This window comes from Cornus florida, unplaced genomic scaffold (assembly GCF_030987335.1).
Source record: "Cornus florida cultivar Cherokee Brave unplaced genomic scaffold, ASM3098733v1 CherokeeBrave_3.0.0_Hap2_Chr01, whole genome shotgun sequence".
In the NCBI taxonomy this organism is placed as follows: domain Eukaryota; kingdom Viridiplantae; phylum Streptophyta; class Magnoliopsida; order Cornales; family Cornaceae; genus Cornus; species Cornus florida.
The window spans coordinates 31,528,801-31,600,889 of NW_026775571.1; the positions used below are offsets into that span (position 1 = coordinate 31,528,801).

General features: G+C 33.0%; 4 protein-coding genes and 1 pseudogene across 4 annotated transcripts; all 5 read right to left on the bottom strand.

Annotated features, from left to right (window-relative positions):
• Positions 1 to 12,136: 12,136 nt before the first annotated feature.
• Positions 12,137 to 13,642, bottom strand: LOC132294338 (uncharacterized). The gene is made up of 2 exons (XM_059792165.1): positions 13,329 to 13,642; positions 12,137 to 13,091 (listed from the first exon to the last, which is right to left on the bottom strand). The coding sequence occupies exon 2, from the start codon at positions 12,969 to 12,971 to the stop codon at positions 12,243 to 12,245; it is 729 nt and encodes a 242-aa protein (XP_059648148.1). The 5' UTR covers positions 12,972 to 13,091; positions 13,329 to 13,642; the 3' UTR covers positions 12,137 to 12,242.
• An 8,751-nt stretch (positions 13,643 to 22,393) lies between these two features.
• On the bottom strand, positions 22,394 to 23,456 carry LOC132294358 (uncharacterized). The gene is made up of 2 exons (XM_059792184.1): positions 22,900 to 23,456; positions 22,394 to 22,783 (listed from the first exon to the last, which is right to left on the bottom strand). The coding sequence occupies exons 1-2, from the start codon at positions 23,178 to 23,180 to the stop codon at positions 22,540 to 22,542; spliced, it is 525 nt and encodes a 174-aa protein (XP_059648167.1). The 5' UTR covers positions 23,181 to 23,456; the 3' UTR covers positions 22,394 to 22,539.
• Positions 23,457 to 23,975: 519 nt separating this feature from the next.
• On the bottom strand, positions 23,976 to 25,476 carry LOC132294347 (uncharacterized). The gene is made up of 2 exons (XM_059792172.1): positions 25,163 to 25,476; positions 23,976 to 24,925 (listed from the first exon to the last, which is right to left on the bottom strand). The coding sequence occupies exon 2, from the start codon at positions 24,803 to 24,805 to the stop codon at positions 24,077 to 24,079; it is 729 nt and encodes a 242-aa protein (XP_059648155.1). The 5' UTR covers positions 24,806 to 24,925; positions 25,163 to 25,476; the 3' UTR covers positions 23,976 to 24,076.
• A 33,583-nt stretch (positions 25,477 to 59,059) lies between these two features.
• Positions 59,060 to 60,475, bottom strand: LOC132294367 (uncharacterized). The gene is made up of 2 exons (XM_059792194.1): positions 60,161 to 60,475; positions 59,060 to 59,923 (listed from the first exon to the last, which is right to left on the bottom strand). Exon 2 carries the CDS (start codon positions 59,801 to 59,803, stop codon positions 59,075 to 59,077), a length of 729 nt encoding a protein of 242 aa, XP_059648177.1. The 5' UTR covers positions 59,804 to 59,923; positions 60,161 to 60,475; the 3' UTR covers positions 59,060 to 59,074.
• Positions 60,476 to 69,185: 8,710 nt separating this feature from the next.
• On the bottom strand, positions 69,186 to 69,283 carry LOC132282647 (small nucleolar RNA R71; annotated as a pseudogene).
• Positions 69,284 to 72,089: the final 2,806 nt, after the last annotated feature.

Here is a 72,089-nt window from a genome sequence, read left to right on the forward strand (position 1 = left end):
TCATCTTATTATGGACTTGATCACCCATTTAATCATTCTTATGACTATTGCCCTCCACCACCATTTTATGATGAACCAAATCCACCAACTTCTAGGTATTCACCCGGATTTGAAGAAAAAGTGTTAGCTTTACTTGATGTGCATATTTCACAAATTTCACTTATTAATTCTCATTCTCAAACTTTAGCCAAGCTTGAAGCTCAAGTTAAGCAAATTGCAAGTACTCTTTCTCGTCAAGAGGAGGAGGAAGAGGCAAATGAAAAAATGGCAAGAACTTAAATGTATATAGATGAGGATGATGAGAGTAAAGAGGATGAAACAAGTGAGATAATGCCTAGCACTCTATCTTGTATAGAGGAGGAAGTGGCAAGTGAGTTAGTAGCTAATCCAATAGAGTATAATATGATTAATGAGGACTTTCCTTGTTTTGATTATGATTTTATCTCGGATATTGCTACTCTAGAGAGTAAGGAGATGTTGACCACACTTGAGGTAGGAGAGAAGAAGGAGGAACTTGTTGAAGAGGGCCTTCCTTCTATTATCTCCAATGACCCTCTTGAGGAAAGCCTTTTAGAAATGTATGAAAATTGTGGTTTTGACCTTGAAAGCTCAAAAAATGAAATAAACTCTCTAATGGACTCCTTAGCTTACTTGGAAGGTGAGGAGATGGTTAATTTTGAGGAAGAGAAGAAGGATGAAGAGAAGATGTTTCTTGATATTCCAAATGAGTCTTTAAAAGACTTTGCCTTGCCAAGTGCGAGGCCGCTCATCATTGATTTTTTTTTCAAGACCGTGGATGAAAGGAACTATATCATCTCTTTCATTTCTTTTCAAGTCATTCTTTTGGAGGATGATTTTATTGTTGTAAGTGAGACATTAAATGAGAAAAGTGAAAAGAGGGTCAATAAGGATATTTCATATCCAGTTTTTGTTTCATTTGATTAGTGAGTTAACCCAACGTCTTGCTAGAGACGTTAAACACTAGTATTCATAGAGTTTCACAACTCTATTCCTCCCTCATTTTTCTCTTTCATTTTGTTTCTTGCAAAGTCTAGATATTTATTTTGGGTTCATATACATTGTTAGGAACTGTAATAAGGATTGCATGAACTTTTATGTCATAATGGATCATTTTGCATAAGTTCGATCGATCTCAAATGAGAGGTCGATCGATCGAACTTCGTTCCTACAGCAAACCTGCATCCAAATCACTCTCTGTCTCATCGATCCAAGAAAAATTTGGAATCTCAGTTCTTTGTTAGATCGATCAGAAGACCTTCGATCGATCCAAACATCAAGTTCGATCGATCTATAGTTTCAACACTTAGAAAATTTTTGAGTCTACATAAACCTGCATATTTTCAACTCTCTGTCGGATCAATCGAAAACATTCCTTAATCGATCTAAAGTTCTTCGATCGATCCAACTTCATTATTGGATCGATCTTCAATTCCAACACTTAGAAAAATTTCTGAACCAAAAAAAAAAACCTGCATATTCTTTTACTTTGTTTTGACTTTTTAATTTTAAATTCCAAAAAGATTTTATTCCAAAAAGATTTTATTTTCTATTATTTTCTTTTCAAAATCCAAAAGAAAAGATTTTCTTTTATTTTGTTTAATTTTTCAAAAAAAAAAAGGAGTTTTAAAATTTGTTAAAAATACAAAAATATTTTTGTTTCTTTTATTTTATTTTCAAAAAATCCAAAAAGATTTTTATTCTATTCTATTTTATTTCCTTTTCATTTTTACTTTTATTTTCAAATTTTATTTTTATTTCAAAAAAAAAAATCCCAAAAATATTTTTATTTTATTTTATTTCCTTTTATCTTATTTCAAAAAATCCAAAAATATTTTGTTTAACTTTAATTTTTAATTTTTCTTAATTTTTAATTTTTAATTTCGAAAAATAAAAAAAGAAAAAAAAAGTATAAAAAAAAAAATAATAATAATAATAATAAAATTTATTTATTTCTTTGCATTCTTTTTTTTTCTTGCATTTTTATTTACTTGCCTTTTTATTTTTGTTTGTGTACATATTCGTTTTGTCTATTTGATTAAAAAAATAATAATAAATAAATAAATAAAATAAAAATAAAATAAAAAAAGAATAAGAAAATTTTGTATATACTTGCATTGTACATATTCTTTTTCATTTATTACATTATATATATTCTTTCATTACATTTTACCTCATTTATTTTTCTTTTGTATTTTGTTCATGCATTTTATTCTTTGTTTTTCATGTATTTTGTATATACTTGCTTTCATTAAAAAACAATATATATATATATATATATATATATATATATATATATAATTTCATCATTGTGCCCTTATGTGTAGTCATGCATACCTTATGATTTATATTGGGCTTGATCTCATATTTCTCTTTCATCTTGTGTTATATTGTCTTAGAATGCATGATTTGATTATTCTTATCCCATTTGATATTTGATGTGAGTTGCTAGTGTGGTTATTCAAGTAGGTTGTTGATTCCAAGTTTGGGGGAGATGTCTTTCGAATTGGATCATGACCGGACTTCATGTCTACACCACCACGGTATACTCTTTTCATGTTTTTCATTGTTCTCATTGCACATTGAGGACAATGCGCGGTTTAAGTTTGGGAGTAAGGTGACTTTGTTGCATTCTACTTAAAGTTTTAAGCTTTAAATGCATGATTGAGATTAGAGATCCAGATTAGCGATGATTTTGATCTTTTGAGAACTATATTGCTTAAAATTTAAAAATTGCTTGACTTGAGAATCCAATACTCCTTGTATGCCTTGTGGATGCCAATTAGGAGTAATTTTTCGAAAGATTGATATCTTGCTTGCACTTGTGGTCCACATCATCCTGATTTTGTGATTGTTTTGAGATTCACTTTAGATTTCTACACTAGCACCGGGGCACACTAGCATTCATTTGTGGGGTACATGCTTTATTGATTATTGAATTGGTTATATCCCAATTGAGCTAGTACTGCATTGAAAACTTTCATTCTTGATAAAGGTGGATAACAAACCCTTTTCACTAAGTAGTCGGGATTCTAGCCTCATCAAATACTGAACTTCTCGCGCCGAAAGGTGGAGGGCCCAAACTCTAGGTTAATAATTGAACATTCAAAAAAAAAAAAAAAAAAAGAAGAAAAAAGAAAAAGTTGCAAAAGCAATAAAAAAAAGTGAGGACTTCTCCCAAAAGGTGAGAAGTGGGAAATAATTAGATGGAGGTTGTCTTGATTTGTTGCCTAGTTGATTTGAGCTTGTAAGTCCGTAGGGGTATTTGAATGCCTAATGCCCTAAAACCGTCTGGTTTGAGAGTCATTGACCTAACGCTCGACCTCATGAATCGCTAGAAAGCTTAATAAATCAATTCATTGCACTATGCTTCCATCTTTGATCCTAAAAAAAAAAAAAAAATAAGTAAAAAATAAAAAAAAAATTGAGTGGAAAGAATAAGCGCACCTAGAATAATAAAGCTTTAATAAAAGGTCCACTTTTTGTCTTGATGATCGGTACTAGATTTGTGTATTAGTTTGAGGGTAAGGATGTGATTAATTCTCTAGTTGGCTAAGATAGCAACATATTTGATGTCGGTCCACTCAAAAAGGATTCTATAGTTGTTTTGATTTGCATGATCATTTTCTTAATGTGTGGAGGACCATATTTGCTTGCTTGATGTTGAAATTTTGGGAGATTGCTAGGAAAGGGTTGAAAAATTGCATACTTGAGGTAGTTTTCTCCCAATACTTATTTGCAATATTGGTACCACTTTGAAAGAATGAGCTTAATGTTTATGGGTATCATTTCTGGAAACCCTCACGAGACTTCACTTGTCCACTAAGGGTAACTTAGGGGTTTAAAAGGCTTGTTGCATGTGCTAAATGCAATCGTGTTCCCTACGAAAGTGGTGTTATCATTTATTTGTTTTCTAGTTATAGTTGTTTAGTTGTTCATTTCATTTCTTTACTTCATAGTTCACTACTAGGGACTAGCAATATTTAAGTTTTGGGGTGTGATGAACGCTGAAAAGTACACTTTTAAACCTCTTAAACTTGAGTATTCTAGGATCTTTATCTATCTTATTTTCCCGTTTTAGTCTAATTTCATGTTATTGCTATTTTTAGGTGCTTATCCCAAAAATAAGTAATTCTGCCAAATAAGAGAGGAGCAAATTTGAGCAAAGGGTAGAATTTCAATATCTTCAATCGATCTCAGATAAAGGTTCGATTGATCCAACATGATCGATCTCAGCACTTCAAGATGGATCTAAGCCATGATGACATTTTCAAAGATCTCAAAAGTTTGATCGATCCAACATCATTCTTCGATCGATCGAACTACCTTGTCCTTATCCAAATGATTGATCTTATCCAATTGTACCATCCTACCAACCACTTTTGTCCTTTTCCCAAAATATCTCAGATTTGTTCTTATCCAAAAAAGCGCCGCCATCTTTGATCGATCCAGGCTAAATTCGATAGATCTCAGCCATGTTCGATCGATCCAAGGTCAAGGTTCGATCGATCGAACTTCCTTTAGTGCGAAAAAGTTAAGTTGCCAGCTCCTAAAAAGTTGTCATCTATCCAATCATTGCGAGAATATTAGTGTGCGTGCCAGATCATTTTGGGGCTATATTTCTGACTTAATGGCTAAGAAAAGGATTTTCTATATAAAGGGAAGTGACCTATTTTGTAAAGAGCTTTTTATCATTTTATTTTCACATTGTAATTTTACTTTTTCTCTCTAGAAAAGTTAGAGATTAGGTTAGAAGAATAGAGGGAAGTGGAGGCTCATCTCAAGAACACATCTCTAGATCCACTCTCTCTCCATCTCTAGAGTTTCAAAGAAGAAGAAGAGGAAGAAGAAGATGGAGCCATGTTTGGAGCTTGATTTCATGACCACATCCACCTCCTCCATGATTGGCAAGATCTATACTTAGGGCTTGGATGAGCCCTAAGTCTTGTGTAATCTAAACCCTTGTATTTCTATTTTTGGGGATTTATATATATTGTTGTGATTAATGTTCTAGCCTTGTGAATTTCATGAATCTTGGTATATTTTTATGATTTCTATGGTTTAATTCTTCCTATTAATTCTCTAGTTTATTTACATGTCTATGTGTGATTAAATTAGGAATTATGTCTCACATGATTTATATGGATTAATTCTTCCTATTGATTCTCTATTTGATTACATGTTGTCTTATGTGTGATTATTTGGGAATTAATATCTAGACTAGTTTTTCTATATTAATTGCATGTCTATGTGTAGTTGATTTAGAATCTAGTGATGGCTAGACATGAGTTTTTCATTGAATGGGTTTGTCAATTAATTTGATGGTTTATACTTGTGCTTGATGGGTTGTTCTACAATTTAATTTATGCTTGTAGGTAGGTAGACAATCTATGCTTGTTTAGATACTCCATGGCTTATTATTGCAAATTCCATGATTCTCTAGATTGATGTGTGCTACAATTGTTACTAGTTTGATGGGTCATGCTTTAACTAGATGGGTTGTGCTATACTTAGTTTAGGTAAGACAATTCATTCTTTAATTAGATGGTCCATGCTTAATATTGCAATTGGTAGTCGCATTTTGTTCACAACAATGTATTCCCCATTAATGGAAAGCAAGTGGTTAATTACTTGAGCTTAGTGGTGATTCCAACACCCTAAGTCCTTTTTTCTCATCCCTTAAATCCCTATCTCTAACTAGTTTACTTTAATTACATTTTAATTAATTGTTTTCTAGATTAAACAACCAACCCTCCTTTGCAATCTTGTGATCTACTAGAGTCAAAGTTAAATTCCAACATGTATAATCCATTGGGACGATCCCTACTCACTCTTGCTACGTTAGTAGTAGTATTGGTAGTGATTTTTATAAATTTAAATTTGACCTAAAGGGCTTTTCTTGAACCGCACATTCACTACATCAATTTGGCGTATAGGAACGGCCTTCGACCAGATGAGGCCAAAGCTTATAAAACGGTTGATCAAGAAACAGTGATTAACTTCATGGAACAACATATTATCCACAGATTTGGAATTCCAGAAATACTTGTTTCAGATAATGCAACAGTGTTTAGGGCAGCTGATGTGTTACAATTCAGCCACAATATGAACATCCATATGTCCGCCTCTACGCCATACTATGCCCAAGCAAATGGACAGGTTGAGTCTTCAAATAAAATTTTAATAGAGATCATTGAAAAAATGATCAAATACAAGCCAAAAAGATGGCATGAGACTTTATCTGAGGCTCTATGGGCCAATAGAAATTCAAAAAAAACTGGCACAAGAATCACACCATACATGTTAACTTATAGTTATGATGTCGTTCTGCCTATGAAAATGAAGGTTAAATCGACCAAAGTTGCATTCCAAAATAATTTAACTCCGCCTGATTATACTCAAGTATTGTTAACAGAATTGGAAGACTTGGATGAAGTCAGGCTGGATGCTTTGGATTATATTATAACTCACAAGAAAAAGGTGATGAGAATCTACAATAAAAGGGTAAAACCTAAGTCTTTTGCTAAAGAAGATTTAGTGTGAAAAGTTATTCTGCCAGTGGGTAAGGTTGATAGAAAATATGGGAAGTGGTCTCATAAATGGGAAGAGTCATACTCAGTTCATCAAGTCCTAAGTGGAGGAGCATACAGGCTGAAGTATCTTACTAGCCGATTGCATGATTACCCCATTAATGGCAAGTTCCTTAAGAGATATGGCCAACAATCTTTGAAAGGGAAAATTAGAGTCAGCCCGTACCTTTGGCTGACCATGTGTACCTTTACGATTAATAAAATTCGGTCGTTTATAGGCCAATTTAGTTGTTTTAATAAAAGGAAACTCTTGCTAAGTATTGATTTTGTCAAAGCGGTAAACAAAGACCAATTTAGAGGTGGTCCGAAAGAAATAAAGTTTAGAAACTCGTTGGCTGCTAGTTTCTTTCATGTTATAAAAATTCCAAAAATCTTATCGGCCTGAGTGGCTAATAAGACATTTGAAATTTGGGGGGCATTTGTTGGTACCAAAACTTGGCAGCCACCTCAGCGATGACGTGGACCCATAAAGAGCTGACAAGTATTTTCAACATGGTGTCAAAGGAATCGGCCAGTTAGGAAATATGTGGAGCAAATATTGGAGAAAGATAATCAGCCACCTCATTAACAAGGCAGTTGCTAAAATATAGCAACAAACATTTGCCTTTATTCAAGTTGGGTTATCAGCAAAAAAGGAAAAACTAAAGTTTTAAGGAAATTAGACAACTGAATTCCTATTTTATAGGAAGTCTAGTTGGATGGAACAAGGAAAAATACAAAAGGCAGCCGCGTCATGAATATAAAAGCAATAAATGGCTATTAGCCCATTTAAGGAAGATACGGCTGCCATGTTTATAAGGAAAGAAGTTGCTAAAAATTAGCAAAAATTAGCAACTTTCCAGCAACTTGTATTTGACTAAATCAAGGAGAGTCTTCAGCAAGGATTTTCAATTGAAGTCTATTGAAGCAAGGCGAAACAAGACGCAAAAGAATATTAGATTTTGACCTAGTTTGAATAACAAAGTGAAGAAAATCAAGGGAAGAAGAGATTTTCTAGCAAGAAGTTAGAAAAATAAGTTGATTAAAACTTCTATAAATAGAAGTGTTGTAATTCCATTCCAATTGGTCCAGCACCAACTACAAAACATCAATCAAAATTCATTCAATTGACTCTACGTCATCTTTATCTTTATTTCTTTTGTCCAAATGGCAAATTTCATTCAAAGAAACTAAGTTCCAGTAACTTACTCTTCTCTTGCAATGCTTTAATTATGTTATTTACATTATCAGTCATTTCTTTCATGCAAATGGATTCAATGGCCAATCTTTGATCAGATTTACGTCATGTTAATTCGGCCAGTTTTGCTTTCATTCCTTTACTTTTCATGCAATTTCCATTCTGCCAGTTTTAATTATGTTATTTCAATTCAAAATGTTTTCAATTCAATGACAATTGATTAAATTTTTGTCATTGCATTTTGTTGGCAATTGATTAAATTATTGCCACTGCATTTTGTTTTACTGCATTTCTCTCAGTCAATTTCCATTCTGCCAGTTTTTTTTTTTAATTATGCACATTTCAATTAAAAATATTTTCAATTCAATGGCAATTGATTAAATTCTTGCCATTGCATTTTAATTCAGCCATTTACTTTTTAGTCAATTTTCATTCAGCCATCTTTTTTTAAACTCAATTTAAATTCAGCCCTGTTCATTCCAATTTCTTCAATCATTGCATTTTTTTTTCTTTTAAACACCTTAGATAAAAAGTCCTTGCTGCAAACAAGGCAAAAAAGAACCTTACTGGGGTTCTTACTAGTCTCTCTCCCACACAATCGCCTGAGAGTCAGCCATCGAAAAAAGGGATAGGCTGGTATTTATTTCATAATTTTGGGTATTTTATACAAATATACAAATACTCTGGCACGCTCGTAAGAGTCCATCGATCGGTGTAAAACCAAAAAACCGCGCGAATAAATGGACACAAATGTTATCTTTTTAGTACCATGGCCTAAATTCTTGGCATCATTTTCTTGATTGAGAAAGATCGTTGATAGAACGAATAAATCATTTCATTTTATTTTATTTATAAAAACAGGGTTCATGAAAAATATCAGATTTTGTGATCGAACTCTGGCTTGTGGAGGGAATGAGGATCAATTTCTTAAACTGTTCTGTATGGGAAAATATATATATATGTGCTTTCATCCACGCAAATTCAGCCCTTTCATTGAACTAACCCTTCCATTTTTCCTCTGGACTTGAAATCCCATCTGAGTTACAATATTCTCAATCCTCTCAAGCAATTCTTTTGGGGAACGGTTGGATGTAAATCTCATCTGCCTCTCCGAAATATCCTAAAATAACACAAACAAATGTGCAAACTTCACAATCAAATTGCTTATAGAATTTGTAAACTTCACTATTGAACAACAAAAATTACGCAGAAAGATATAATATTATAAATATAGTTATTTTTTTACTTTGGTTTTTACCTCTTTCTCAAAGAAACCAGACAAATCTAGGAATGAAGACATTCCAATCAGCTGAAAGGCATTGATGAGTGTAGGTGATTTTGAAATTTTTTCTTGCTTCTGATGTCTACAACAGTGAAATAAATTGCATCAGCTTTGGCACAAAATCATTAAATGAATAAAACCAGCAAGGGACAAAAACAACCAAGCTATCCAAGTTCATACCATCTCATGTATCGACAAAACTTCAACATCTACGCATATATCTTCTTTGTCATCATCTGGGCTGGCAGGAATATAGTCTTGCTTGAACCATTCGTCTACTTTGATCTCTGCCATTGTTATCCTTGTAATAGGGTTGGGATCAAGAATTCTCCTTATTAAGTTTTGTGCTCCTGGGATTAGCCATTTTGGTATCTAAACATCCCCCTTGAAAATCTGAAATGCCTCAGAGGGTTGGAGACTGAAAGTTCATGAAATTTCAAGTCATAAAAATGCGTTGTATATATAAGTAGAAAACACACACACACACATAGAAAGAGCTTTGTATGCCAATTTGTTTCTTTACTGAATAAATTAAGAATGAACACTTGTAATTAATATTCGTACAAGTGGACTATTATTGGTTTTCCCATGTTTAAACTCTAGTGCATCATATTTTGTAAAGAATTATATTTAATACTATAATTTTATTTAACTCTTTTTTTTTTCTTCCTTCTTCTTTTATTTATTTATTTATTTTTTAATAGTAATGACATAATCACTTAAGATTTAAAATATATGTATGTATATAGCATATAAACTAGTGCAAAATTCAATGGTGTGAAATATGAGACACAATAACAATTTTTTTCTAAAAAAATTGTTCTAAATTCATAAAATTATTTTTAGACAACCAAATAGTTTTTTGAATTTTTGTTTTTCAAAAACTGTTTTGTAATTTTACCTGTTCACGTTCTCTATTCTTGAAAACAATTTTAAGAGAAGAAAACCAAGCAGGCTTAATATTTCTATGCCAATTTGTTTCTTTACTAATAAATTAAGACTGAACATTGTAGGACATAATAGTAAATCAAGAACAAAAAATTAACATATTATCTATGTTATAAAAAATTTATCTATGAATTGATAAAAACAAAACAATTTATCTATGTTATAAAAAATTTCATTACATTGACAGTGCCATTACAATGGATGAAAAAAACAATTCTAATTCAAATCATTCAGCTGTTGGCATCTTGAAGCAACAAATCGGACAAAAGTTACCAATCTCCAGCCAATGAACAATGCAATCTTCATGGTAGACATGATCACAAGGCATGCGAGTGACTTCAGAACCAGCTCGAAACTTGACGAAACAAATTATACATTGATCCATGTAACCTCTTATCTAAGGTACGGTCTTCTCGCCATCCCCATCCCCCGGATGGTGCTAGAACAAGTGTTTATGTCACCAGAGAGAATACTACTAAATATATCATCAGTTGTGTCCAGGAGGGTGATTACATCCGTTCATGAAATTTCAAGTCATAAAAATGCGTCATAAAAATGCGTTGTATATATTAGTAGAAAACACATCATAAAAATGCGTTGTATATATAAGTAGAAAACACACACACACATATAGAGCTTTGTATGCCAATTTGTTTCTTTACTGAATAAATTAAGAATGAACACTTGTAAATTAATATTTGTACAAGTGGACTATTGGTTTTCCCATGTTTAAACTCTAGTGCATCATATTTTGGTAAAGAATTATATTTAATACTATAATTTTATTTAACTCTTTTATTTTTTCTTCCTTTGGTGTGAAATATGAGACGCAATAACAATTTTTTTCACTTAAGATTTAAAATATAATGTCTGTATATAGCATATAAACTAGGTGCAAAATTCAATGGTGTGAAATATGAGACACAATCAAATAGTTTTTTAAATTTTAAGAAAATCAAGCAAGACTTAATATTTCTGTGCCAATTTGTTTCTTTACTGAATAAATAGTAAATCAAAGAACAAAAAATTAACAACATATTACATGAATTGAAGCTGTACACAGAATAGTAAATCAAAGAACAAAAAATTAACAAAATATTACATGAATTGATAAAAACAAAACGATTTATATATGTTATAAAAATGTCATTACATTTACAGTGCCATTACAATGGATGCAAAAAAAAAAAAAAAAAAAACAATTCTAATTCAAATCATTCAGCTGTTGGCATCTTGACGCGACAAATCGAACAAAAGTTACTGATCTCCAGCCAATGAACAATGCAATCTTCATGGTAGACATGATCACAGGGCATACGAGTGACTTCAGAACCAACTCGGAACTTGACGAAACAAATTAGCATCACGCTGTGTATATTTTTGGTTGAACGAGGATGAGGAGGACAGAAGCCACGCAGTTAGCATCACGTTGTGTATATTTTTGAAGAGGAATTGCCAATTTGGCTTCCGCAGCCTTCATACTCCTCCTCTGGTTTTTTCAAAAATATGATTTTTTGCTGAAAGGATAGTATTGTAATTTCAAAAATATGATTTTTTAAATAAAAGAGAATATAATAAGGGTAATTTAGTCATTTCACATACCTTTAACGTTCAATTGACAGAGTTGGGGTAAAATGATAACTTTATTTTATTATTGGGAGTTTTTCAAATTGGTTGAAATTTTATGATCAATTTTTTATAGTACTGGGGGTTTACAGCTTAATACTATAATTTTATTTAACTCTTTTTTTTTTCTTCTTTTTTTATATAGCATATAAACTAGGTGCAAATTTCAAAGGTGTGAAATATGAGACACAATAACAATTTTTTTCACTTACGATTTAAAAAATATGTCTTTATATAGCATATAAACTAGGTGCAAAATTCAATGGTGTGAAATATGAGACACAATCAACTAGGTTTTTTTAAAATTTTAACTGTTTTGTAATTTTACCTGTTCACGTTCTCTATTCTTGAAAACAATTTTAAGAAAGAAAACCAAGCAAGACTTAATATTTCTGTGCCAATTTGTTTCTTTACTGAATAAATTAAGAATGAACCATGGCCTGTACGAAAGAATACTAAATCAAAGAACAAAAAATTAACAACATATTACATGAATTGATAAAAACAAAACGATTTATATATGTCATAAAAAATGTCATTACATTTACAGTGCCATTACAATGGATGCAAAAAAAACAAAACACACCAATTCTAATTCAAATCATTCAGCTGTTGGCATCTTGAAGCGACAAATCGGACAAAAGTTACTGATCTCCAGCCAATGAATAATGCAATCTTCATGGTAGACATGATCACAGGGCATGCGAGTGACTTCAGAACCAACTCGAAACTTGACGAAACAAATTATACATTTATCAATGTAACCTCCTATCCATGGTACGGTCTTCAACCCATCATGGTCTTCGTCCACGTCCTCGTCCACCTCCCCATCCCACGGCCACGGCCACGGAAAATACGTAACCATCATGTCTATGAAAAAAAAAGGTGTGCTAGTGGTGCTAGAACAAGTGACTTGTTCTATGTCACCAGAGAGAATCCTACTAAATAAATCGTCAGTTGTGTCCGAGAGCTGGTCACGATTGCGGGTGATTACCTCCGTACTGGTGTGGGATCTAGAGAAGGGTTCGCTAGTAGTTATGGCTCGACAATCAGAGAGAATGCTATGAAATATATGGTCACGATCGAGGGTAATTCCGACAGTAGAGAGGAATTGAGAGAAGCATGAGTATGCTTCGTCATCAGACAACAACACAGTGGTCGAAATTGGGTGTTTTGTTTTACTCAATTCAACACTTTTTTCTGAGACTAAGGCATGGTTGAAATCTTTTCTGTCAACGTGTGCCATTAGGCCAAACGAATTAGCCGGTGGAGAATCAAGATTAAGATCAACTCTGCTGAACCACCAATATGTGTGTAGCCGATACATCATATCCAGTAAAAAATAGAGATGGATGGAGATGATGTAAGTAACCTTTGCACCTCCAATATCCTTCTCCTTCCCACGATGAGATCCGAATGAATGGAAAGGAAAATACTTCCACCCCAATTTCTGTGGATGGGAATAACAAAATAGCCCAATTTATGAGACTCCTTGTCAGAATGGGAAAAGAAAATTCCAAAATAAAGAAAATAAATACACCATATATAATAAAAATTGATGAGCTCGATCCACAATTTACGCTACCCAAAAATTGGAAATAAACGCCGAGGAGAAGAACGAATTAGGGAAGACAGATTTTGATAGCAATAATATATGACATAAAAAATCTAGAGAGAGAGTAGCAACCTGTGTCTCGTTGCTTGTCGAAATACGACAGAGATGGAAGGAATTAGTGGAAGAGCTTCAGATCGAAGGAGTTGGCCAAGGGGAGGATCTACGGCGGCTGAGGACAATAGCCTCCTTGTGTTTACCCTTCCGAATGAAAAAGTGTATATTTTTAGGGTTAGATACTATATATATCTACCTGCGTCTCGCTTGTCGAAATACGACAGAGATGGAAGGAATTAGTGGAAGAGATCCAAGGAGTTGGCCAAGCGGAGGATCTAGGGCGGCTGAGAACAATAGCCTCCTTGTGTTTACCCTTCCGAATGAAAACGTGTATATTTTTAGGGTTAGATACTCGAGAGAGAGAGAGAGAAAGAGAGAGAGAGATAGGTAAATTGCAAAAAAAACCTTCAACTATGTTTAAATTTGTAAATAATCCTCTAAACTATGTTTTGTGCATAAAACCCCCTAAACTATCACATTTAGTTGTAAAATGTCCTCTTGTCTTTCCTATTTTTCATTAAATAACAATAATATCCTTTCGTATTAAATTATACGATATATTTTCCTTGTTAAAATAAAATATGAAAAAAAATTCATACTAATTTGATGAAATATTCTCCATTAAATATATTCATATACTATTATTAAACGTGCAAAGTGTTTCAGTATTTCAGTATCTATTTATTAATATAAAAAATTATTTATTAATTGATATAAAACTCTACAAATTAACTAATAAAATTCAAATCGCCTATTTATTTATTTGTTTCTAAAAAAAATTAATAAATTCATATTACAAATTACCTAATAAATATGTACTATTATTAAAAGAGTTTTTATAAATTTAAATTACAAATTCCCTAATAAATCTATACTATTATTAAAAGAGTTTCTATAAAACTGTGACACAAAATCTATATCTATATCTATATCTATACTATTATTATAAAAAAAAATTACATTCATTCAGACCGACCCAGTTATGATTATATCCTTATCAAGAGAGGACACATGTCATCAACCTATAAATACAGGAATTGGGGAAGGATGAAGGGTACAGAAATTGAGAATTTTATAAATACTAAGGGGCATAAATTTAGAAACTCATAGAACATCCAAAGAATAAGTACATTTAAAATCAATGAAAGTCCTGAACATCATCTCAAAGTAAGTTGAGAGAAGCTCTCATAGAACAAGAAGTGGAGAGATTTGGATAGCATCTCAAAGTAAGTTGAGAGATCAATCCATGTGTGTAATACTGACTTTAAATTGTTATCTCTTGTTCGTGTGGCTTAATTACATAATTGTGGAAGGTCTAAACAGAAGTCTCCACACCATTGCATAGTTTGCATACGCAACATCAAGTAGATTTTGATTTACAGAGTTTTCGGAGAACATATCACTCATTTATTTTTTATTTATTTCTTAAATCTATTATAAATAATAGATGTGGATTACTCCTAAATATTTTTAAATTAACAAAAATTGCAATAAAAAAGAAAGAAGACTTTGCAGGCAACAAGAAAAATTAACAAAGGATAAAGGATTGTACTCAATTTTTATAAATTAATAAAGTAATTATTATTTGCTTCATATGCAAAGAATATCAATTTTTATAAATTAATAAATTAATTATGATTCGCTTCGTAAAAAAAAGTGTTAATGCATAATAAAATATTTAATAAATCAATTGGTGCACAAAATATTGAACTAAATCAATTGGTGCATAAATAATTAATTCACCACATTAGATATTACATCACGCCTCTTAATAATATATATTAAATTAAATATAATATATTACATTAAATATTAAAAGGAGTGCTATTGATAATTCAATTTCAAATATGTTAACTTTGACACAAATCAATTACCAATGAAAATTAAATAGGTAAAATAAAATAAGTTCTTTAAAACACTAACACTACCTTTTATTGTGAGTTTTTTTTAATAAAAGGAAATCTAATTAGAAATGATATATTTAAAGAAAATAAAATAATAATTTTCTCTATCACATTAGATAAGGACATATTTAAAGAGTTTCTATAAAACTCTAACACAAATTACATATTTATCTATTTATTATTTTGAGTTAAAATAAAAGAAAATCTTAGCCAAGAATTATTAATATAAAAAAAATTATTAATTGATATATAAAATAATATAATTTTTCTAAAATTCTATCACAAATTGCCTTTTATTATAATTTTTTTTATAAAAAAAAATCTAATTAGACAAAGATATATTTAAAGAAAATAAAATAATTTCTATAAAACTCTACCACAAATTACCTTTTATTTTTCAATAAAACTCTATCACATTAGATATATTTAAAGAGTTTCTATAAAACTCTAACGCAAATTAACTATTTTTTTCAACAAAAGGAAATCTAATTAGACAATGATATATTTAAAGAAAATAAAATAATTTCTATAACACTATACCACAAATTATCTACTTTTTTTCAATAAAACTCTAGACAAAGATATATTTAAGGAGTCTCTGTAAAACTCTAGCACAAATTACTTATTTATCTATTTATTATGAGTTTTATTAATAAAAGGAAATATAATTATACGAGTATTATTAATTTTAAAAAAAATTTATTAATTGATATTAAAAAGAGGTTTTAAAAGAGTTTCTAAAACTCTTACACAATTTACCTATTTATCTATTTATTATTAGCTTTTTTAATAAAAGTAAATCTAATTAGACAAGAATTATTAATATAAAAAAAATATTTATTAATTGATTTAAAAAGAGTTTTTAAAAGAGTTTCTATATAAAACTTTAACACAAATTACCTATTTATTTATTTACTATGAGTTTTTAATAAAATAAAATCTAATTAGATAAGAATTATTAATATAAAAATTATTTATTTATTAATATAAAAAATAAAATAATTTTTCTAAAACTCTACCACAAACTATCTTTTATTTTGAGTTTTTTTAATAAAAGGTAATTTAATTAGACAAGAATTATTGATACAAAAAATATTTATTAATTGATATAAAAAATAAAATAATTTTTTCTAAAACTCTAACACAAATTACATTTTTTTAATAAAAGAAAATCTAATTAGACAAGAATATATATATTTAAAGAAAATAAATAATTTCTATAAAATTTTATCACAAGTACCTATTTTATTTTCAATAAAACTCTATCACACTATGATGAGCGCTGAAAAGTGCGATTTAAACCCTTTAAACTTAGGTATTCTAGGACCTTCATCTATCTTATTTTCCCGCCTTAGACTAATTTCGTATTATTTTCATTTTCAGGAATTTATCCCCAAAATAAGTCAATTCAGCCAAATAAGAGCATAAATGAAGCAATCTTGAACTGAATGGAAGAAATGAGCAAAGTGGGTGCAAAATGAAGCAAAGTGTGAAAAAGTATCATCTTCGATCGATCTCATCAATGTTCGATCAGAGCAAGATCGATCTAGGCCTCATCGAGATGGATCCAAGCCTTTGTCCTTATCCAAAAGATCTCACCATCTTCGATCGATCCAACCCTTCTCAGATTGATCGAAACTATTCGATCTTATCCACACCTACCACTCCACCTACCACTCCACCTACCACTTTTGTCTTTTTTCCAAAATATCCCAAAAATATCTCAGATTTGTCTTTATCCAAAAAGGCGCCGCCAAGGATGGATCGATCTAGCCAAAGTTTGATAGATCTCACCTAAGTTTGATCAATCTCATCAATGTTTGATCGATCGAACCCTCTTAAGTGCGAATTAAATCAAATTTCAGCTCATTAAAAGTTGGCAAATGGTGCAACCATTGGAGCAGCCCTTGTGCACGAGTCCAGACCATTGGGTGTAACACTTGAGCTACCTATATAAGGATTTGAGCCACTTTTGTAAAGAGAGACATTACATGCTTAGATACATTCTTAGGGACCAAGAAAAGAGATGAGAGGAGGTTAGAGACACCATTTTTAGGAGTTCTTCCATTCATCTAGGGTTTTCATCAAGAACAAGAGCATACCTACCATGGAGATAGCCCTTGAGGGTTGGAAGACTACATCAATGAGTGGCTAAACATCTTCTTAGGGCTAGAGTTAGACCTAAGCATTCCTTCTAAACCTTGATGCTATGTATTTTGAGGGGATTTGTGTTATAATACTTGTCTTGACACTTATATATATATAAATCTTGTTTATTCAATGATTTGTGTGGTTTAATACTTTCAACTGGCATTTCATTCTATCAATATGTCTATGTATGATAGAATAGATGTTCATGTGTTTATCTTTAGTTTTTGTATTGTTGATGCATGTCTATGTGTATTGATGCTATAGCTTTAAAGATTGTCAAGGTATAGTGCTTAATAGAATGCTCTTGTGGTTTATTTGATGGTTCATACTCATTTCTTGATGGATTGTGCCTCTCCCTTAGTTTAATTAGTTTAATTTTCATGTCATTAGCTTAGTTGTAGTGTAGTTACCTTAGTTTCTTAGATGAGAGGACAATCCATGCTTGTTATTTGATGTTTCATGCTTATGAATGCAAGTAGTATATGTTTCTAACCATGTGATGTGTTTGGATTGTGAGCTTAAAAGAAGGATTAATGGCTTAGTTTGATATATTGTGCTGTTCATTAGGTTGTTTAGACAATATATACTTAATTGGTCATCCATGCTTGTTGAAACAACCAATCACACACACACCAATATTGCAACACATGTTTCCCCTCATTAATTATACATTGAGTGTTTAGAAAGATGATGTTTAGTGGTGACTTCTAAGTCCCAAGATCTCTCTCTCTCTTGTTTTCTCTATCCTTTATTTGTTTGTTTACATTAAGCTTGTTAGTTTAAGTTTAGTTTAATCAACCAAACAAACCACATTTTGATCACTCGACCTACTAACCCTTATTTCTTTCCATAACAATACGACCCCCTAATCCCTTGGGACGATCCCTTCTCACTCATACTACATAGTATAGGTGTTAAGCGGTTTATAAATTTAAAGTATGGTGCCCACTTGACACTAGTTCCACACTCAAAGTGCTTGTGTATCATTTTGTGCACACGCTCGGGAAGCCACCATAGTTTTTTGCGTTGTTGCCGGAGATTTGAAGGCAACGCCATATTTTGGAAACAATTAGGAATTAGTACTCTTTTGATCGTGTCTTTACTTTATTTTTATTTTCATTTTGGATACTTATTGTGGTTATTCTTAATTGACTATGTACATTGAAATAAGGAAAGTGAGCAAAGGAATTCGAAGCAAGGAGCTAAGCAAAGCATAAGAAAAGGCTAAAAATCTAAAAATTTGCAAAGCTAAGCCAAAAATTGAAAAAATACTTTGAAGTTGCTTATGGACCCTTTGTGAGCTCTTTCTAACTCAATCACTATTTTAATTATCGGCCCGCGTGGAGGCATTACTTTTAAATTCTTAGATAAATCGTGAGCCCGCGTGGAGGCAATTTATTTTTCTTGCATATTGTTGAAAGCATGGGAGTATAGGATCATTGTATGTGGAGGAAGTTTGTTGATTATTGATTTGTTGCGGAGGTGAAGTGATTGCTACTTGCTTTGTTACTTGTTTTTGTTTTGTTTGTGCATATATGGTCGAAGGTCATTAAATCCAACTCTTGTCCCACTTGATTTTCATCTTGAATCCGTTATTCGTAATCCTAGGGGAAGAGGTAGTTCTAGTCATTACATTTAATCAAAATGAGGACCATGTGGAGGACCTTGGTCACATAGACCAACAAGGTATCCTCCACCCTAATGTACATCATGACAACATCCAAGTTCCATTAGGCATGCCGAGACCTTTCATTCATCTACGACAATAAGGCCAAGTTTCATTGGGAATGCCTAGGCCAATGTTTGCTCCACAACCGCCCATAATTCAAGGTAATCAAGGTGTTCGTGTAGCACCACTGGTTGTAAATCCCCCTCTTGCTTTGCATGATCACTATGTACCGAATGAATATAATGCACCCACATGTATTCAATTACCACCATTTAGAGCACATCTGATGAGCACTGAATTGTGCGCATTTTAACCCGTTAAGCTTGGATATTCTAGAACCTTTATCTATCTTACTTTGCCATTTTAGATTAATTTCGTATTATTTCCATTTTCAGGCACTTATCCCGAAAATAAGCTAACTCAGCCAAATAAGAGCTTAAATGCAGCAATTCTGGGATTAATCAAAGAAAGGAGCAAAGTGGAGAAAGAAAGAAGCAAAAAGAAGCCAAATGTGGGAAACAGCAAAGTTCGATCGATCCAACTTCAGAGTTCGATCGATCCAACATTCATCGATCTCAGCATTTCAAGATGGATCAAAACTATGATGTTCACATTCAGAAATCCAAAAGTTCGATCGATCCAACATCATTCTTCGATCGATCGAACCCCCTTATCCTTATCCAAATGATTGATCTTATCCACAGTTGTACCACCTACTAACCATTTTTGTCCTTTTCCCAAAATATCTCCAAAAATATCTCGGATTTGTCTTTTCCCAAAAAGCTCAGCCAGTTGGATCGATTCAGCCTTAGTTCGATAGATCTCAGCCAAGTTCGATCCATCCAAGTCCAAGGTTCGATCGATCGAACTTTCTCCGGTGCGAAAAAGTTAAAAAGCCAGCTCATTCATTCCGTCCTCTATCCAATCATTGGGGAATATGCCTTGCACGACCCCAGCTCATTTGGTGTGTCACTTGACCTACCTATAAAAGGAATATGATGCACTTTTTGAAAAAAAAAAGATTGGCAATTTGGTAAAGGCAACTTTAGAGGCTATTCTTAGTGTAGAAGAAAAGAAGAAGGAGGCTAGAGACACCATTAGAGGCCTTTCATCTTCCAAGGAGCAGATTTCATCCATGGAGCTTGCCCTTGAGGATTGAAGGAGCATCACCATGAGTGGCTAAACATCCTCTTGGGGCTAAAGTTAGCCCCAAGCATGTTTTCTTTACTTTAATCTTGTGTATTATTGAGGGATTAGTGTTGTAATACATTTTTTAACACTTTGATTTATATAGATCTTGTTCATTCAATGATTTATATGGTTTAATGCTTTCAATTGATCATTTCATTCTATCCATATGTTTATGTATACTAGAATAGATGTTCATGTGCTTATCTCTATTTCTTGTGTTATTGATGCATGTCTATGTGTATTAATGCTATGGATCTAGAGATTGTCAAAAAATAGTGCTTAATGGAAAGTTCTTATTATTTTCTTGATGGTTCATACTTATTCCTTGATGGACTATGCCTCTCTCTTAGTTTATTTTCATGCTAGTAGTGTAGATGTAATGTAGTTGTAGTGTAGTGTTAAATGGGAGAACAATCTATGCTTGTTGTTTGATATTCCATACTTTTCAATGCAAGTAGCACATGTCTCTAACCTTGTGGTGTATTTGGATTGTGAGCTTAATGAAAGGATTAATGACTTGTTTTGATCTATTGTGCCTTTCACATGTTATTTAGACAATATATGCTTCATTGCTTGATATATTGTGCCTTTCACATGATGTTTAGACAATACTTGCTTAATTGGTCATCCTTGCTAATTGAACCAACCAATTTCACACACACACCAATATTGCAACACACCTTACCCTCATTAGTCACTTGTTAATGGTATAGAGATGCATTGCTTGGTGGTAATCTCTAAACCCCAAGACATCTCTCTTTCTTTTACTTACTCTTTATTGCATTCATACTTAATTTAATTTAGTTGCTCTCTAGTTTAAACAACCAACCAACCATTACTTGATCACTCGACCTACTAACCCTAATCTCGATTCCACAACACAATTCGACCTAGCACAATCCACAATCCCTTGGGACGATCCCTACTCGCACTAACTATATTTTTAGTGAAGGTAGTAGTGGCTTTATAAATGTAAAACTTGGCCCTCACCTTAATGCACACTCTTAAGTTTGATGGTAGTGCGACCATGACCAGTCAGTTTTTGGCACTGTTGCCGGGGATTGATTGATTTGATTTGGCAACGTCGAATTTGTGGAATTCAATTAGGATTAGTACTCTTTTGATCGTGTCTTTATTTTATTTTTATTTTTTCTTTTGATTACTCATTATGTTTGTTTTTGATTGACTAGGTGCATTGAGTTGAAGAGAAGCCAAGCAAAGGAACAATTAAGCAAAGGAGCTAAGCAAAACAAAGGAAAAAACTAAAAATTGAAAAACTGTTAAGCTAAGCTAAATTTGGAGTTGAAGTGCTAGGACCTTTATGAGACTTTCTCTACTCAAACTCCTTAGTTAAATCTCATGTATCGACAAAACTTCATCATCTACGTATATATCTTCTTCTTCATCATCAGGGTTGGCAGGAATATAGTCTTGCTTGAACCATTCGTCTACTTTGATCTCTGCCATTGTTATCCTTGTAATAGGGTTGGAATCAAGAATTCTCCTTATTAAGTTTTGTGCTTCTGGGATTAGCCATTTTGGTATCTGAACATCCCCTTGAAAATCTGAAATGCCTCAAGAGGGTTAGAGACGGAAAGTTCATGAAATTTCAAGTCATAAAAATGCGTTGTATATATAAGTAGAAAACACACGCACATATAAAGAGCTTTGTATGCGAATTTGTTTCTTTACTAATAAATTAAGAATGAACACTTGTAATTAATATTTGTACAAGTGGACTATTATTGGTTTTCCCAGGTTTAAACTCTAGTGCATCATATTTTGTAAAGAATTATATTTAATACTATAATTTTATTTAACTCTTTTTTTTTTTTTTTTTTTTTCTTATAGTAATGACATAATCACTTCAGATTTAAAATATATGTATGTATATAGCCCAAAATTCAATGGTGTGAAATATGAGACACAATAACAAAAAAATTGTTCTAAATTCATAAAATTATTTGTAGACAACCAAATAGTTTTTTGAATTTTTGTTTTTCAAAAACTGTTTTGTAATTTTACCTGTTCAGAATTTTAAGAGAAGAAAACCATGCAAGGCTTAATATTTCTGTGCCAATTTGTTTTTTTACTGAATAAATTAAGAATGAACCGGCGCTGTACGACAGAATAGTAAATCAAGAACAAAAAATTAACATCATATCACATGATAAAAACAAACAATTTATATATGTTATAAAAAATGTCGTTACATTTACAGTGCTATTACAATGGATGAAAAAAAAAAAAAACAATTCTAATCCAAATCATTCAGCTGTCGACATCTTGAAGCGACAAATCGGACAAAAGTTACCTATCTCCAGCCAATGATCAATGCAATCTTCATGGTATACATGATCAAAGATAAACCTCTAGATACAATTGACTGTTTGTACAGTATTTGATCTTTGTAATTCGAGAAAATTAGAGTGTCCCCTAAAATCCTGAATGCACCACCTCCACATTCTTGAGCCACTGTTCGCACCTCAAACTCTTTCGGCATAATATCGATAGGTTCATCCCCTGGTTTCTCTGGTTCTTTAACAAGAACCATTCGTCTGAACTTATCCAGAAAATGTCATATAAAGATTACGTTTTTAGGGCTTTTGGGAATTATGACTAAAATGATTGGTGCTGTCGGCATATACGTGTGTGTGTATACTAATATACATACCCTGATTCGGTGGGGCGAGATTCGAGCCAAACTAGGTGGCCATGGCCGTCGACGGCTGTGCCGCCGAGACGCTTCTCGCCGCCAGAGACAACATCGGCGGTGATAGGGGACTTCCAAGAACCATATGGTGCAGTGAGCTTCTCTGCGGTTCCTTCAATTGATGCTTTGACAGTTGAAGCCATTCTCTTGCAGCTTCGTTGTTGATGAGTCTGGCTCTTGGTGAGTAGTCTGGTAATTTGGTTGAACGAGGATGAGGAGGACAGAAGCCGCGCAGTTAGCATCACGCTGTGTATATTTTTGAAGAGGAATTGCTAATTTGGCTTCGGCAGCCTTCATACTCCTCCTCTGGTTTTTTCAAAAATATGATTTTTTGCTAAAAAGATAGTATTGTAATTTCAAAAAAATGATTTTTTAAATAAAAGAGAATATAATAAGAGTAATTTAGTCATTTCACGTACCCTTGACGTCCAATTGACAGAGTTGGGGTAAAATGATAACTTTATTTTATTATTGGGGGGTTTTCAAACTGATTGAGATTTTATGATCAATTTTTAATAGTATTGGGGGTTTACAAAAATTTGTCCTTAATACTATAATTTTATTTAACTTTTTTTTTTTTTTTTTTTTTTTTTTTTTTATCTTTTATTTTTTATTAGTAACGACATAATCACTTAAAATTTAAAATATATGTATATATATAGCATATAAACTAGGTGCAAAATTAAAAGGTGTGAAATATGAGACACAATAACAATTTTTTTCACTTAAGATTTAAAAAAAATGTCTTTATATAGCATATAAACTAGGTGCAAAATTCAATGGTGTGAAATATGAGACAATCAAATAAGTTTTTAAAAATTTTAACTGTTTTGTAATTTTACCTGTTCACGTTCTCTATTCTTGAAAACAATTTTAAGAAAGAAAACCAAGCAAGACTTAATATTTCTGTGCCAATTTGTTTCTTTACTGAATAAATTAAGAATGAACCATCGCTATATACAGAATAGTACATGAATTGAAGCTGTACGAAAGAATACTAAATCAAAGAACAAAAAATTAACAACATATTACATGAATTGATAAAAACAAAACGATTTATATATGTCATAAAAAATGTCATTACATTTACAGTGCCATTACAATGGATGAAAAAAAAAAAAAAAAATTCTAATTCAAATCATTCAGCTGTTGGCATCTTGAAGCGACAAATCGGACAAAAGTTACTGATCTCCAGCCAATGAATAATGCAATCTTCATGGTAGACATGATCACAGGGCATGCGAGTGACTTCAGAACCAACTCGAAACTTGACGAAACAAATTATACATTTATCAATGTAACCTCCTATCCATGGTACGGTCTTCAACCCATCATGGTCTTCGTCCACGTCCTCGTCCACCTCCCTATCCCACGGCCACGGCCACGGAAAATACGTAACCATCATGTCTATGAAAAAAAAAGGTGTGCTAGTGGTGCTAGAACAAGTGACTTGTTCTATGTCACCAGAGAGAATCCTACTAAATAAATCGTCAGTTGTGTCCGAGAGCTGGTCACGATTGCGGGTGATTACCTCCGTACTGGTGTGGGATCTAGAGAAGGGTTCGCTAGTAGTTATGGCTCGACAATCAGAGAGAATGCTATGAAATATATGGTCACGATCGAGGGTAATTCCGACAGTAGAGAGGAATTGAGAGAAGCATGAGTATGCTTCGTCATCAGACAACAACACAGTGGTCGAAATTGGGTGTTTTGTTTTACTCAATTCAACACTTTTTTCTGAGACTAAGGCATGGTTGAAATCTTTTCTGTCAACGTGTGCCATTAGGCCAAACGAATTAGCCGGTGGAGAATCAAGATTAAGATCAACTCTGCTGAACCACCAATATGTGTGTAGCCGATACATCATATCCAGTAAAAAATAGAGATGGATGGAGATGATGTAAGTAACCTTTGCACCTCCAATATCCTTCTCCTTCCCACGATGAGATCCGAATGAATGGAAAGGAAAATACTTCCACCCCAATTTCTGTGGATGGGAATAACAAAATAGCCCAATTTATGAGACTCCTTGTCAGAATGGGAAAAGAAAATTCCAAAATAAAGAAAATAAATACACCATATATAATAAAAATTGATGAGCTCGATCCACAATTTACGCTACCCAAAAATTGGAAATAAACGCCGAGGAGAAGAACGAATTAGGGAAGACAGATTTTGATAGCAATAATATATGACATATAAAATCTAGAGAGAGAGTAGCAACCTGTGTCTCGTTGCTTGTCGAAATACGACAGAGATGGAAGGAATTAGTGGAAGAGCTTCAGATCGAAGGAGTTGGCCAAGGGGAGGATCTACGGCGGCTGAGGACAATAGCCTCCTTGTGTTTACCCTTCCGAATGAAAAAGTGTATATTTTTAGGGTTAGATACTATATATATCTACCTGCGTCTCGCTTGTCGAAATACGACAGAGATGGAAGGAATTAGTGGAAGAGATCCAAGGAGTTGGCCAAGCGGAGGATCTAGGGCGGCTGAGAACAATAGCCTCCTTGTGTTTACCCTTCCGAATGAAAACGTGTATATTTTTAGGGTTAGATACTCGAGAGAGAGAGAGAGAGAGAGATAGGTAAATTGCAAAAAAAACCTTCAACTATGTTTAAATTTGTAAATAATCCTCTAAACTATGTTTTGTCCATAAAACCCCCTAAACTATCACATTTAGTTGTAAAATGTCCTCTTGTCTTTCCCATTTTTCATTAAATAACAATAATATCCTTTCGTATTAAATTATACGATATATTTTCCTTGTTAAAATAAAATATGAAAAAAAATTCATACTAATTTGATGAAATATTCTCCATTAAATATATTCATATACTATTATTAAACGTGCAAAGTGTTTCAGTATTTCAGTATCTATTTATTAATATAAAAAAATATTTATTCATTGATATAAAACTCTACAAATTAACTAATAAAATTCAAATCGCCTATTTATTTATTTGTTTCTAAAAAAAATTAATAAATTCATATTACAAATTACCTAATAAATATGTACTATTATTAAAAGAGTTTTTATAAATTTAAATTACAAATTCCCTAATAAATCTATACTATTATTAAAAGAGTTTCTATAAAACTGTGACACAAAATCTATATCTATATATATATTATTATTATAAAAGATAATGACATTCATCCGGCCCCGTCCCAGTTATGATTATGTTCTTATGAAGAGAGGACACATGTCACTAGCCTGTAAATACAGGCATTGGGGAAGGATGAAGGGTAAACAGCATCTCAAATTAGGTTGAGAGAAGCTCTCATAGAATAAGAAGTAGAGAGATTTAGACAGCATCTCAAAGTAAGTTGAGACAAGCTCTCATAGAACAAGAAGTGGAGAGATTTAGACAGCATCTCAAAGTAAGTTGAGAGATCAATCCATGTGTGTAATATTGACTTTAAATTGTTATCTTTTGTTTGTGTGGCTTAATTACGCAATTGTGAAAGGTCTAAACAGAAGTCTCCACACCATTGTAGATTTTGATTTACAGAGTTTTCGGAAAACATATCACTCATTTATTTTTTATTTATTTCTTAAATCTCATTTATTATTTTTTTTTATTTCTTAAATCTATTATAAATAATAGATGTGGATTACTCCTAAATATTTTTAAATTAACAAAAATTGCAATAAAAAAAGAAAAAAGACTTTGTAGGCAACAAGAAAAATTAAATAAGGATAGAGAATTGTACTCAATTTTTATAAATTAATAAAGTAATTATTATTTGCTTCATATAAGAATATCAATTTTTATAAATTAATAAATTAATTATTATTTGCTTCGTAAAAAAAAGTGTTAATGCATAATAAAATATTTAATAAATCAATTGGTGCACAAAATATTGAACTAAATCAATTGGTGCATAAATAATTAATTCACTACTTTAGATATTACATCACGCCTCTTAATAATATACATTACATTAAATATAATATATTACATTAAATATTAAAAAGAGTGCTATTGATAATTCAATTCAAATATGTTAACTTTGACACAAATCAATTACGAATTAAAATTAAATAGGTAAAATAAAATAATTTCTTTAAAACACTAACACTACCTTTTATTGTGAGTTTTTTAATAAAAGGAAATCTAATTAGATGATCGGTTGATCAACTATACATCAACCTTCGCAATAGCACGAATCATTGTAAAATAGGGCTATTGGTCGGGTAAGTCGAACCACTGGGACTGCGCTAGTCTATGGCAACCTAAGTGTCTAGAATTGTTCTTAGAATGATAAGGGGTTTATAGAGGTTTGTTGGATGTCACTTAAGCTAGGAAATTAAAAATGCATAAAATAATAAATTGCAAGAATTCAAGGGAGTGAAGTACAAGTAAAGAAGGCTAGGGAAATGAATCCACCTCCATCCCTATACACATGCTAGGTTAAGAATAATTTAAGGGAAAAACAACATATATGATAGTCATGATACATAACAATACTAGGTTGCTATAATATCCTCAAGAAGTTCATTTAAATAGGAAGGCAAGAATAAACCATCAAAGGTTCACATGATCAACTACCTAAACTAAAATGTAGCTTAGAACATGCTTACTAAGTCAAGGATTATCAAGCCCTAATTTAAATGGTGAATGCACATAAAGCAAAGAATCAAGTATAGACCATCAAAGGGAAACCCTAAGCCATGAACTATCTAGGTTCTCCAACTCCATGCCATTGAAACCATTCCATGATCTAACTTCCATTGTCACCATGGAAGTGCAAGCAATATGATTACGAAAAGTAACCATCCAAGACAAGATGAATAACTCACAATAATCATTTATAAACATTCAACATTCATTACAACAAAAATGAGACTCTTGACCATGGAAAGACTATCAAAAATACATTGTAATCCCCAAAAATAAACTATACTAACACATGCTTACAAGGGAGGGGCTTCATCACCTCCCTAGAAGAGGAGTTAGTTACCCATTGGAGCCTTAGAATGAAGAAGAAGCTTGAACTCCATCTCCAATTTTTGAGCTCCCCTTTGTTAGCTTCAAGAACACCTTCCTTTCTTGCTCTCTTCTCCCTCCTCTATCTTGCAAAAATCAAAGATAAATAATGTGTGGCCCTTGGGTAGCTTTTTATTCTCCAACACACCCTCTCTCTCCTCCAAGGAACACCTCCAACCACTTCATAAAGAAGGAAGATGGCATTGAGGAAACCAATGTGCAAGTGGCTGAAATTGAGCCATTTCTGAGTGCAATCTGCCTGATTTTCGAGCACTCGAAAAGTGATCTCGAGCACTCTAACTTAGTGCAATGTGCAACATGTTCCTCTTGCTCAGCGCTGACCTATTTTGGGAAAACTGCTATAACTTTGTGCCCCGAACTCCGAATGATGATCTGTTTGAAGATTTGGAGAGCTGATTCAGTGTTTTAAAAACTTTATGTTTTGATGAAGACCCAATTCTCAAGTTTGGTTGGTCGAAAATGGGGAGAAAGGCAGTACTTCAGTGCTGCCAGGCAGTTCTGCGCACCTCTGTTACGAAGATCATAACACTCTGCTCCGAACTCCGAATGATGAACCACTTGAAGATTTGGAAAGCTGATTCAGAGATCTAAATCTTTCATGTTATGATAGAAGTCTAGTTCTTGAGTTTGTTAGGTCGAAAATGGCGACAAAAGTCAGGATCACTGCTGCCAGAAATTCAGAAATGGCATCCTTTTTGCTCAAAATTCCACAAGGCATCATTTTTGCTTCCTTTTTGCACTTTAACCTGAAAATGCATAAAAACATGCAAATGGAGTTAATCTACATAAAATAATTAATAACTGGACTTTGTTAATGTAATTTAGGACGCTTGAATATACAATATTCGGCGCTTATCATTAGACAATAATATATATAAAGAAAATAAAATAATTTTCCTATTTTATTATATTAGATAAGGACATATTTAAAGAGTTTCTATAAAACTCTAACACAAATTACCTATTTATCTATTGATTATTTTGATTTAAAATAAAAGAAAATCTTAGCCAAGAATTATTAATATAAAAAAAATTATTAATTTATATATAAAATAATATAATTTTTCTAAAATTCTACCACAAATTGCCTTTTATTATAATTTTTTAATAAAAAAAATCTAATTAGACAAAGATATATTTAAAGAAAATAAAATAATTTCTATAAAACTCTACCACAAATTACCTTTTATTTTTTAATAAAACTCTATCACATTAGACAAAGATATATTTAAAGAGTTTCTATAAAACTCTAACACAAATTAACTATTTATCTAATTATTATAAGTTTTTTTTAATAGAAATCTAATTAGATAAGGATATATTTAAAGAAAATAAAATAATTTTTTTAAAACTCTACCACAAATTATCTATTTTTTTCAATAAAACTCTATCACATTAGACAAAGATATATTTAAGGAATGTCTATAAAACTCTAGCACAAATTACTTATTTATCTATTTAATATGAGTTTTTTAATAAAAAGAAATATAATTATACGAGTATTATTAATATAAAAAATATATTAATTGATATAAAAAAGGGGTTTTAAAAGAGTTTCTATAAAACTCTTACACAATTTACCTATTTATCTATTTATTATGAGCCTTTTTAATAAAAGTAAATCTAATTAGACAAGAATTATTAATATAAAAAAATATTTATTAATTAATTTAAAAAGAGTTTTTAAAAGAGTTTCTATATAAAACTTTAACACAAATTACCTATTTATTTATTTATTATGAGTTTTTAATAAAATAAAATCTAATTAGACAAGAATTATTAATATGAAAATTATTTATTAATTAATATAAAAATGAAATAATTTTTCTAAAACTCTACCACAAACTATCTTTTATTTTGAGTATTTTTAATAAAAGATCATCTAATTAGACAAGAATTATTGATATAAAAAATATTTATTAAGTGATATAAAAAATAAAACTCTAACACAAATTACATTTTTTTAATAAAAGAAAATCTAATTAGATAAGGATATATATATTTAAAGAAAATAAATAATTTCTATAAAATTTTACCACAATTACCTACTTTATTTTCAATAAAACTTTATCACATTATGATGAGCGCTGAAAAGTGCGCATTTAAACCCCTTAAGCTTAGGTATTCTAGGACCTTCATCTATCTTATTTTCTCGCCTTAGACTAATTTTGTGTTATTTCCACTTTCAGGCACTTATCCCCAAAACAAGTCAATTCGGCCAAATAAGAGCATAAATGAAGCAATCTTGAACTGAATGGAAGAAAGGAGCAAAGTGGGAGAAAAATGAAGCAAAGTGTGGAAAAGCATCATCTTCGATTGATCTCATTAATGTCCGATCGATCAGAGCAAGATCGATCTAGGCCTCATCAAGATGGATCTAAGCCTTTGTCCTTATCCAAAATATCTTACCATCTTCGATCGATCCAACCCTTCTCAAATCGATCGAAATTATTCGATCTTATCCACACCTACCACTCCACCTACTACTTTTGTCTTTTTCCCAAAATATCGCAAAAATATTTCAGATTTGTCATTATCCAAAAAGGTGCCGCCAAGGATGGATCAATCTAGCCAAATTTTGATCGATCTCACCTAAGTTCGATCGATCTCATTAATGTTCGAACGATCGAACCCTCTCAAGTGCGAATTAAATCAAATTCCAGCTCATTAAAAGTTGGCAAATGGTGCAATCATTGGAGGAGTCCTTGTGCACAAGTCCAGACCATTGGGTGTGACACTTGAGCTACCTATATAAGGATTTGAGCCACTTTTGCAAAGAGAGACATTACTTGCTTAGATACATTCTTAGGGACCAAGAAAAGAGAGGAGAGAAGGCTAGAGACACCATTTTTGGGAGTTCTTCCATTCATCTAAGGTTTTCATCAAGAAGAAGTGCATACCTACCATGGAGATAGCCCTTGGGGGTTAGAGGACTACATCAATGAGTGGCTAAACATCTTCTTGGGGCTAGAGTTAGCCTTAAGCATAAACCTTGATGCTATGTATTTTGAGGGGATTTGTGTTGTAATACTTGTCTTGACACTTATATATACATATGAATCTTGTTTATTCAATGATTTGTGTGGTTTAATACTTCCAATTGATCATTTCATTCTATCCATATGTCTATGTATGCTAGAATAGATGTTCATGTGTTTATCTCTAGTTTTTGTGTTGTTGATGCATGTCTATGTGTATTGATGATATAAATCTAGAGATTGTCAAGGCATAGTGCTTAATAGAATTCTCTTGTGGTTTATTTGATGGTTTATACTCATTTCTTGATGGATTGCGCCTCTCCCTCAGTTTAATTTGCTTAATTTTCATGTCATTAGCTTAGTTATAGTGTAGTTACCTTAGTTTCTTAGATGGGAGGACAATCCATACTTGTTATTTGATATTCCATGCTTATGAATGCAAGTAGTATATGTCTCTAACCATGTGATTTGTTTGGATTATGAGCTTAAATGAAGAATTAATGGCTTAGTTTGATATATTATGCTATTCATTAGGTTGTTTAGACAATATATACTTAATTGATCATCCATGCTTGTTGAAACAACCAATCACACACACACCAATATTGCAACACATGTTTCCCCTCATTAATTATCCATTGAGTGTTTAGAAAGGTGATGTTTAGTGGTGACCTCTAAGTCTCAAGATCTCTCTCTTTCTCTTGTTTTCTATATCCTTTATTTGCTTGTTTACATTAAGCTTGTTAGTTTAAGTTTAGTTTATGTAATACCCCGATAATTTTAAAAGATTTATTAATTAGGATTAATTATTTTATTTTATTTTTTAATGATTTATTTTATTTTATTGAGTGCTAGATTAATTATCTTATTTTAATTAAGTTATATTTCGTGATTATGTATGATGATTGATTGTTTGTGTGGTTGATTATTGATTGAATTATTGGTGTGTTGATTTTATTGGTATTATATGACTTCGTTGTAAATTCTTGTTTGTTTATGTGCTTCATGTAATTAGTTATTTTAATTTCTGTATTTAATTAATTATCTTATTTATTTAAATTAATTGGATTGGGCTTAAGGAAAGTTGGACCAAAAGATGTGGTCTTGGGCTTGTATGAAACCTTATTGGGTTAATTAATGAAGGTCCGTGGTTATTTAATTATTTAAATGATCACTTTTGTATCAATTATATATATATATATATATATATATAATTATATATAAATATAATTAATTAATAATTGTTATGGAAAGATATATATATAGATATATATTTATTGATATTTATAAGTATATATGATTTAATTAACTAATGAGTTAATTATGGAAGGAATATATATTTATATATATATATGTTTATAGATATAAATTATTTAAAGATTATTATTTTAATTCATAATACTAGTTGGAATAGGATTTAGAATTTAAGGTGTATAAAAATACACATAAGGCTTTAGGGTTAAAGGTTTTACACGTTAGAAAAATAAAACAGACAGAGAGAGAGGAAGAAGAAGGGCTGACAAGGAGGAGGTCGGATCTGAAAAGGAGGACGTCGGAATTGGAAGAGATAATTAAAGCTTAAAGCGTCGGTTTCGTTTCGAAACCTTTAGGCAAGTTTTCTCTAACTTTCCTCTTAGAACTCATAAGGATTTCACCTTGAGTATCAAGGCTTTAATTAAATTTATTTATTTAAAAATTATGGTTAGATCGGAATAATTAAAAAGTATAAATTATTATATTTGATTTTTAGATTATTGGATTTTAATTGATATATATAGGTGTTATGTATATTTTAAAATCAATCTATAGGTGGATTTGTGACCCAAGAGAGTTAATTATGGTTTCTTTATTTTCTAGAATTGTTCTGTAATTTTCTGGAATTTTTCTGATATTTTTAGGAATTTATTAGGATTTATTTTCCTATTATTTTTTAGGAAAATAATTATATATATATATATATATATATATATATATATATATATATATATATACACTAGGTAACTGGCGCATGTGGAGCGGCGGCACAATAAAGAATTGATCCAGGGCAGCGCGGTGTAGGATAATAGGGTGTATACGCCAATTAGGGCCATTTGATTAATTAAACTTATGTGAATTGATATGGTGCATCGCGGCGCATAAAAGTTTGGTGCGCAGGTGTATCTGGACCATAGAAGTGGTCTGGTCAACTATGGATTATTTGGTGTATTGCAGACCATGAGAAGATGGTGCACTCGCTGATCTGGACCTTAGATCTATTATAGTTAATAGAAAATAATCTAGTGTGAGCGTGTTCATTTGCGCACTCATTTATGACCATTGGATGCGGCATAAAGGAAGTGATGGATTCAGTGTGGTGAGCTCACGGTAGCTGAAAGAGCTTAGCCAATACCAGCACACAAGGAGGCTTGAATCCAGCGCGTGCAAGTGCATAGTAAGCACGTGGGCGCGCGTGGGAAACTATGTTGGCCTAATTCGACACTAGAAATTAAAACGGTCATAACTTAGTCATTTTAAATCGAAATTGGGTCATTCTTGAGCTCAAATTCAAGGATTTTTCGACTTCTTTCCAATGGTACCAATTTCATTATCAGATTCCCATCCTACTAGGAGATATTTATGTTTTAGTGAGAAAGTGTCGGAAAACTATTTAAACCAATATGGAGTATTTAAAGGAAACTATTTCTGACATATTTAGTTGCACTAATTTGTGTAAATATAATAAATTAATAATTTTTTATGGAAGGAAGTGTATATATATATATATATATATATAATTATTTATATATGTGTATATATAGTTTAATTTGTCTATGAGTTGTATGGAAGGATGAATATATATATATATATATATATATATATATATATATGTATATTGATTTTAAATAATCAAGGATTATTAAAGAAGGTGTTAAACACATATATACATTAAATAACATATGTGTAGGTATATATATATATATAAATCATTTAAGATGATTAATATTATCATTCTTATTTGGCATATCTTAATAGGCTGGTTGTTAAATTAATGATATGCGTATAATATGCATGTGATGGCTATGTATGATTTAGCGTATTGTTAATTTTAAAGTTAATTCATGGTTAAAGTGTGGGCATGGATGAATTGTCAAATGATTAAATATATTACTTAAATATTTGTATGAATAGAATACATATATGGAAAGTATGGATGAATTGCTAATTAAATGTATGAATAAATATACCTGTGGAGGCATGGTTGAATTGCCAATGTATAAATATACATACACGGAGGCATGGTTGAATTGCCAATGTATAAATAAATATACTTATGGAGGCATGGTTGAATTGCCAATATATAAATAAAAATATTTACAATGGCATGGTTGATTTGCCAAAGCAGAATTACGTTGTTATGTGTTAGATGATTAAAATATCATCTATGGTTGTTGTATGTATGGATTGGATTAGGGTTAGATATTCTTAAATGAGAATAGTTTAGTACTTACTGGTTAGTGTATTATTTTACATTAATAAAATAATATTGGGGAAGACGTGGATGATTTGTCAAAACTTGGATTTTGGATATGTGATTTAAACAATTAAAATCATTATCGGGTTGGGATTAAATAGAGTATTTCTTTTATTATAATTTGTTGTTTAAATGATTAAACAACTGACTAGGATGTGATTAAGGTCAAAGGAGTTTTTATAAAATGAAATGGTAGATTGGTCTAGGTATGAATATTATTTTAATAATTATTTAATAGGTATGGAAATTTAATAAACTTATTAATGGATGTGATTAGTATAATATATATAATTATATATAGACATGTATATTGTGCTTTATTAAAGTTAAAACTTTATTAGGTTTGGTTTTGATCAGAGATGATCTGCTTATTGGTTTTCAGAGGCCTGGTAGAGTGAACTTGCTCGTAGGGTTTAACCCACGATTTATTTTTCAGGTTATTAGAGGTTCCAGTCTCGGGGTTGAGGATCCGCAGCTGGGAGACTGTCATTCGTCTATTCATCTTGTGTACTTTTAAATAGTATTGGATTATTGGATAATGTTTTAAGGGGTCCTTGAGTTATGGGATTTCCGAATTGTAATTGTTGGAGAATCATTAAGTAATATTTATTTATTAGTTTTCTTCAGCGGTTTATTTATTCTTTATTATTCATCTTTGTATTCTGTGCTTGTTAAATACTTAAATTGTTTTGATATCCTTTGATTTTGTGCGCGGACTTGATCAATCCGTGTTCCAAAATTAGGGGGTATCACAGTTTAATCAACCAAACAAACCACATTTTGATCACTCGACCTACTAACCCTTCATTGTTTCCATATCAATACGACCCTCTAATCCAAAAAGATTTTTATTTTATTCTCAAAAACTCCAAAAGGATTTTTATTTTAATTTTTACTTTTATTTTATTTTTTATGTTCATTTTATTTTATTTTCATTTTAAAATTTTCAAAATCCAAAAAAATATTTTTATATTTTTTTATTATAAAAAATCCAAAAATATTTTTAATTTTTAATCTTCAAAAATTCAATAATTTTAAAAATATTTGTAGTTTTGCGAGCTCAAATCGTTCTGAGTTCCATTCAGATCGATCTATTTTCGATTGATCTTAGTTCTTCTCAGATCGATTGAACATATTGGAGATCGTTTTTAAAAATAAAATCCTAGGGTCATTTTGATCGATTTGGCTATCGATCTTAGAACCTCATCTCTCCCCCGCCGTTGCAAACCATCTTCTTAACCTCCGGCGAGTTTCCAGAGCTTCGAAACTTCATTCATCCACCTCTAACCTAAGCATATCTCCCTCGTCTTCCATTCTCTCTAGATTTGGTAAGTTTTGTAATATTCCTTTCGATTCCGAAGCTTAATCTCCATATTGTGAACTTTCCATGCTAGATTTGAGCTTCCATCTTAAATTCCTTGCCATATATGAAGTTTTCAAGCATGTGTATATATATGTATATATATATTTTTTATTCCGAATTCGATTTTGGGGGTCACGTGCCAAGATAAGTGACCAAAATCGTGTTGTTGATGTGTGAGAGGGCCTATGAGCTTGCTCGAGAGGAAACCCGTGTCATCCACGTCACAGATCTGTGACTTTTCAAATTTCTCACAGCAGTTCGATCGATCAAACCTTTCTCTAATCGATCAGAGAAAGATTGATCTCACTTATCCTTGATCGATCCAACTTAGATCGATCTCACATTTTTCTGATCGATCGAACATCACAGATTGGCATATACACATCACACACGATCTTTTGTAGTCCATGCTATCTTATATATGTCCAATGCCTGTATTTTCCACATTGGATGCATTCTATACTTATATTGTCTAGCATGTTTCACTTATTTGAACATTCATCATCTGTACTTGGCTGCATTATAACTTGCATAGATTCATGTCCATTATTCTAAGTTGTCTATCTTACTTGACATTCATGTTTCTATATATTGTGCTTCAATTTTTTATATATGTACTGACTTCTTCTGCAAGTTTTCTTTTCATTTTGCAGGCTATGGCACGGGTTAAGACTGTTGCTAAATGACAGTATGAGCGGAGAGTTAGACAGAGAGTAGAGGAGCCTGCAGAGCCCTCTCATGCTCAGGAGTAGCCTCCAGAGCCAGCTCCAACCCAGTCTTCATCTGATTCCAGATTACAGTCTTCGTCTTCTGCATCATTATCTTCTGATGAGGCTGAACATGTACCTCCTCCATTACCACCACCGGCACAGCCAGGCCAGGTCAGGGACAGACCTATTCCGAGATACTTACGCCTTTCAGTGGCGTATGAGTCTGTGTTCGATATTTATTTCTTCTCTCAGTTAGTCTTGACCCGGGCCGCTTATGATAACATTTTCAACCAGGGCATTTCAGCTATATTAGCCCCAGTGACATACCCAGTTTATCCGCGCCTTGTTCGGATGTTCTACCAGAACCTCCGGCCGGCCCCGAGTAATCTGGCGGAGCTGTGCACTTCTATTGATGGCCACCCCATCCGGATTACAATTGAGACACTGGCCACTTCTTCTCGATGCTCGCATGCCTGCCCTCCTAATATCGATTATCCCATTCTGAGGAGGCCTTCTGATGCAGACATGGTTGTGGCACTGACTGGCCATTACAGTAGAGGTGAGACTTTCGCCACTCGAACTTATTTGCCCGACGATCTTTGGTTCTTCGATTTGGTCTTGTACCGAAACATATTTATGGTAGGCCATAAGATTCAGAGACACGACGACTTTCTTGCAGCCCTTTATGCTTTTTACACAGGGCATTGGTTCTCTATTCCGGCACTCTATTGGAGTGTCATGATGAAGCTCTACACCGACTATATCAGCAAGACTAAGCCTAAGCGGGCTAAGTTCCTTCCTTTCGACCACCTTATCACTTAGATACTCCGGGATCAGCACTATCCATTCCATCCACGGGAGCATACTGAGTCAGGAGCTTGCCACTACGGCAAGAAGGATTGGAACAAGAGTTACAACGCTCTCATTAAGAGCCTGGAGCAGGAGGCCATCCTTGCAGCTGAGGAGGCAGCTCGGAGGAGGAAGCTGCAGCAGATCCAGCAGTCGCACCAGCGGCTGCAGCACAGATGGAGATAGAACTGGAGCAGCAGCCTCTAGAGGAGCTACAACATCATTCTCCGGCAGGGTCGCCAGTTCACTCTTAGGAGCACAGTCAGGACGTACATTATTCTTCTGATCCAGTTGTACCTGATACTCCAGCACAGACACCCGGCCTAGGAGAGCGTGTCTAGGCAATGGAGGATGCAGTAGTTGTGATACCCCCTAATTTCAGAGCATGAGTTGATCAAGTTCACGCTAAAAAAATCCAGAGATATCAAAACAATTAATATTTAGCAAGCACAGAATATAAAGATGAATAATAAGGAATAAATAAACCGCTGAAGAAACTAATAAATAATAATTTCATTAACTAAAAATCCTCCAAAGGTTACAACTCGGGAATCCAATAATTTAAGGACCCCTTAACCAATACCCATTAATCCGAAAATCATAAGTAAAACTAAAGTCAAATGACTTAACAACATCCTACTTTGAAATAAATGAGAGTAGATGATGAATAAGCCTTCAAGTCGCGGATCCTCAACCTCGAGACATGAATTTCTATGAATCTGAAAAAAATAAAATAAGGTGGGTCAAAACCCACGAACAAGTTCCCTCTAACAAGCTCCTGAAAACCGATGAATAAAACATCTCTAACCACAACCATCTTAATCCAATTTTAGGTATTAATATAAAGTGATAAATAATAATAATACATAACATCACCAATATTAATTAATACCTCCACAATCCCAAACCATGGATTAATAAATAAATATATATATATATATATATATATATTTATATATATATACACACGACCATCCATACCAAACCATTCTCATTACATGGAACTCCTCTTTCCAAAGTTAATCCAAATGGTTAATAGTACCATGCTCAACCCTAGGAGCATTTTGTTTCCTCCTATTCACATAACCATAACCATAGATGTTTATTCAATCATCTAATCCATATACCATTTTATTCATGCTTTGGCAACTCATCCAAGCCTCCACAAGTATAATATATATACTTAACCAATTTACATTCCAATTATATCCTGGCAATTAATCCATGCCTCCCATAGTATGTTTTTTGTCCATACTTAGTTAATGACAACTTATTCAAATCTTTGGCAAATAATCCATGCCTGTAATAGTAAGTTCTTGTCCATACTTAGATACTGACAATTTATTTATATCTCTGGCAAATAATCCATGCCTCCTGAAGTATGTTCTCTACATACCACATTAAAATAATATGTTTATACCTTGGCAAATAATCCATGCCTCCAAATCAACCATATCTCATAAGTATAAATTAAAAACACAATAAAACATATAATAAGCAACATAGATACAATACAAGCATACACAAATAGATATAAACTAATCCTTTAAACTTCTCGTCCTAATTACAGCAAGTCAACATATGATAAATATCATAGAATAAGTTAATAAATTGCTTAGACATGCTTCCAAAGCAAATAGCCGTATAAGCATCCAAAACTTTCCTTTAAATTATTATTAATTTAATCATTCTTTTGTCAATCCATTTTGATTAATTAAAATAGGTTTAAAATAATTCTGGGCAATTAAAACCAACATCCAGGTCGCGGTCCAACTGAGCAGGCTGAGTTCCTAACTTAGTCGGTTGAGTTGGTGCTGAAGTGTCTTCTTCATCGCGACAGCAGCTTCCGACCTCTGTAACTTGTCTGTTTCGCCTCCGATTCGTGTAAGAACAATTCTAATTAAATTCTAGGATGATCTAATACATGTTCTAGCATCTAAATACACATTATAAACATAATATACCATGATTCATTCACATCAAAACAACCAAAACCAATTCCTACAATTATATAAATATATACACATACAACCAGTTTCCTTCCATGCTTTTAACCCTATGTCTAGGTGATTGGCATGCAATTATAGTCTAAATTATCATACCTAAGGTGTAGAACTCATGGGTTCTAAGAGGAGAGGTAGAGAAGAACTTGCCTGAAGTTTCAAAACGAAACTGATACCGCAAGCTTCTCTGATCTGTTCTGAAATTCCGGCTGCCCTCTTCTTTGCCGTCCTTTGGTCTAGCCTCCCTTCTAGTTCGACCTCCTTCCTTCTTTTCTCATTCTCTTCCTCGAATCTCTCTCTCTCTCCCTCTTCTTCCTCTCGGCAGATTTCTCTGCCTCCTTTCTTTCTTACGTAAAAAACTAGTTCTAAGGGTTACACAATATGTATATATATATATATATATATATATATATATATATATATATAAATATACATACACCTAGTCTCCTAACCCTAATTTGATAATTCCTCATATTTATATACGAATATACATATATAAATATAACTATTTAAATCCTCCTTAAATAATAGTCCAAAGATACGTATATATATAATGTATATATACTTATTATATATATATATTTCATTTAATATGTATATAATAGATTCCAAAATAATGATATTTATATGCATTTACGGGCATACATATATATATAACTCCTTATATAACTATATATATACATATATATACTTATATAATCCATTTAATATACATAATATATATATATATATATATATATATATATTCATGCATAAATTCATGGGCCTTTAAGCCTTCCAAATCCTCCAAGGCTTCCCATTATAGCCCAATACCAAATCCTTTAATCCATCTCTAAATCCAGTCCACTTAATAATAACAAATAAAAATAAAAATAATTAAACATCTAATTACACCTAGCACATACTCAACAAGAAACACAATAACAAAGGCATGTCATACAAACAAAGTCAACACACCAACAAATTAATTAACAATCAAACATATAAATATTCACACAATCAATCATACCAATAAAGCAAATAAACAAATAAATTAATTTAAACCAGTAAATCCATTTAAAGACAATTTATTTAATTAAATAATTTCCTTAAAATCTAGGGGTATTACATTCTTCCCCCCTAACAAAAGGAATTCCGTCCTCGGAATTCACAAATCCTTGAAATGAAAACTTTGATTATTTATACCAAATTTTCATTGTTCCTTTTCTGTGTGGAAATAACTCCATCCCCACATACATAACACATAAATAATTTTATTATGAACACATTAACCTAATTCGTAATTGTTGCATTTATTTGCAACCTAACTTCACCAACTTATTTGCGTTGGTAACTATCCCCATTGCTGCATTTTCTTACAACAAAAAATATATACATACATATAACAAATCCTGTTTACACAAATGACGCAATATATATATATATATATATATATATATATATATATATATATATATAGTAGCGCCAAAAATAGGTTATTGCTTATTCAATCAAAATATGAGATAATTAGTGACTGAGGTAACTATCCTCCTTCCTTACCAAATTACCTTACACTATAAAGGAAAGATAATATGGAGTAATAACGCACTTACTATCCCTCAAACTTGAATATACAAGTTTATGCCAATTACAACCATTACGCTTAGTCTAGCGGCGCACATAAGATCTCTGATAAGAGTATCTCACAACGTGTCCTTAAAATGTATATAGGACCAAGAACTTTAGTACTACCCAACCATGTACATGATCAATCATCCCAATCCTTAAACCGTGCTATAACAATAATCTTTTAATGACCATTGTTATAGTCCAACGATGGAAGCTTATTTATTGCTCATCATTATTCTTGCCATTAATGACCCATTCCTGTCACATCTGCCTATTGTAGGGGTGGATATCCTGACTTGGTCATACTATCTCCCTTGACCAATATGGAAAAAAAAAAAATTCCCAATGAAATGTCGGTAATCCGCTAATGTAATTTACGAAAATACCTTCCATATCCACTTTAATATCAATAAAGTGGCACTGACATTACCCTTTAAACTCTTGCATCCTCCTGAGTAGTTAATAACTGATAGTTTGTACTTCAGTTATTACCATTTTCTTCAAAATTGTCACTAAGACACATTAGTCATTCCTTGTATCTCATTCCGTATCAGAATTCACCAAGTAAAGTGAAATATCTTTGAGAGTCTACATTAAATCTAGGTCGACCTCAAAATTCCCTAAAGAAATAATATCGAGACAAGAAGTTATAACTTCCCATATCTCTGCTATCCATTCGTTATTCGTTTCATATGTACGGACGTATACTGTAGGCCTTTATATTCTGGCCCCCATAATATGATACTATAGTAATTACCTCTATTTATATGAGGCAAAACACTACTATAACTCCATTTCGTGGATTTGTACAAAATAGTCATGATAATTAAACTTCCAAGATCCCCCAAAAAGAAAAGTCATTTCTTTCATCATTCTTATCCCGACCCGTGCAGAGATTTATTGATCAATACCGATTTACGTCACTGTTAAGTGTTAACCAAACCTTTAATTTATTGTAAATTATCCATACAAAAATCCTTCCATACAACTATGCACTCTGTTTGTCATGAGAGTGATCGATCCTACAATATCAGGAACTTATATGCCAGATAATTTGAAACTACATTTCCTTTTTATCAGGGTTAGACTAAAGTCTGAAATGAAGACATAATAACCTGACCTATGCAAGTAAAAAGTTCTTTGAGATAATTACATATTTCCATCCGTTGAAATATTTATTTCAACAATCTCCTTAAAGTCGGTGCCAAAATTTATCTTTAACCCAACAGCAACCCCAAAGTAAAAAAAAATAAAAAAAATTTCTCGTAATTAACGAAACATTAGCACCTGATTTGTTGTCCTTTTGTGGACTCCTTATCTATAACGAACTATACACCGATCCTGGGAATGAAGTTTTTCAATACATTCCAATCCTCTTTTATCAAAATGTTTACCCCAAGCTAGATATCAAATGTGTAAATATCTGTGGTAACGTGCCTACTATTCATGTGTAGATTACACTAACACCCACTGGTGTAACATACTAACCATCAATGGTTTATATAAATTACCATTATCAATCAAAACGATCCAAATACAAATGAATGTGATGCACTTGTATCTAAAAAAACATGTTTATGTATAACATGAATAGAAAACATGCCCTCAATTAGTGCGAGGTGCCCATGCATCATATGGTGCAATGTTGTACACCCTGCCCTGATGCACCTGCTGAATTGGCTGCCCTTATGGTGGCCATGGTGCTGGCAAAGCTGGATAAGCCTGAGCCGGCACATGCGAGAACTATGGAGCCAAAAATGGTTGCTCCTGTCCCTGTTGCCCATATTGTCTCAAAGACATCATAGGACAACGTTTGGATGAATGCCCATATTCTCCACACTTATAGCAATGACCTCTAAAAAGGTCTATCTGCCCCTGTACTTGACCCTGTCCAGTCTGTGGTGCCCCAATCTGCTGTTTTTGAGTAGGAACCCCCTCTATCTGAACCTCTGAAGTACCCTTGTGCTTCTTCCAAGGCTGGTGTCCCTGGAATTCACCCTTATCCTTGTTTCTGGCTCCATTGCCCTCAACAGAGTGATTAGGAGAGTCTTTATCACTCCGATTCTCATCCATAGATCGCTTATAGTCCTTCCTAGCCTGGCAATGTTGCAAAGCTGCATCAACCACCTGTGAATATGTGGTGTATGTGGGGACTCCCCAAAATAAACTTCTTAATGGGCCAAGTCAACCCTTTTAGAAAGCATGCCCTCTTATTTACCTCTATATTTACTTCCTCTGATGCAAATAGAGACCGGTTTGTGAATTCCTGCTCATATTCTGTAACTGTCCTATCCCCTTGCTATAGGTTAAGGAACTCCTTTTTCTTAGCTGCTCTAACCGCAAATGGAAAATATTTGTCGTCAAAACGATCCTGGAACTGATCATATGTCAGTGTGGTCCTTTCCTCTGTGGTGGTGATAGACTCCCACTACTGTAGCGCATCTCCCACCAATTTGAAAATGGCGAGCATTTGTTTCTGAGTTTCTGTGCACTCCACCATATGAAGATGACGCTCGATATCCTTCTTCCACTGATGTGCAGTCTTCACATCTGTGGACCCTAAAAACTCCGGTGGACTCCTTTTAATAAAGGAACTCCTTGCTTTCTCCCAAGCACTTGGTTGTCCCACTGGTATAGGAGCGGGTGCCTGCGGAAGAAATTGCTAATTCTGAATTGCAGCCGCCATTGCTGCAGTTACAGCCTGAGTGATGATATGAACCATATTAGGAGAAATCTCTTGCTTTCTCCCTTGGTTGTCATCCTGATCCTGCTGCTCCAGCACAACACTTTGGTTTTGTAGACGATTCTAATGCCTACATTCTTGCCTCCTCTAATACCTTCCAAAACGGTGTCCTACCATTTTCTGATAAGACAATAACAATTCTACGTTAGAACGCACTAACGGACCGAGTATAGGATATAAAGAATCCTATTACCTAGGCTCTAACCAAAAACACGCAACGCGGAAGTCACATAACGAAAGACACTCCTAAGGACACTTGAACCTGGAGTGCTCTGATACCAACTGTGATACCCCCTAATTTCAGAGACATGAGTTGATCAAGTCCACGCTCAAAAAAGCAAAAGATATCAAAACAATTAATATTTAGCAAGCATAAAATATAAAGATGAATAATAAGGAATAAATAAACCGCTGAAGAAACTAATAAATAATAATTCCATTCACTAAAAATCCTCCAAAGGTTACAACTTGGGAATCCAATAATTTAAGGACCACTTAACCAATACCCATTAATCCGAAAATCATAAGTAAAACTAAAGTCAAATGACTTAACAACATCCTACTTTAAAATAAATGAGAGTAGATGATGAATAAGCCTCCAAGTTGCGGATCCTCAACCTAGAGACTTGAACTTCTATGAATCTGAAAAAAATAAAATAAGGTGAGTTAAAACCCACGAACAAGTTCCCTCTAATAAGCCCCTGAAAACCGATGAATAAAACATCTGTAACCACAACTATCCTAATCCAATTTTAGCCTTTAATATAAAGTGATAAATAATAATAATACATAACATCACCAATATTAATTAATACCCCCACAATCCCAAATCGTGGATTAATAAATATTTATATAGATTTATATATAAATACACACGACCATCCATACCAAACCGTTCTAATTACATGGAACTCCTCTTTCCAAAGTTAATCCAAATGGTTAATTAACCATTAATAATACCATGCTCAACCTTAGGAGCATTTTGTTTCATCCTATTCACATAACCATAACCATAGATGTTTATTTAATCATCTAATTCATATATCATTTTATTCATGCTTTGGCAACTCATCTAAGCCTCCACAAGTATAATATATATACTTAACCAATTTACATTCCAATTATATCTTGGCAATTAATCCATGCCTCCCATAGTATGTTTTTTTGTCCATACTTAGTTAATGACAACTTATACAAATCTTTGGCAAATAATCCATGCCTCTAATGGTATGTTCTTGTCCATACTTAGATACTGACAATTTGTTTATATCTCTGACAAATAATCCATTCCTCTTGAAGTATGATCTCTACATACCACATTAAAACAATATGTTTATACTTTGGCAAATAATCCATGCCTACAAATCAACCATATCTCATAAGCAGAAATTAAAAACATAATAAAGCATATAATAAGCAACATAGATACAATACAAGCATACACAAATAGATATAAACTAATCCTTTAAACTTCCCATCCCAATTACAGCAAGTCCACATATGATAAATATCATAGAACAAGTTAATAAATTACTTAAACATGCTTCCAAAACAAATAGCCGTATAGCATCCAAAACTTTCCTTTAAATTATTATTAATTTAATCATTCATTTGTCAATCCATTTAGATTAATTAAAATAGGTTTAAAAATAATTCTGGGCAATTAAAACCAACATCCAGGTCGCGGTTCAACTGAGCAGGCTGAGTTCCCAACTGAGCAGGATGAGTTCCCAACTGAGCAGACTGAGTTCCCAACTTAGTCGGCTGAGTTGGTGCTGAAGTGTCTTCTTCGTCGCAACAGCAGATTCCGACCTCTGTAACTTGTCCTTCTCGCCTCCAATTCGTGTAAGAACAATCTTAATTAAATTCTAAGACGATCTAGTACATGTTCTAGCATCTAAATACACATTATAAACATGATATAACATGATTCAATCACATCAAAACAACCAAAACCAATTCCTACAATTATATAAATACATACACATACAACCAGTTTCCTTCTATGCTTTTAACCCTATGTCTAGGTGATTGGCATGCAATTACAGTCTAAATTATGATACCCAAGGAGTAAAACTCATGGGTTCTAAGAGGAGAGGTAGAGAAGAACTTGCCTGAAGTTTCAAAACGAAATTGACGCTGCAAGCTTTTCTCATCTGTTCTGAAATTACGGCTGCCCTCTTCTTTGCCATCCTTTGGTTTAGCCTCCCTTCTGGTTCGGCCTCCTTCCTTCTTTTCTCCTTCTTTTCCTCGGATCTTTCTCTCTCTCTCCTTCTTCTTCCTCTCGGCAGATTTCTCTGCCTCCTTTCTTTCTTATGTAAAAAACTATTTCTAAGGGTTACACAATAGGTATATATATATATATATACATACACCTAGTCTCTTAACCCTAATATGATAATTCCTCATATTTATATACGAATATACATATATAAATATAACTATTTAAATCCTCCTTAAGTAATAGTCCAAAGATGCGTATATATATATAATGTATATATACTTATTATATATGTATATATTCCATTTAATATGTATATAATAGATTCCAAAATAATGATATTTATATGCATTTACGGGCATACATATATATATATATATATATATAACTCCTAATATAACTATATATATATATATATATATATTCATGCATAAATCCATGGGACTTTAAACCTTCCAAATCTTCCAAGGCTTCCCAATATAGTCCAATACCAAATCCTTTAATCCATCTCTAAATCCAGTCCACTTAATAACAATAAATAAAAAAAAATAACAATTAAACATCTAATTACACCTAGCACATACTCAACAAGAAACACAATAACAAAGGCATGTCATACAAACAAAGTCAATACACCAACAAATTAATTAACAATCATATACATAAATATTCAGACAATCAATCATACCAATAAATCAAATAAACAAATTAATTAATTTAAACCAGTAAATCCATTTAAAGGCAATTTATTTAATTAAATAATTTCCTTAAAAATCTAGGGGTATTACAGTGTCTCCCTCAGAGCTGACATTTCTAATCTCCATGCGGATGTCATGGTTTTGCTGTGTGATATATCCAGAAATATCCGGGGATCGCGCCCCGCTCGCCCTACCTCCTCTGCATGATCTTTTATATCTCTTTATCACTTTTTTTTGTACATCTGTGATCTTGTATGCTACTTTGATACTGTTATATTTTTACGGCCAGCCTGTTGGCCTTGATACTGGATGTACCATATACTGTTTATTTATTTTTTGTATGCATGATTATCTTTTTGGATGTCATATCTTTGTATTGATATATCTGTCTGTGATTGACTCCATTATCAGGTGCATCCCAGTGACTTCAGTGAGAGAGCGTACTACCCAAATTTTTCAGAACCACCCTTATTCCTCTCTCCTTATATCAGTTATTATCCCATTCACACTTGCATGTCCACTGTGCACTGTTATTATCCCTTTTTGTTATCTGATGAGTTTTGTCCCAATGCCATTTTTTAGGACCACAGTTAATCCCAAGTTTTTTTTTTTTTTTTTTTTTTTTTTTTGGGGGGGGGGGGGGGGGGGGTTTATGCCACCCACTTTGGATACTTATGTCCTGGCCACTCTTTGTCATAGTTGCACTGGTATTCTCTTTCCTTTTGTTCACTTTGCACATTGAGGACACTGTGCCATTTAAGTTTGGGGGTAACGTGTGCTTTGCAGTGTTTGTTTTTAATTCAAAATTTTGAGCATGACTTGTGTAATTGAGGGATTTTCTATGATTGGTCCATGACTAGTTATGATTTTGATCTTTTGAGGACTATATTGCTTAAAATTTAAAAATTACTTGACTTGAGAGTCCAATACTTCTTATATGCCTTGTGGATGCCATTTAGGAGCAAAATTTTTCGAAAAATTAATATCTTGCTTGCACTTGTGGTTCACATCATCTTAATTTTGTGATTGTTTTGAGATTCACTTTAGGATTCTATATTAGCACAGGCGCACACTAGCATTCACTTGTGGGGTACATGCTTTGTTGATTATTGAATTGGTTATATCCCAATTGAGCTAGTAGTGCATTGAAAGCTTTCATTCTTGATAAAGGTGGATAACAACCCCTTTTCACTAAATAGCCGGGATTCTAGCCTCATCAAGTACTGAATTTCTCGCGCCGAAAGGTGGAGGGCCCAAACTTTAGGTTAATAATTGAATATTCAAAAAAAAAAAAAAAAGTTGCAAAAGCAATAAAAAAGTGAGGACTTCTCCCAAAAGGTAAGAAGTGGGAAATGATTAGATGGATGTTGTTTTAATTTGTAACCTAGTTGATTTGGGCTTGTAAGTTCTTACGGGTGTTTGAACACCTAATGCCCTAAAGCCGTTCGGTTTGGGAGTCATTGACCTAACGCTCGACCTCGTGGATCGCTAGAAAGCTTAATAAATCAACACATTGCACTATGCTTCCATCTTTGATCCTTAGGGTAGTATCTAAAAAAAAAAAAAAAATTCCAGTGAAAAGACTAAGCGCACCTAGATCAATAAAATTTTAATAAAAGGTCCACACTTTGTCTTGATGATCGATACTAGATTTGTGTGCTAATTTGAGGGTAAGGATGTGATCATTTCTTTAGTTGGCTTAGCTAGCAACATATTTGATTCCCGTTCACTTAAAAAGGATTCTAGAGTTATTTTGATTTGCATGATCATTTTCTTGATGTATGGAGGACCATATTTGCTTGCTTGATGTTGAGATTTTGGGAGATTGCTTGGAAATGGTTGAAAAATTGCATACTTGAGTTAGTTTTCTCCCAATACTTGTTTGCAATATTGGTGCCTCTTTTATGAGAATGATCTTAATGTTTCTGGGTATCATTTCTGGAAACCCTCACGAGACTTCACTCATCCACTAGGGGTAGCCTAAGGGTTTAAAAGGCTTGTTGCATATGCTAAATGCAATCGTGTTCCTACGAAAGTGGCATTATAAATTTAATGCATTCTAGTTCATAGTTGTATAGTTGTTCATTTCATTCCTTTACTTAGTAATTCATTGCTAGGGATTAACAATATTTAAGTTTGGGGGTGTGATAGGCGCTGAAAAGTGAGCATTTAAACCCCTTAAGCTTAGGTATCCTAGGACCTTCATCTTTCTTATTTTCCCACCTTAGACTAATTTCATGTTATTTCTATTTTCAGGCATTTATCTCCCAAATAAGTCAATTCAGCCAAATAAGAGCATAAATGAAGCAATCTTGAACTGAATAGAAGAAAGGAGCAAAGTGGGAGCAAAATAAAGCAAAGGGTGAAAAATCATCATCTTCGATCGATCTCATCAATGTTCTATTGATCAGAGCATGATTGATCTAGGCCTCATCAAAAAGGGTTCTAGTTCAGTGTGGCGTATCATATTATAACTTAGTGTGTGAGTGAATCAGAACCATTGAGGTTGAGAAAGTATAATAGATTAATTCAGTGTGGCGCGGCGTATGGAACTTCAGTACGTAGCAGGTTAGAGGCCATTGGATGCCATTAATTCAATGGAAGGGATCTGGTGTGTTGCAGACCATAGTAGCATGGTGCACGCAAGGTTTGGAGGGCTGAGATGCGCTGATGGGGGGAGCGGCTAATCCAGTGTAACGCAGCTCACTAAAGCTCAGAGTTCTAACTAATTAGAAGCAGCCACGTCAGCCAGAGGAATAATCAGGCACGTGAGAGCGCATGGGAGCCCGTGAAGCCATGTGGGTGTTTGTGGTTGCGCATGGAAGCGTGTGCAGCAAGTGTAGGAACATTTGGCGGCACGTGTGGGCTTGTTTAGGGTTTCGGAAAGTTGCTGTGAAGCTCGGTGATGTTCCAGAGTTGATTTTAAGTTTATAAATGTTGAAGTTAATTATTAGAGGAGGTATTTCAGGTGTTTGAGGGTTGTAGGATGCTGCTACGCTAATTAGTTGCATTTAATTAGCGTAATTATAATTAATTAATATATTAGTTATGGAAGGAAGTTTGCGTATATATATATATTTTTTATATATGTATATATATGAATTAACTAATATGTGATTAGTTTGGAGGGAGGTATATATATGTGTATGTATATGTTTTAAATAATTAAGAATTATTATGGAAGGTAGTATACATATATATTTTGTGTAATATATGTATATGGATTTATATATCATTTAAGATGATTAATATTATCATTTTATTTGGTATGCCTTGATAGGTTAATTATTAAATTTATGATATGCCCATAATATGCATAGGATGGCTATGTATGATTTAGCATATGGTAAGCTTAAAGTTAATTCCTGATTTAGGTGTAGGCATGGATGAATTGCCAAAGGATTAAATATATTACCTAAATATTTGTATGAATAAAATACATACATGGGAAGCATGGATGAGTTGCTAATTAAAAGTATAAATGAATACTTGTAGAGGCATGGTTGAATTGCCAATGTATAACTAAACATACTTAAGGAGGCATAGTTAAGTTGCCGATATATAAATAAATATATTTATAATGGCATGACTGATTTGCCAAAGTTTAATTATATTGTTGTGTGTTAAATGATTAAAATATATCATCTATGATTATTGTTTGTGTAAGTTGGATTAGGATTAGATATTCTTAAAGTCGAATAGTCTAGTACTTACAGGTTAGTGTATTATTTTATACAAATTAATAAAATAATACTGGTAGTGACATGGATGATTTGTCAAAGTCTAGATATTGACTGTGTGATTTAAATACTTAAAATCATTATTGGTTTTGGAATTAAATATAATGTTCTTTTAATTATATTTTATGGTAAATTATTAAATTGCTGTTTAGGATGGAGTTAAGGTTAGAGGAGTTTCTTTAAAAGAAATTGTGGATTGGACTAGGTATGACTATTAATTAATCATTGATAATGGTTCGGGAATTAATGAACTTGGTAATAGTTGTGATAGTTATATTGTATATAATTATGTATATTAAAGATAAAGAATTTATTAGGTTTGGTTTTGATCAGAGATGATCTATTTATTGGTTTTCAGAGGTCTAGTAGAGAGAACTTGCTCGTAGGGTTTAACCCGCGATTTATTTTTCAGGTCATTAGAAGTTCAAGTTTCAAGGTTGAGGATCCGCAGCTGGAGGACTTTTCCATTCTTTCTTATTATTTTAATGTAGTATATTTTCTTATTGTTAGATAATGGATTTTATTTAGAGATCATTGGATTATTGGATTATGTTATCAGGGGTCCTTGATTTACGGGATTCCCGAGTTGTAACTTTTGGAGAATTATTAATGAAATTTTTATTTAATAGATTTCCTTCAGCGAATTATTTATTCTTTTTATTTCTTTTTGTACTCTGTGCTTGTTTGAAATACTTTAATTGTTTTGATATTCCCTGATTTTATGCACGGACTTGATCAACTCGTATTCCGAAATTAGGGGGTATCACAAATAGTATTTGGCAAACCCCCCGATATTGATGCCTCCAAGGAAGAAATGACCGTTGAAGCTTTATTTATCGGCCACAGAAGAATTAATTGGAAGCATGCTTGCTCAGAATAATGAACTTGGAAAGGAACAGGCTGTTTACTATTTAAGCAGAGTACTAACTGATGTTGAATGCAGATATTCTTCAATTGAAAAACTTTGTTTATCTTTGTATTATTCTGCCATGAAATTAAGAATATATATGCGGCCGGTTGATGTTTACATTCTATGTCAAACTAATGTTACTAAATATATGTTATTAAGGCCATTAATCACTGGCCGAATAGGTAAGTGGGCACTGGCCTTAATGGAATTCAATTTTATTTTTGTCCCACAAAAATCAGTTAAAGGAAGGGTTCTGGCCAATTTCTTGGCTGATCATCCTTCAACTGATATTGATCCATAGGTATATGATAAACTAGAGTCATCAGCCATATTCCTAACTCCTTGAATATTGATGTTCGATGGATCAAGCACGGCAGATGGAGCAGGAGCAAGCTGAGTATGAAGCACTTATAATTGGCCTAGAAATTTTAATTGAAATGGCTATTGGAGATGTAAAGATTTTGGGAGATTCAAACTTGGAACTTAGTCAAATCACTAAAGATTTCAAATGTTTAAGTTGGCAATTAAGGCCGTTCCACTCTCTGGCCACTTCATTGATGAATCAATTTGATAATGTTCAATTTAAGTTCTAACCGAGAGGACAGAATAAGGAGCCCAATAGCATGGCCCAAGCAGCCTCTAGAATAAGAGTACCTGCCGGAATAGAAGATCAATTGATAAAGATAACCCAGAGATCCTTGCCATCGGCCGAGTTAAGAAATACTGAGATGGCTGATTCTTGCGTAACTGATATAGAAGATCTGGCCGATGGTGATTAGAGGATACCATTCATAATGTTCCTCTGAAATCCAAACATCAAGGCTGATAGAAGTATCAAGAGAAGAGCAATCAACTTTTTACTCCTTGATGGGGATCTATACAGAAAGGGCCTTGAGGATGGACTCCTATTACAATGCATAAGTAAAGAAGAGTTACTTCAGGTTATGGCCGATGTACATGAAGGCAGCTATGGAGCCCACTAAGCTGGGATAAAGATGAGATGGTTGATTCGAAGGTATGGATATTATTGGCCAAGGATAAGAAAAGATTGCATAGATTATGCAAAAGGCTATCAAGCTTGCCAAAAACATGGGCCGATTCAAAACATGCCAGTAAGAGAATTACAGCCAATAATCAAATTATGGCCGTTCAGAGGATGGGGTCTTGACCTTATTAGTAAAGTTAATCAACCATCAAGTGAAGGCCATTACTGGGTGATTGTTGCCACGGATTAGTTTACTAAATGGGTTGAGGCCAAAGCTTGTAAAACAGTTGATCAACAAACAGTGATTAACTTCATGGAACAACATATTATCCACATATTTGGAATTCCAGAAACACTCGTTTCAGACAATGCAACAGTGTTTTGGGCAGCTGATGTGTTACAATTCGGCCACAATATGAACATCCATATGTCAGCCTCTACACCAAATTATGCCTAAGCAAATGGACAGGCTGAGTCTTCAAATAAAATTTTAATAGAGATCAATGAAAAAATGATCAAAAACAAGCCGAGAAAATGGCATGAGACTTTATCTGAGGCTCTATTGGCCTATAGAAATTCAAAAAGAATAGGCACAGGAATCACACCATACATGTTAACTTATAGTTATGATGTCGTTCTGCCTATAGAAATGAAGGTTAAATCGGCCAAAGTTGCATTCCAAAATAATTTAACTCCGGCTGATTATACTTAAGCGATGTTGATAGAATTGGAAGACTTGGATAAAGTCAGGCTGGATGCTTTGGATCATATCATAGTTCACAAGAAAAAGGTGATAAAAATCTACAATAAAAGGTTAAAACCTAAGTCTTTTGCTGAAGAAGATTTAGTGTGGAAAGTTATTTTGCCAGTGGGTAAGGTTGATAGAAAATATGGGAAGTAGTCTCATAAATGGGAAGGGCCATACTTAGTTCATCAAGTCCTAAGTGGAGGAGCATACAGGTTAAAGTATCTTAGTGGCCGATTGCATGATTACCCCATTAATGACAAGTACCTTAAGAAGTATGTGCCAACAATCTTTGAAAGGGAAAATTAGAGTAAGCCAGTACCCTTGGTTGACCATGTGTACCTTTATGATTAATAAAATTCAGCCGTTTATAGGCCGATTTAGTTGTTTTAATAAAAGGAAACTCTTGCTAAGTATTGATTTTGTCAAAGCGGTAAACAAAGACCAATTTAGAGGTGGTCTGGAAGAAATAAAGTTTAGAAACTCGTTGGCTGCCAGTTTCTTTCATGTTATAAAAATTCCAAAAATCTTTTCGGCCTGAGTGGCCGATAAGACATTTGAAATTTGGGGGGCATTTGTTGGTACCAAAACTTGGCAGCCACCTCAGCGATGACGTGGATTAACAAAGAGCTGACAAGTATTTTCAACATGGCGTCAAAGGAATCGGCTAGTTAGGAAATATGTGGAGTAAATATTGGAGAAAGATAATCAGCCACCTCATTAACAAGGCAATTGTTAAAATATAGCAACAAACATTTGACTTTATTCAAATTGGGTTATCAGCAGAAAAGGAAAGACTAAAGTTTTAAGGAAATTAGACAACTGAATTCCTATTTTATAGGAAGTCTAGTTGGATGGAAAAGGAAAAATACAAAAGGCAGCCGCGCCATGAATATAAAAGTGATAAATGGCTATTAGGCCATTTAAGGAAGATACAACTACCATGTTTATAAGGAAAGAAGTTGCTAAAAATTAGCAACTTTCGAGCAACTTTTTAGCAACTTATATTTGACTAAATCAAGGAGAGTCTTCAGCAAGGATTTTCGATTGAAGTCTATTGAAGCAAGGCGAAGCAAGACATAAAAGAATATTGGGTTTTGACCTAGCTAGTTTGAATAACAAAGTGAAGAAAATCAAGGGAATGAGAGATTTTTAGCAAGAAGTTAGGAAAATAAGTTGATTAAAACTTCTATAAATAGAAGTGTTGTAATTCCATTCCAATCGGTCCAGCACCAACCACAAAACATGAATTAAAATTCATTCAATTGACTCTATGTCATCTTTATCTTTATTTCTTTTGTCTAAATGGCAAATTTCATTCAAAGAAACTAATTTACAGTAACTTACTCTTCTCTTGCAATGCTTTAATTATGTTATTTACATTATCAGTCATTTCTTTCATGCAAACGGATTCAATGGCCAATCTTTCATCAGATTCGCATCATGTTAATTCGGCCAGTTTTTCTTTCATTCCTTTACTTTTCATTCAATTTCCATTCTGCCAGTTTTAATTATGTTATTTCAATTCAAAATGTTTTCAATTCAATGACAATTGATTAAATTCTTGTCATTGCATTTTGTTGGCAATTGATTAAATTCTTGCCACTGCATTTTGCTTTACTGCATTTCTTTCAGTCAATTTCCATTCTGCCAATTTTTTTTAATTATGCACATTTCAATTAAAAATGTTTTCAATTCTATAACAATTGATTAAATTCTTGTCATTCCTTTTACTAGCAATTGATTAAATTCTTGCCATTGCATTTTAATTCGGCCATTTACTTTTCAGTCAATTTTCATTCAGCCGTCTTTCTTTAAAGTCAATTTAAATTCAGCCCTATTCGTTCCAATTTCTTCAATCATTGCATTTTTATTTCTTTTAAACACCTTAGATAAAAGGTCCTTGCTGCAAACAAGGCAAAAAAGAACCTTGCTGGGAGTTTTTACTATTCTCTCTCCCACACAATCGCCTGAGAGTTAGCCATCGGAAAAAGGGATAGGCTGGTGTTCATTTCATTATTTTGGATGTTTTATACAAATACTCTGCCACGCCCGCAAGAGACCATTGACCGGCGTAAGGCCAAAAAACCGCACGAACAAATGGACACAAATGTTATCTTTTTAGTACCATGGCCTAAATTCTTGGCATCATTTTCTTGATTGAGAAAGATCGTTGATAGAACGAGTAAATCATTTCATTTTATTTTATTTTTAAAAACAGGGTTCGTGAAAAATATCAGATTTTGTGATCAAACTCTGGCTAGTGGAGGGAATGAGGATCAATTTCTTAAACTGTTCTGTATGGAAATATATATATATATATATATATATATATGTGTGTGTGTGTGTGTGTGTGTGTGTGTGTGTGTGCGTGCTTTCATCAACGCAAGTTCAGCGTTTTCATTGAACTAACCCTTCCATTTTTCCTCTGGACTTGAAATCCCATCTGAGTTACAATATTCTCAATCCTCTCAAGCAATTCTTTTAGGGAATGGTTGGATGTAAATCTCATCTGCCTCTCCGAAATATCCTAAAATAACACAAACAAATGTGCAAACTTCACAATCAAATTGCTTATAGAATTTGTAAACTTCACTATTGAACAACAAAAATTACGCAGAAAGATATAATATTATAAAAATAGTTATTTTTTTACTTTGGTTTTTACCTCTTTCTCAAAGAAACCAGACAGATCAAGGAATGAAGACATTCCAATCAGCTGAAAGGCATTGATGAGTGTAGGTGATTTTGAAATTTTTTCTTGCTTCTGATGTCTACAACAGTGAAATAAATTGCATCAGCTTTGGCACAAAATCATTAAATGAATAAAACCAGCAAGGGACAAAAACAACCAAGCTATCCAAGTTCATACCATCTCATGTATCGACAAAACTTCAACATCTACACATATATCTTCTTCGTCATCATCTGGGCTGGCAGGAATATAGTCTTGCTTGAACCATTCGTCTACTTTGATCTCTGCCATTGTTATCCTTGTAATAGGGTTGGGATCAAGAATTCTCCTTATTAAGTTTTGTGCTCCTGGGATTAGCCATTTTGGTATCTGAACATCCCCTTTGAAAATCTGAAATGCCTCAGAGGGTTGGAGACTGAAAGTTCATGAAATTTCAAGTCATAAAAATGCGTTGTATATATAAGTAGAAAACACACACACACACACATAGAAAGAGCTTTGTATGCCAATTTGTTTCTTTACTGAATAAATTAAGAATGAACACTTGTAATTAATATTTGTACAAGTGGACTATTATTGGTTTTCCCATGTTTAGACTCTAGTGCATCATATTTTGTAAAGAATTATATTTAATACTATAATTTTATTTAACTCTTTTTTTTTTCTTCCTTCTTCTTTTTATTTATTTATTTATTTATTTTTAAATAGTAATGACATAATCACTTAAGATTTAAAATATATGTATGTATATAGCATATAAACTAGTGCAAAATTCAATGGTGTGAAATATGAGACACAATAACAATTTTTTTCTAAAAAAATTGTTCTAAATTCATAAAATTATTTTTAGACAACAAAATAATTTTTTTAATTTTTGTTTTTCAAAAACTGTTTTGTAATTTTACCTGTTCACATTCTCTATTCTTGAAAACAATTTTAAGAGAAGAAAACCAAGCAAGGCTTAATATTTCTATGCCAATTTGTTTCTTTACCGAATAAATTAAGACTGAACCGACGCTGTACGACATAATAGTAAATCAAGAACAAAATATTAACATATTACATGAATTGATAAAAACAAAACAATTTATCTATGTTATAAAAAATGTCATTACATTGACAGTGCCATTACAATGGATGAAAAAAACAATTCTAATTCAAATCATTCAGCTGTTGGCATCTTGAAGCAACAAATCGGACAAAAGTTACCAATCTCCAGCCAATGAACAATGCAATCTTCATGGTAGACATGATCACAGGGCATGCGAGTGACTTCAGAACCAGCTCGAAACTTGACGAAACAAATTATACATTGATCCATGTAACCTTTTATCCATGGTACGGTCTTCTCCCCATCCCCATCCCCATCCCCATCCCCATTCTCCGGATGGTGCTAGAACAAGTGTCTATGTCACCAGAGAGAATACTACTAAATATATCGTCAGTTGTGTCCGAAAGGGTGATTACGTCCGTTCATGAAATTTCAAGTCATAAAAATGCGTCATAAAAATGCATTGTATATATTAGTAGAAAACACGTCATAAAAATACGTTGTATATATAAGTAGAAAACACACACACACACACATATAAAGAGCTTTGTATGCCAATTTGTTTCTTTACTGAATAAATTAAGAATGAACACTTGTAAATTAATATTTGTACAAGTGGACTATTGGTTTTCCCATGTTTAAACTCTAGTGCATCATATTTTGGTAAAGAATTATATTTAATACTATAATTTTATTTAACTCTTTTTTTTTTCTTCCTTTGGTGTGAAATAAGAGACACAATAACAATTTTTTTCACTTAAGATTTAGAATATAATGTCTGTATATAGCATATAAACTAGGTACAAAATTCAATGGTGTGAAATATGAGACACAATCAAATAGTTTTTTAAATTTTAAGAAAATCAAGCGAGACTTAATATTTCTGTGCCAATTTGTTTCTTTACTGAATAAATAGTAAATCAAAGAACAAAAAATTAATAACATATTATATGAATTGAAGCTGTACACAGAATAGTAAATCAAAGAACAAAAAATTAACAACATATTACATGAACTGATAAAAACAAAACGATTTATATATGTTATAAAAAATGTCATTACATTTATAGTGCCATTACAATTAAGGGCGGAGCCACCTGTGGGCTAACCTGGGTTGTAGCACAGGTCCAAAAAAAAAAAAAAATTTACTACTACTACTATTTCCTACAGCTATAGCCCAGCCCAAGTTTCCCAATCCATGATAATGGCCAAGCCCACTAGCCCAGCAAACCCTAACTATTCAGCGCTGAGGCTTACCGCATACACGAATACACAAACTGATACAAATCATACAAGGGTTTGAATACTGAAACCCTAAATCCCATGAATCACCCACTTCAGTGAGTCCTTTACAAGAACTTTCGGAGTTGGACCAAAAGATTGAAGACTTGAAGAGTCAGAATTGTCAGATTATAATGGAAAAATCCGAAAATCATCTTGTAAGTGCTCAAATTTAGATTATAGATACATCTATATACATTTATATATATATGAATTTGTATATGAAATTGTGCATATTAAATCTATCTTTCAAATATATATATATAGATTTGCATACTTTGATCTAGGGTTTCAGTTACTTTAAATTTGGAATTTTTTTTTTTTTTTTTGGGGAGAATTGAAACTTATGTTGTGTGTAGACGGTGTAGTTATAATAAAATAATATTCCAACCACTCAAATACTTTCATATATATATATATAAATAGATCAAAGCAGAAAAATAGAGAGAGAAATTCATTTAATATATAGATGAAATAGAGAGAGAAATTCAGATTATATGCAGTGAAAGTTTGAAACCAAAAACCCCAAGCCAAATTGATGACGATTAATGGAGATTAATACACAAACCCATAGAGATCCACCGAAATTAACACAGAAAAAATAATAATATATATATTTTTTACAATTCCAATTTCAAAGTCCTGTTTGGTGCACCCAAACACAACATAGATGATTATAGAAGATCACAATGTTTATTGATTGCGGTAACCGTGTTATTAAACAGAAACAGAGTCTCTGAATCACAAACCCACAAAGCAAAAGTTAATTTTTTTTTTTTTTGACATACAATTTACAAACACACCTACAATTTTCAAATTTCAATCTAGATGGACCAAAACAATACATAAATATACACATTTGATAAAAAAAAATTGCTCAACAATGAAAAACAGTGAGTTATGTGAATCAAAGACAAATTATTGTGTGAATCTTCAAATTTTCTTATCTTTCGCCATCTTTCTTTGAAATCCTAGTTCCGCCCTGATTACCATGGATGCAAAAAAAAAAAAAAAAAACAATTCTAATTCAAATCATTCAGCTGTTGGCATCTTGAAGCAACAAATCGGACAAAAGTTACTGATCTCCAGCCAATGAACAATGCAATCTTCATGGTAGACATGATCACAGGGCATGCGAGTGACTTCAGAACCAACTCGAAACTTGACGAAACAAATTATACATTTATCAATGTAACCTCCTATCCATGGTACGGTCTTCAACCCATCATGGTCTTCGTCCACGTCCTCGTCCACCTCCCTATCCCACGGCCACGGCCACGGAAAATACGTAACCATCATGTCTATGAAAAAAAAAGGTGTGCTAGTGGTGCTAGAACAAGTGACTTGTTCTATGTCACCAGAGAGAATCCTACTAAATAAATCGTCAGTTGTGTCCGAGAGCTGGTCACGATTGCGGGTGATTACCTCCGTACTGGTGTGGGATCTAGAGAAGGGTTCGCTAGTAGTTATGGCTCGACAATCAGAGAGAATGCTATGAAATATATGGTCACGATCGAGGGTAATTCCGACAGTAGAGAGGAATTGAGAGAAGCATGAGTATGCTTCGTCATCAGACAACAACACAGTGGTCGAAATTGGGTGTTTTGTTTTACTCAATTCAACACTTTTTTCTGAGACTAAGGCATGGTTGAAATCTTTTCTGTCAACGTGTGCCATTAGGCCAAACGAATTAGCCGGTGGAGAATCAAGATTAAGATCAACTCTGCTGAACCACCAATATGTGTGTAGCCGATACATCATATCCAGTAAAAAATAGAGATGGATGGAGATGATGTAAGTAACCTTTGCACCTCCAATATCCTTCTCCTTCCCACGATGAGATCCGAATGAATGGAAAGGAAAATACTTCCACCCCAATTTCTGTGGATGGGAATAACAAAATAGCCCAATTTATGAGACTCCTTGTCAGAATGGGAAAAGAAAATTCCAAAATAAAGAAAATAAATACACCATATATAATAAAAATTGATGAGCTCGATCCACAATTTACGCTACCCAAAAATTGGAAATAAACGCCGAGGAGAAGAACGAATTAGGGAAGACAGATTTTGATAGCAATAATATATGACATAAAAAATCTAGAGAGAGAGTAGCAACCTGTGTCTCGTTGCTTGTCGAAATACGACAGAGATGGAAGGAATTAGTGGAAGAGCTTCAGATCGAAGGAGTTGGCCAAGGGGAGGATCTACGGCGGCTGAGGACAATAGCCTCCTTGTGTTTACCCTTCCGAATGAAAAAGTGTATATTTTTAGGGTTAGATACTATATATATCTACCTGCGTCTCGCTTGTCGAAATACGACAGAGATGGAAGGAATTAGTGGAAGAGATCCAAGGAGTTGGCCAAGCGGAGGATCTAGGGCGGCTGAGAACAATAGCCTCCTTGTGTTTACCCTTCCGAATGAAAACGTGTATATTTTTAGGGTTAGATACTCGAGAGAGAGAGAGAGAGAGAGAGAGAGAGAGATAGGTAAATTGCAAAAAAAACCTTCAACTATGTTTAAATTTGTAAATAATCCTCTAAACTATGTTTTGTGCATAAAACTCCCTAAACTATCACATTTAGTTGTAAAATGTCCTCTTGTCTTTCCTATTTTTCATTAAATAACAATAATATCCTTTCGTATTAAATTATACGATATATTTTCCTTGTTAAAATAAAATATGAAAAAAAATTCATACTAATTTGATGAAATATTCTCCATTAAATATATTCATATATTATTATTAAACGTGCAAAGTGTTTCAGTATTTATTTATTAATATAAAAAAATATTTATTAATTGATATAAAACTCTACAAATTAACTAATAAAATTCAAATCGCCTATTTATTTATTTGTTTCTAAAAAAAATTAATAAATTCATATTACAAATTACCTAATAAATATGTACTATTATTAAAAGAGTTTTTATAAATTCAAATTACAAATTCCCTAATAAATCTATACTATTATTAAAAGAGTTTCTATAAAACTGTGACACAAAATCTATATCTATATCTATATCTATACTATTATTATAAAAAAAAAATTACATTCATTCAGACCGGCTCAGTTATGATTATGTCCTTATCAGGAGAGGACACATGTCATCAACCTATAAATACAGGAATTGGGGAAGGATGAAGGGTACAGAAATTGAGAATTTTATAAATACTAAGGGGCAGAAATTTAGAAACTCATAGAACATCCAAAGAATAAGCACATTTAAAATCAATGAAAGCCCTGAACATCATCTCAAAGTAAGTTGAGAGAAGCTCTCATAGAAAAAGAAATGGAGAGATTTGGATAGCATCTCAAAGTAAGTTGAGAGATCAATCCATGTGTGTAATACTGACTTTAAATTGTTATCTCTTGTTCGTGTGACTTAATTACATAATTGTGGAAGGTCTAAACAGAAGTCTCCACACCATTGCATAGTTTGCATACGCAACATCAAGTAGATTTTGATTTACAGAGTTTTCGGAGAACATATCACTCATTTATTTTTTATTTATTTCTTAAATCTATTATAAATAATAGATGTGGATTACTCCTAAATATTTTTAAATTAACAAAAATTGCAATAAAAAAGAAAGAAGACTTTGCAGGCAACAAGAAAAATTAACAAAGGATAGAGGATTGTACTCAATTTTTATAAATTAATAAAGTAATTATTATTGCTTCATATGCAAAGAATATCAATTTTTAAAAATTAATAAATTATTATTATTCGCTTCGTAAAAAAAAGTGTTAATGCATAATAAAATATTTAATAAATCAATTGGTGCACAAAATATTGAACTAAATCAATTGGTGCATAAATAATTAATTCACCACATTAGATATTACATCACGCATCTTAATAATATATATTACATTAAATATAATATATTAAATTAAATATTAAAAGGAGTGCTATTGATAATTCAATTTCAAATATGTTAACTTTGACACAAATTAATTACCAATTAAAATTAAATAGGTAAAATAAAATAATTTCTTTAAAACACTAACACTACCTTTTATTGTGAGTTTTTTTAATAAAAGGAAATCTAATTAGAAATGATATATTTAAAGAAAATAAAATAATTTTCCTATTTTATTTTCAATAAAACTCTATCACATTAGATAAGGACATATTTAAAGAGTTTCTATAAAACTCTAACACAAATTACCTATTTATCTATTTATTATTTTGAGTTAAAATAAAAGAAAATCTTAGCCAAGAATTATTAATATAAAAAAAATTATTAATTGATATATAAAATAATATAATTTTTCTAAAATTCTATCACAAATTGTCTTTTATTATAGTTTTTTTTATAAAAAAAATCTAATTAGATAAAGATATATTTAAAGAAAATAAAATAATTTCTATAACACTCTACCACAAATTATCTATTTTTTTTCAACAAAACTCTATCACATCTGACAAAGATATATTTAAGGGGTCTCTATAAAACTCTAGCACAAATTACTTATTTATCTTTTTATTATGAGTTTTTTTAATAAAAGGAAATATAATTATACGAGTATTATTAATATAAAAAAATATTTATTAATTGATATTAAAAAGAGGTTTTAAAAGAGTTTCTATAAAACTCTTACACAATTTACCTATTTATCTATTTATTATGAGCTTTTTTAATAAAAGTAAATCGAAATAGACAAGAATTATTAATATAAAAAAATATTTATTAATTGATTTAAAAGAGTTTTTAAAAGAGTTTCTATATAAAACTTTAACACAAATTACCTATTTATTTATTTATTATGAGTTTTTAATAAAATAAAATCTAATTAGATAAGAATTATTAATATAAAAATTATTTATTAATTAATATAAAAAATAAAATAATTTTTCTAAAACTCTACCACAAACTATCTTTTATTTTAAGCTTTTTTAATAAAAGGTAATTTTATTAGACAAGAATTATTGATACAAAAAATATTTATTAATTGATATAAAAAATAAAATAATTTTTCTAAAAGTCTAACACAAATTACATTTTTTTAATAAAAGAAAATCTAATTAGACAAGAATATATATATTTAAAGAAAATAAATAATTTCTATAAAATTTTACCACAATTACCTATTTTATTTTCAATAAAACTCTATCACATTATGATGAGCATTGAAAAGTGCGATTTAAACCCTTTAAGCTTAGGTATTCTAGGATCTTCATCTATCTTATTTTTCCGCCTTAGACTAATTTCGTGTTATTTCCATTTTCAGGCACTTATCCCCAAAATAAGTCAATTCAGCCAAATAAGAGCATAAATGAAGCAATCTTGAACTGAATGGAAGAAATGAGCAAAGTGGGAGCAAAATGAAGCAAAGTGTGGAAAAGCATCATCTTCGATCGATCTCATCAATGTTCGATCGATCGATCAGAGCATGATCAATCTAGGCCTCATCGAGATGGATCCAAGCCTTTGTCCTTATCCAAAAGATCTCACCATCTTCGATCGATCCAACCCTTCTCAGATTGATCGAAACAATTCAATCTTATCCACACCTACCACTCTACCTACCACTTTTGTCTTTTTCCCAAAATATCTCAGATTTGTCTTTATCCAAAAAGACGCCACCAAGGATAGATCGATCTAGCCAAAGTTTGATAGATCTCACCTAAGTTTAATCAATCTCATCAACGTTCGATCGATCGAACCCTCTTAAGTGCGAATTAAATCAAATTTTAGCTCATTAAAAGTTGGCAAATGGTGCAACCATTTTAGCAGCCCTTGTGCACGAGTCCAGACCATTGGGTGTAACACTTGAGCTACCTATATAAGGATTTGAGCCACTTTTATAAAAAGAGACATTACATGCTTAGATACATTCTTTGGGACCAAGAAAAGAGAGGAGAGGAGCCTAAAGACACCATTTTTAGGAGTTCTTCCATTCATCTAGGGTTTTCATCAAGAACAAGAGCATACCTACCATGGAGATAGCCCTTGAGGGTTGGAAGACTACATCAATGAGTGGCTAAATATCTTCTTGGGGCTAGAGTTAGCCCTAAGCATTCCTTCTAAACCTCGATGTTATGTATTTTGAGGGAATTTGTGTTATAATACTTGTCTTGACACTTATATATATATGAATCTTGTTTATTCAAGGATTTGGTTGGTTTAATACTTTCAATTGATCATTTCATTCTATCCATATGTCTATGTATGCTAGAATAGATGTTCATGTGTTTATCTCTAGTTTTTGTGTTGTTGATGCATGTCTATGTGTATTGATGCTATAGATCTAGAGATTGTCAAGGTACAGTGCTTAATAGAATGCTCTTGTGGTTTATTTGATGGTTCATACTCATTTCTTGATGGATTGTGCCTCTCCCTTAGTTTAATTAGTTTAATTTTCATGTCATTAGCTTAGTTGTAGTATAGTTACCTTAGTTTCTTAGATGAGAGGAAAATCCATGCTTGTTGTTTGATATTCCATGCTTATGAATGCAAGTAGTATATGTCTCTAACCATGTGATGTGTTTGGATTGTGAGTTTAAAGGAAGGATTAATGGCTTAGTTTGATATATTGTACTATTCATTAGGTTGTTTAGACAATATATACTTAATTGGTCATCTATGCTTGTTGAAACAACCAATCACACACACACCAATATTGCAACACATGTTTCCCCTCATTAATTATACATTGAGTGTTTAGAAAGATGATGTTTAGTGGTAACCTCTAAGTCCCAAGATCTCTCTCTCTCTATCTCTTGTTTTCTCTATCCTTTATTTGCTTGTTTACATTAAGCTTGTTAGTTTAGGTTTAGTTTAATCAACCAAACAAACCACATTTTGATCACTCGACCTACTAACCCTTCTTTGTTTCCATTTCAATACGACCCCCTAATCCCTTGGGACGATCCCTTCTCACTCATACTATATAGTATATGTGTTAAGCAGTTTATAAATTTAAAGTATGGTGTCCACTTGACACTAGTTCCACACTCAAAGTGCTTGTGTATCATTTTGTGCACACGCTCGGGAAGCCACCATAGTTTTTGGTGCTGTTGCCGGAGATTTGAAGGCAACGCTGTATTTTGGAAACAATTAGGAATTAGTACTCTTTTGATCGTGTCTTTACTTTATTTTTATTTTCATTTTGGATACTTATTGTGGTTATTCTTGATTGACTATGTACATTGAAATAAGGAAAGTGAGCAAAGGAATTCGAAGCAAGGAGCTAAGCAAAGCATAAGAAAAGGCTAAAAATCTAAAAATTTGCAAAGCTAAGCCAAAAATTGAAAAAATACTTTGAAGTTGCTTATGGACCCTTTGTGAGCTCTTTCTAACTCAATCACTATTTTAATTATCGGCCCGCGTGGAGGCATTGCTTTTCAATTCTTAGATAAATCGTGAGCCCGCGTGGAGGCAATTTTATTTTCTTGCATATTGTTGAAAGCATGGGAGTATAGGATCATTGTATGTGGAGGAAGTTTGTTGATTATTGATTTGTTGTGGAGGTGAAGTGATTGCTACTTGCTTTGTTTCTTGTTTTTGTTTTGTTTGTGCATGCATGGTCGAAGGTCATTAAATCCAACTCTTGTCCCACTTGATTTTCATCTTGAATCTGTTATTCGTAATCCTAGGGGAAGAGGTAGTTCTAGTCATTACATTTCATCAAAATGAGGACCATGTGGAGGACCTTGGTCACATAGACCAACAAGGTATCCTCCACCCTAATGTACATCATGACAACATCCAAGTTCCATTAGGCATGCCGAGACCTTTCATTCATCCACAACAACAAGGCCAACTTCCATTGGGAATGCCTAGGCCAATGTTTGCTCCACAACCGCCCATAATTCAAGGTAATCAAGGTGTTAGTGTAGCACCACTGGTTGTAAATCCCCCTCTTGCTTTGCATGATCACTATGTACCGAATGAATATAATGCACCCACATGTATTCAATTGCCACCATTTAGAGCACATTTGATGAGCACTAAAAAGTGCGCATTTTAACCCGTTAAGCTCGGGTATTCTTGAACCTTTATCTGTCTTACTTTGCCATTTTAAATTGATTTCGTGTTATTTTCATTTTCAGGCACTTATCCCGAAAATAAGCTAACTCAGCCAAATAAGAGCTTAAATGAAGCAATTCTGGGATTAATCAAAGAAAGGAGCAAAGTGGAGAAAGAAAGAAGCAAAAAGAAGCTAAAGGTGGGAAGCAACAAAGTTTGATCGATCCAACTTCAGAGTTCGATCGATCCAACATTCATCGATCTCAGCATTTCAAGATGGATCGAAACCATGATGTTCTCATTCAGAAATCCAAAAGTTCGATCGATCCAACATCATTCTTTGATCGATCGAACCCCCTTGTCCTTATCCAAATGATTGATCTTATCCACAGCTGTACCACCTACTAACCACTTTTGTCCTTTTCCTAAAATATCTCCAAAAATATCTCGGATTTGTATTTTCCCAAAAAGCTCAGCCAATTGGATCGATTCAACCTTAGTTCGATAGATCTCAGCCAAGTTCGATCGATCCAAGTCCAAGTTCGATCGATCCAAGTCCAAGGTTCGATCGATCGAACTTCCTCCAGTGCGAAAAAGTTAAAAAGCCAGCTCATTCATTCCGTCCTCTATCCAATCATTGGGGAATATGCCTTGCACGACCCCAGCTCATTTGGTGTGTCACTTGACCTACCTATAAAAGGAATATGATGCACTTTTTGAAAAAAAAAGATTAGCAATTTGGTAGAGGCAACTTTAGAGGCTATTCTTAGTGTAGAAGAAAAGGAGAAGGAGGCTAGATACACCATTGGAGGCTTTTCATCTTCAAAGGAGCAGATTTCATCCATGGAGCTTGCCCTTGAGGGTTGGAGGAGCATCACCATGAGTGGTTAGACATCCTCTTGGGGCTAAAGTTCCTAAGCATGCTTTCTTTACCTTAATCTTGTGTATTATTGAGGGATTAGTGTTGTAATACATGTTTTGACACTTTAACTTATATAGATCTTGTTCATTCAATGATTTATATGGTTTAATGCTTTCAATTGGTCATTTCATTCTATCCATATGTCTATGTATGCTAGAATAGATGTTCATGTGCTTATCTCTATTTCTTGTGTTATTAATGCATGTCTATGTGTATTAATGCTATGGATCTAGAGATTGTCAAAACATAGTGCTTAATGGAATGCTCTTGTTATTTTCTTGTTGGTTCATATTTATTCCTTGATGGACTGTGCCTCTCTTTTAGTTTATTTTCATGCTAGTAGTGTAGATGTAGTATAGTTGTAGTGTAGTGTTAAATGGGAGGACAATCTATGCTTGTTTGATGTTCCATGATTTTCAATGCAAGTAGCATGTGTCTCTAAACTTGTGGTGTATTTGGATTGTGAGCTTAATGAAAGGATTACTGCCTTGTTTTGATCTATTGTGCCTTTCACATGTTGTTTAGACAATATATGCTTCATTGCTTGATATATTGTGTCTTTCACATGATGTTTAGACAATACTTGCTTAATTGGTCATCCTTGCTAATTAAACCAACTAATTTCACACACACACCAATATTGCAACACACCTTACCTTCATTAGTCACTTGTTATTGGTATAGAAATTCATTGCTTGGTGGTGATCTCTAAATCCCAAGACCTCTCTCCCTATTTTACTTACTCTTTATTGCATTAATACTTAGTTTAATTTAGTTGCTCTCTAGTTTAAACAACCAACCAACCATTGCTTGATCACTCAACCTACTAACCCTAATCTCGATTCCACAACACAATTCGACCTAGCACAATCCACAACCCCTTGGGACGATCCCTACTCGCCCTAACTATATTTTTAGTGATGGTAGTAGTGGCTTTATAAATGTAAAACTTGGCCCTCGCCTTAATGCACACTCTTAAGCTTAATGGTAGTGCGACCATGACCAGTCAGTTTTTGGCGCCGTTGCCGGGGATTGATTGATTTAATTTGGCAACGTTGAATTTGTGGAACTCTTTTGATCGTGTCTTCACTTTGTTTTTATTTTTTCTTTTGATTACTCATTATGTTTGTTTTTGATTGACTAGGTGCATTGAGTTGAAGAGAAGCCAAGCAAAGGAATAATTAAGCAAAGGAGCTAAGCAAAACAAAGGAAAAAGCTAAAAATTGAAAAACTGTTAAGCTAAGCTAAATTTGGAGTTGAAGTGCTATAGGACCTTTGTGAGACTTTCTCTACTCAAACTCCTTAGTTAAATCGTGAGCCCGCGTGGAGGCATTGCATTTCATTTGTAGATAAATCGTGAGCCCATGTGGAGGCATTTTATTTTTCTTGTCATTGCATCATTGTTGTTTTAAACATAGGAATTGTGTTTATGGAAATAGTCTAATTGCAATATTGTTAGAAGGTAAAGTGTTTATTCATTTGTTTTGCTTGCTTGTTCATTATTGTGTATGCATGGTCGTCGTTCATTGAGACCCACTCTTATCCCTTTAGATTTGTATCTTGAATCCATCGTTAGAAATCCTAGGGGAAGAGGAAGTTCAAATAGAACCAATCTATCAATGGATGACCATAATGATGATCATGTTAAGGACCTTGGTCACATAGACCAACAAGACATTCTTCATCCTAATGTGCACAATGATAACATGCAAGTACCACTAGGCATTCCAAGGCTATACATCCACCAACCTCAACAATAAGGCCAAGTTCCATTGGGAATGCTAAGGCCGATGTATGACCCACAACCTCCCATAATTAATCAAGGAATTCAAAATCAAGGTGTTCATGTTGCACCTCAAGTAGCTAACCCACCACTTACTTTAAGAGACCATTATGTGCCAAATGAGTATAATGTGCCTACATGCATCCAATTGCCACCATTTAGAGCACATCATTATGAAATCAAAGCACAAACCATTCAAATGCTTCCTAACTTTCATGGACTTCCTAATGAAGAACCTTACAAGCATTTGGATGAGTTCCTTGAAATTTGTTCTACCGTGAAATACACGGACATGCCGGAAGAAGTCTTAAGGCTTAAACTTTTTCCATTCACCCTTAAGGACAAGGCAAAATATTAGTTCAACAATCTTAGGCCTTTTTCAATCACTTCTTGGGCAGAAATGCAACAAGAGTTTTTGAAGAAGTACTATCCAGTTTCAAAGACCAATGCCATGAGAACGTCCATTAGAGAGTTTACACATGAGGATGGGGAAACGTTTCATGAGGCATGGGAACGCTTCAATGAATTGGTTAGGACGTGTCCACATCATGACATACCCAAATGGCAATTAGTTCAATATTTCTTTGAGAGCTTATCGGACAATTACAAGGGTATGGTTGATGCTTTCATGGGTGGTTCTTACATTGATAGGCATGAGGATGATGTGTGGCGTCTTTATGAATGCATGAGTGAGAATTCATTGCATAGAACATTGTCTTCAAAGAATGGTAGAAATACACAAGGTAGGATGAGTGTTGGTTTACATCAAGTCGACCATTCAAATGAGATAGCCGCCGAGATGAAATCCTTATCTTAAAGGTTTGATCAATTTTTGATTAACCAAAACTCGGTGAACCAAGTATCTTTCTACACTAACCATTCTCATCGTGCATCAAATGAATCTTGTATGACTTGTTCTAGTGTTCTTCATTCTACTTCTCATTGTCCTCATGGACAAGTGCAAAGTGAACCTAATGAGCAAGTCAATGCAACTTTCGTAAATCAAGGGGGAAATCCTTATGGTACTCATTATAATCCAAGTTAGAGAAATCATCCGAACTTCTCTTGGAAAAACCAAGGAGAGGGCTCGAACCCTTCCCAAGGCGGTTTTCAAGGGAAGTACATTCCACCTGCACTTCAAAACCAAGGACCCCAAAGTTATAGGCCATATCAATCACAAGGGAATTAATTTTCTAATTGTCAATTTCCCAACCAATCTTATTCTCAAGGTAATGTTAAAAGTCCCGCTTTTGAAGAGAAAGTTTTAAATGCTTTGGGCACTCTTGAGGCAGACACACAATTGCTTCATTCTCACTCTCAATCTATTGCGAAGCTAGAAACCCAAGTAGGGAAAATAGCTAGCACTCTTAATGCTAGAGAGAAGGGAAAGATGCCTATGAATGCCCCAATCAAGCAACAATGTGTTGTGGAAACCCAATCCTCATCGGAAGGGTGTACCATAGAACATGTCAATGCGGTGACCACCTTGCGGAGTGGTAGAGTTGTGGACAATCAAGTTGAAATGTCCAATGAAGAGAGTTAACCGGTGCAACCACAAGTTGTCACCCGTCTCGTTTCACATTTTATTCCTCCTTCATTGCATGTTCATGATCTTATGAATGAGAAAGCTGAAAAATGTGATTTGAGAAGTGATCTTGAAAATAATTCATTGAAAAAAGTCTTAAAATGTGTTTGAAAAAGAAGTTTTGAAAAATGATTGTGAAAATGTTTTGTTGAAAAGTGAATTGAAACATGATTTGAAAACTTTTGTGTTGAAGAGGCTTTGAAAGAAAATTCTGAAATAGTGTTTGAAAAAGCTCCATTTCCGGACGCCTTGAAAGGGTCCATTTCAAAAGAAAAACAAAAGGTTAAGACCAATGAAATTTTGGAAATGTTTAGGCAAGTGAAAGTTAATCTTCCACTTTTGGATGCAATCAAGCAAATACCGGCTTATGCCAAGTTTTTAAAAGATCTTTGCACCTAAAAGAGGAAGAACAAAAGCCGAGCACCAAAAAAAGTGGTTTTGACCGAGCAAGTGAGCTCAATTTTACAACATAACACTCTCCCAAAGTTTAAGGACCCCGGTTCACCCACTACATCATGCATCATTGGTGATCATATCATTAATCGGGTGCTTCTTGACTTAGGAGCAAGTGTTAACCTTCTTTTATACTCGGTTTATGTCAAACTAGGCTTAGGTGAATTGAAACCGACGTCGGTAGTGTGGTACCCCTCGGATCCGAGACGCGGGTTGATCAGGCCCAGGCCCACACCCGAGGGATATTAAACAATTAAAGTATTTTAAAATGAACACGGATTACAAAATGAATTTAAGAAAATAAATAATAACGCTGAAAGAATTCTAAATTAAAAATCCTCAAACTATAATTATTAAAATCCGATAATCTAAAACTCTATAAGTTTAACAACTCGGGAATCCATCCTGTGAACCCCTAATAAAATCCCAAACTGAAACTGAAATAACTGCAATGAAACGTAAAGCTAAACATAGAGAGTAGTCCTACATAGTCAGAGGAATGAGTGTTTGTATCTGCTCTGCACGACCAAGCTGTAACCCTGGAACTGACGAACACCTGGAAAAATAAAGGAGTGAGTCAGGCCCACTTGCAAGTCCTGATCTACTACAATCCAAACAGTAATCCAATATGCAGATCCATCCTAAGAAGACTCAACAATATCTAGAGTAGTCCATATATGTATATATATCCATACTATGGGACATTCACTGGACTACAGTAGGGGTCTCAACCTGAATAGAAGGTAACATGCGAAAACGCACTCAAAGGTGGGCATGAGTACCTAGACCTAACAGGTTACACCTTATCCTACTATAACCAGCTATGCATCCACTGCATATATGCATCCTAACCAACGAGTCTGAGACTCAAGCTCATCTCGTGGTACCATAAACATATATATAAAGTCCGTCCAAAACCAGGGTAAGTCATTCAATATTTCATTGAGCTGACATACACCTACACACTAGTTAGTCACGTAATTTATTCAGTTGATATGACTTAACTACCATCCATTAATCCAGGAAGCCACTCAACTTAGTCGCAGTTGATCTGACTTAGTCACATTTAGGATTCAATATTTTTCAATCCATTTCTTTAATCCGATAGGTTAGGTTTAAGCGTTTTGAGCTAAACCATCCCTAGTATGTCATCGTCCCATACCGGTGCATACAATCCTCCATATCCTTGTAAATTACAACACATGCATAGTAAGCTAGTAATTTACAATCCAAACCATTATCCATATCATTTCAGAAAAGTATTTAATATTTCAGCAATATAAATCCCAGCATTAATCCATGTAATTATATAAGAGAATCTGA

Coding starts and splice junctions, on each gene's coding strand:
- LOC132294338 (XM_059792165.1), bottom strand. CDS start 12,971: ATGATGTATCGGCTACACACATATTGGTGGTTCAGCAGAGTTGATCTT.
- LOC132294358 (XM_059792184.1), bottom strand. CDS start 23,180: ATGCTAACTGCGCGGCTTCTGTCCTCCTCATCCTCGTTCAACCAAATT. Junction 22,784..22,899: donor TCTCGCCCCACCGAATCAGG/GTATGTATATTA, acceptor GGATAAGTTCAG/ACGAATGGTTCTTGTTAAAG.
- LOC132294347 (XM_059792172.1), bottom strand. CDS start 24,805: ATGATGTATCGGCTACACACATATTGGTGGTTCAGCAGAGTTGATCTT.
- LOC132294367 (XM_059792194.1), bottom strand. CDS start 59,803: ATGATGTATCGGCTACACACATATTGGTGGTTCAGCAGAGTTGATCTT.